Source organism: Seriola aureovittata, chromosome 7 (assembly GCF_021018895.1).
Source record: "Seriola aureovittata isolate HTS-2021-v1 ecotype China chromosome 7, ASM2101889v1, whole genome shotgun sequence".
In the NCBI taxonomy this organism is placed as follows: domain Eukaryota; kingdom Metazoa; phylum Chordata; class Actinopteri; order Carangiformes; family Carangidae; genus Seriola; species Seriola aureovittata.
Window position 1 is genome coordinate 8,275,899 of NC_079370.1, and position 51,054 is coordinate 8,326,952.

Consider the following 51,054-nt stretch of genomic DNA (forward strand, 5'->3'; position numbering starts at 1 on the left):
TGGGTTTTATTGTGTTGCCACTCTTCTGAGCAGGTCTACCGTTTTAGACCCTTTCTGATGAATCATTTTTTCTAGTCTAGACCTCTAAAAGGTAGGAGAGAAGTGTTTTTGAAACTGGGCTTGTGTAATAATAGGAATGGAAATAAACGGAGGAAGGCAAAGGTTAGCATCACCATGATGTTAGGGAATTAACGTCGTAGGTGAAAACTCTTCACAAGCGTAAGAAACTTGGGCACATATCAGATTAGATTTTTCCAGTGTGTCATCATTGCCTTTTGTTCTCCGTAGGCACGTGTCAGATCAGAAGATGTTCATTATTTTTGATGAGCTGCAGACAGACTTGTTAAACGCCGCATGCATGTCAGCTCCGGTGCTCTGTCGAAAAGGATATGACTTCATTGGGAGACTGGGCTTGGTCCCTTATAACTATGGCACTCACTGATATGAGTAATACCTTATTCACTCAGTATTTGGTTTTGAAGAATTGACTGTAACCGCCTACCTGTTGGAGTGCACGATGCCCTGATCAATTTAAAATGTTTGTATGTTAAGTATGTTCAACATTGCTCGGCTCATACATTGTCAAACAAATAATTAACATAAGCTTCAATGCGTTTCATCTCATATACAACAGCATCCCCTGCTGTAATTTAAAACTGGCATTTCCTTTTCCTCTGTTCATAGATTTATGACAACCATTATTTATTCAGCATCATGAAGTCCAAAAAACCTGCCATCCCCACAGCGAAGGTCACAGTCTTTGATTTACCTTTGCAATAATCAAGAATGCTGAACAAATGAGAAGGTAGGAGGCCAATAAATCAAACTACACAAATTCTGTCCTTGGATGGTATCGGAAAGAAAATGAATACTCAGATTTTATCAACTAAATTAAATTTGGTATCATCCTGTCCTCTCATTCCACTCCCCTTCTTCCCTATTTTTTGTGTCATAAATGAATACTGTGATACATATACAAAGAAAGATTTTCTTGATATTTGATTTAAAAGAAATTAGGTTTGTTCTAATGTGGGATTTCTACATGCTAATGCTTACTGTATATTCATCCTGGATTTAAAGTCAGTGGTAAACAGGAGGATTTTCTTATAGTATAAAGCTGTCCTGTCTACCCATGTGCCACTGAGAGAGCTGCATGCAGGTTTCCTGTCTCTGATTACAACTGCTAATAAATGAGATCAGCTGTATTACTGTTCGGCCTGGATCGAACACCTGTATCCATGTGGCTCTTGGTTGCACATGGTTGGCACAAACACAGATTTCTTTAATGTAAACTGACATGTTATGGCTGTTGTCTTGTCTTGACAAACTAATGCTAATGTGCTACTTTTACTGTGAGTCACGGTGCCCAACAGCTACAACGACGGCAGCGGCTGTCACCTCAAACTCATGTCTTATTACAGATAATTGAATGTAATGTGAGTGCAACCCCCTGAGTCTCCCTTATTCTAATAAGCTTTGTAACACAATAGCATTAGGATTGTCCATCTAATTGGATGCAAACTCTTAGCTTTGATCAGACATAATGGTGCACAGTCAGTGTCAACTTGCTCATGTGGGAGAATTTATCTATTTACAATGGAGAGAGCTAACAGTCAAGGTTAACGTGTTTTTTTTTGTTTTTTTTATCATTTGCACTGACAAGGTAGCTCTTGTCCTAAAGCTTGCATTCACATTCACAGTCACATTCACTTGTCTTCCACATATTTTTAGTACAACTATGGGATGTATTAAGGAAAACATGTTTCTATTGTTCTTTTTCTTCTGTTCTTCCTTCTCTAACTAATCTCTCCATCTCTTCTCTGTGTGGAGGTGGAGCTAAGCCACTGATAGGCAAATAATGAGGACTGCTGTCAGGGGGATTTTGTCAAGGTCTTGGGGGGATTGAGAATGCCACACTGGGGGCCCAGAACCTTCAGGATTACTGAGCTCACCCTCTTCCTCACCAGCTCCTATAGGATGTCCTGGATTGAACTCGGAGGAAAAGCAAAATGTGACCATTTCTTGCAGGTTTTGATTAAAAATACAGCAGTGGGGATGCAGCATGACTCAGACTTTTGCTTCTGCTCTGGAGAGTGAAGTGTGTCTCTGGTCTTGAGTGCGCCATTGAGTGCTTGTTGATTACCAATTCGTCATTTGTTTTATAACATATCATTAACTACAGACCTCATGAACAAACTGTATGCTGCTTCTATTAGTGAGGTCTGTATGAAGTGTGCACTCAAATGCTTTCATGCACGCAGGTGCTTACACATTCGCACTGCATGCGTGCACAGATCAGTTCAGGGCATTTCTACTCCTGATTTCCATTCTAAATTGGTCTCCACAACCGTCTCCACAACATACAGTTTACAGTAGAGTGGAAGTGTGCAACATGATCACATGACACATTATGGGCACATATTCTGCATTGCTGTCACTCCCTTGAGTGCTGTGTTGGAATTTCGACCTGTATATAAATAGTATAATTTAATCTTTTAGATTACCTCACGGAGAGAGATAAGACATTTCAGTGTTTGTTTACATACAGTAATTGTCATTCACAGATTAGACATATGAAATATTTTTGCCTTTGCATTTAACTGTTAATTGATGCATCAGGGTTTGTCTTCCTCAGGAGATTTTGATAGGAACTTTGTTATCTTTATGATCCTCGGGAGGAGGAAATGATAATCTTACAAGCAATTAACTGGAAGCCAATATTGTCACGTTATCTGTTCCACTCTGCCACATTTTGGAAAAGAATAGCTTATAAGCTGCAGCTAGTATTAGAGCAGGCCAGACTCCATGCTGAGACATAATGGATGGATGATTATGATGTTTACAGCTGGACAGAAATATTCCCCCTCTAGTTCTGGAGGGTATAGAGTTAATCCCGGCTGTAATCCAGGGAGTTGAATTAAAAAACTAATCTTATGTGTGAGTGCATGTGTGCATATGTACACATGTGTAAGAGCATGTGTGTCACAAATCTTCTGGGGCTTGACCTCAAGACCTTCTTTCACCCTCTGGTTATCTCTTGTGTTTGTGTTCTTCTGAAGGCCACCCATTCATACTGTTTGGCACTGAATCATTGATTTCTATCACAGTGGAGTGACCTTTGACCTTCAGTATTAATGAGACCTTTCCTAAGGTGGCAAAGGAAATAAATCAATTTGTTTTTAAAGGTAGTAAGTACCCTTTTTTAAAAGTAGTAAGTAACCCTTAGGAACATGACACTTTCTCTGTTGTTAGAGAAATATTTCCGGAGCCATTGAATGTATTGCTGTAGTATTTGATACACGTATTCATATTCCCCACAGGAACAACTTTTGTGTCCTCTGACCTCATCTACTATCAGTGATGATTATTTTACTTAGGCAAATACTTTATTTATAACCAATTTCCTGTAAAGCTGTAAAGTCATTCACATCAGCCTAAACTACACTTTCAATAGGGCTAATTAGCAAATGTTAAGCATGCTAAGATCGTAAGCATTACATATGCTAAACATCAGCATGTTAGCATTGTCATGAGCATTTTAGCATGCTGAGACACCTTTTAGCTACCTCATTACATCCTCCACACAGCTAATTGACTTACACTTAGCCTATGTTTTCTTCTCTACCTCTTTCAGTGCCGTTTTTTTCTCTTTTTTTTTCTTTCTTTCTCCTTTAAAGTACTTTGTAACTTTGTTTCCTTTTTCTTTTTTTTAAAGCATAGTTACGGAATTAAGTTAACTTGCTTGTTTGCGACTCAGGGGTGCATGTGGGTGTGATGACTGAGCTATGTTGCTGCTGGTGCTCTCTTGATTGGTCAGTTTAACCTCACTGAAACTCAGGCTGTTGTAGTGAAGTTTTCCCTCCTTACAAATGGAACCAGGGGTCAAGGAAAAGCACTCTCACCCTCTCATTCACGTTTTTTTCCCTTCCTCTGCTATTTCCCCATCTCTCTCTCTCTCTCTCTCCCTCCTTTTTGTGGGTTGTCATGGAAATGAATGCAGAGGGAGGGGGCTTCTATTATTGAAGCAGTTGTGGGATTGGTGGTGGGCTGGGAGTTGGGTATAGTGAAATGGAGCGATTCATGCACTCATAAACAGAGAGTGCGGTGGAGCAGAAGGGAGGTGGAGGGGCTGCGGGTGAGAGAGAGAGAGAGAGAGAGAGAGAGAGAGAGAGAGAGAGATAGAGAGAGAGAGAGAGAGAGCGGGACGGGGAAAAGGAGAATAGAAAGGGGCCTCGGGGGCAAGCGGAGAGAGAGAAGCCAACTCCACGTGTTTTGGCCCTGCTTCTAACTGATAGCACGTTTTAGGCCATTACGTCATGGTCTGCCAGGCTCTGTGCTGTTTGAGACATACTGCTGCGGAATCACATTCCTCATGGAAGATGGTGAAATGAGCCCATGGTAACGCCACCTGTTGTCGGAAAGGCCAGGGAAAACTGTACGAGGAAGAGCAGTGCTAGAGGCGTTAATGAGCAGTGGTGGCCTGTGTTAAGTGCAGCCTTTATTGTATGCCATATGGAGAACAGTTTAAAACAGTTGAACTTATAAATAGACTTGACAAACCCATGAACAAAGACTGATTCTGTTATTTATTGGTTGACCTTTGACACAGCAAGTGCTCGCTGTTGTTTAGTTATGGCTTTGTCAGCACACTTTGACTGAGTAGTCGTTTTTTTTAATCTCACTTTTTAATGAGAAAAGTAGATTTTTTTTTAAAGGGGGACAAAGCTGATTTTACCCTAACGGTCAGTTTACTATTCACTTAAAGTACTATTCATTCTGTGAACATGATTGTGTAATGTTTCTGTGGCTCTGGAGGAAACTTTCTACTGTTTGGAAAATATAGAGTCAACTGTTTTTGGAGTTTGACCACACAATAGACTAAAAGTCAGGATATCTATTCTGTTATGGTTTTGACCATTATTTTTCAAAGTGTCTCACGCCTTGATGGGTATTCTGGTTTGTAACTTATTTCTGGGTCAGGTATATTGAACCATTTTTTCAATGCACTGACATTTTGCCTAGCTCAATCGCAAAACAATGTAGCTGCAGGTCCAAACATACTGTATCTAAAATATGCAAATTACAAGACTCTTGGATGTGAAGCTTACAATACTGCAAGACCTCCCAGCTCCAGTCAAAACTCCAGCCCACAATAAGAGGCAGACCAAATTCAGATGATTCAGACCAAACAGTACGCTTTTTCCCAGCACCCTAGAGAGAAACACAAAGAAACAGGCAACTCTCCCACACTCTATCTCTCCCTACCTCTCTGCCTGAGCTCACACACACATTTTTCCAGTGTGACATGTGATATAGTGCCTGATTAAATCACACTACAGGAAACAAAAGACAACATAGTCGTAAATTATTTGAATCTACAAGCCCCCTACAGGTGATGGTGACCTTTGACCCCGCTGAGTCGAGACAGTGATGTGGAAACAAAAATAGTGTCCCTTTCTGAAACCAGACAACAGCCTGAACCAGCAACTGTTCGCCAACCTCAACGCCAGGGATGACACTGCTGAAATGTTAAAAAAGTCTTTGCTAAATGTCTTAGCTACTAGCAAACAAGCATAGTTCAGCACTAAATCCATCATAGTTAATTGGCCATATATATCCACCCTTCCCTTATGCGACCCCACCCCCCCTGCTGCTTAAAATGCTAGCATTTGCCCAGATAGTGTATTCAGTAGTCTATAACATAGACTGGGCCTATGTTCTCTAGGGACATTCTGAACATTCCTGCTATTGTTATTTCATTACCAGGCTGAGGGTTACCCTTGCCATTCACAGTAGCTGACCTCTAGACTCAATGGCGGTGGCGGTGGTGGTGACCATGTTCCTTGGAATAGACAGTTTGTGAGATAGGAGCTTTTTCTTTAGTAAAAGCGATGTTATTTAGGTAGGTAGACAAGCTTCTTTGGATAATGATCAAATACTTGCTAAACTAATAGTATTCCATCAGACTCCGATGTACTTTGTGTTTGGTGCTAACTAACAAACTAGGGCATGCTAACACGCAAAACTGAGATGGTTAACGTGGTAAACATTACCTGTTAAACATGTTACCAATCTCGTTGTGAGCAGTTTAGCATACTGATGATTCAAAGCACTGCTGAGGCTGAGGATGGTTTCACAGAGTCACAAGCATGGTTGTAGTCTCTTGATGGTTGATACAGAGTGGCTCAGAGTTAGGCTGTTATGGTTTTAGACATTATTATAGCCTTTGAGCCTTTTTCCATAAAAGTCAAGGACCATATTCGACTGCATTTCTGAGATGGTGGAAATTTACATACTTTCAAAACTATTTCTCAGAGAAGTCCAACACAGCAACCTTTGAATTTTTACTGAGTGGTTTTCAAAAGGGGTAAGCTTACTTTTGTTAAATGTAAATCAAGCAACATAAGTTCCACTTGAGCAGGATGTTGCAGCACTCCGTCCATCCCTGAACACTATGGGATCAAATGGGTCTTTTGTTTGTCACGTTAGACTGTACCTTGTCCCTTTCAGGAGCAGGAGTGCTGTTGTTGGTTCCTGCTCAAACAACACAATAACTCAAAAGAGGTGCAATGAAAGAGCCACAACAGGCTTTAGAATGCTATCTTTCCACAGATAAGCCCTCATCATGAGCTCCCAGTATCAGTTGTTCCATACTCTAGTCTGTTACTAGATGTCAACTCCCTCTTCCTTTTCCTTTGAGCTTTTTTTTCCTTTGCTTTATTGTCTCTCCAATAGTTACTCTAGTTTTCAGGATGTGTGTTTACTGATGAAATCATGTCCTCTTTGCAGTAATGATTTTTGCGTATTGTCTTAGTCCTAGTGTTCTCTGTTAACTGCCCTCTTTCAATGCATGAACTGCTTACAGCGATCAGTGGCACTTTAATGAGATCTGTGTTGTGTGTGTGTGTGTGTGTGTGTGTGTGTGTGTGTGTGTGTGTGTGTGAGGGTCTCTGTGTGTTAAGTGAGGGGTGCAGCTGCAGCTCCAAAATCAAGTCCTTTCTTGAGCACTCAGGGATGGATAGAGGAGGAGGGGTTCCTCCACTTCCTGTGTGCAATGAGGTCACACAAGTGGTTCACTCTTATGGAGATGACACGGGTTCACGGGCTGCTCACAAAACTTGTCATGAAATCGAAACAAAACAAAAAAAAAAAGGAGAGAGGGATGTGAGATGGGAATAGCAGATAGAGGTATCATTAGACTGCACTTTTGTGTTTATCTTTTTCAGTGTGCAGACCTCTTACAAGACACGCAACATTTCAACACATCTGAGGGAGGCCAACTGTGCTATTTTCTCCTATTTGCATCTACCTTACTCTGAATGGCTCATTAGCACAGCATGGTACAGTGATGTGTGATAAATGGACACATGCCTTCTGACTTTGAGGTATGCTTTTATCGCCTGCCCTTTAATTTTCCTATCAGACTGTTGGCTCAAGCACCAGGTACTCTGTCTAGTGCAGGGTTGAATAGTAATGGTTTATCTGTAACACTGTCACGTGATCTTTTGAAAAAAAAAAAAAAAAAGGCAAAGTTACCTTTATTTTGGTAAGATATAAATTATTATTTTTATTATTATTATTGGTATTAGAAAACTCAGAACATTTAAAATGTAATTTTTAATGTTGTATTAGTCATATCCACTCTAAAAACATCCATTCAGTTTTAATATTACAGTTTATAAATCAAAACATGGCATGAACCACATTGATATTTTTCTTTGAAAATTAATGTTGCTTTTAAGTCTGCAAAAGTAAATGTGCTCATTTGTGTCCGAGGTCAGCGTGTCAAAATAAGAGCTCTTCTCAACAAACCTAAACCAAAACACTACAGAAGTGCAAGACACATTTCTCAATGTGTCTTGCAAAAATAGATAACAAGCTCACTAACATTATACTTATTCAAAAATACAGAAAATTGTTTTTTGTGTGTATGTGTGCACAGGTGTTCGTGTGCAAGTGTTCGCACGTGTTGTCTGAGGAGCTATAGAGATGACAATGAAAGGATGAAAGGACAGAAGGGTTTCAATACTTGGCTAAAGAGGCAGCACAAAAGATCTAACGACATACATCTACTAAGCACATGAAAATTCAGTTAATTTCTGAATAGTTTTCCTTACTTTCCCAACATATGTAAAGAGAAAACTCATAACAGGAAGCTATAAAAGCTATCTTCTCATTTCAAAATGGAATGATTTCAGGATTCGCTTTGCTTTGCTTTCTTTCCACAGGATACAAAGGATAGTATAAAGAGGAGACAATGAAGTTCAGAGTAGTATGATTGCGGTTTTCTTCAGTATACACAATACTGAGAACAACATGATTTTTATATTTGGTGGGAAGGGAATGATGCATCTTTCACCCTGTAGGCAAATGAGACCTTCCATTGTCTAGCTTCTGTTTTCTCAAAATAAACAAAACAACAAAACCTTTTGTCTATTCTTGGCTGAGGTATGAAGCCCTTAATCTTTCATTAAATGTATTTTGTGTTCTCCTTCAATCTTTCCTTGACCTGAAAGGCGTGGAAACATAACTCTTAATAGCTCCTTTTCCCCAGTAAATAAAATACCATACTTATCTGTGATTCAATTACAGACAGTTCTTGAATCAACAGACTTTAATGACTTTAGGGGAACTAAGATCTTTGACAAAACACTTTTGAGTCAAGGTGTGAATCAATCAAGGACAGTTGAGAAGAATGTGATCACAAATACAAGTAGACTTGGAAACATACACATTAAACAGTCCCTCTTTTGATTTTAAATCTGTGAAGTACCACGCACAGGACAGCACCCCCAACCCCCACCTCCTTCAACATCCCCCACTTTCCAGTTGCAGTGACAGGTGGCTCTTGGGGGTTTGGGTGAACCCTACTCAACAGCTGCACAAAAGAGCCCTACTGGGGTCCTTTTGACGGGGTGTCCCCTCTCAAGCGTGCCGATCAGCCCCTGGCCCAGCCCCCACCTTGGCAGATGCTCCAAGAGATCCACAGGTGGTAGATGAGAAGACACCCTGGAGTTTTTAAAACTGTTATGTAACAAAGATCTAAGTCACATGTTTGGACATGGTTCATGTCTCTGATTAAATTAAAAACTGAGTATATGACTAGTAGCTCTACTTTGGGTGGAGTAACTTGTTTAACACACCAAACATCCATCATCCAAAACAAAAACCAGGCTGACAGGAAAATCTAGTGTTCTTTTTACTGTGAAATTACATGCATGTACAACCTATTAATTCTAACAAATAAGCCAAACAGATTATGGTTGAGTCTACATTGTAGCAAGAAGGCTACTAAGGCTAATCATTTAAAAGCGGTGAATGTGTACATTTGATTAAAACAAAATTCTCTTTCTTCTCTTTTCAGATTACTATTATAGAAGCAAGACAGCCACAGGCTTCCTTTTAAATATAACAGGAGAATGAAAATTAAAGATTATAGAAAGACCTCTGTTGGTTTCTATATTTATGTGAGAAAACAAGTTTGCACACTTATCTCCCAAAAGTTTTTGATAAAAAATCAAAAAACTTGTCTTGCCTAAGACCTTGAACATTGAAACACTGTGTTTATACTGCTTCTGTCCTGACCCTGTACTCAGCTGGTGCTCACTTTGGAAACTATCCTCAGTCTGTGCTCTCTACATTTAGGTAGCTTAGCAGGGATTCATTGCTTAGGGTTAGGGTTAGCTATACTGATGCTTAAAATGCCTACTAAAAACATATGAATTGTGCAGAGAAAATTAAATGTGTCATCATAATTATTTCTCAACAAAAATATGTGAAATCCTGTTATGCTGGTGTGTTTGTTGACTGCAATGGAAGGTTACAACGATTTCAGGTTATTTCAATAGAATAGGTTGTTATAACAGTGATAGTACGGGCTCTTAACTTTCTGCTAAAGGTAAGTGCTTCAACCAGACATAAACACAGAAGATAATATGACACACATACCTGTAAAAGGTGTGTTTTCCAAGTCAAAGGTTTATATTAAATGTGAACTGTGAACTGTCTGTGGGAGCACTGTAGTTTTGTGGGAGGTTGAATGGATAAAGTTGTAGGTTACGAATGTTTTTATATATACAGAAAAGTGTATTTTTGCTTTGTGAGTGCCACCAAAACATTATCATTAAATTCTACTGAAACGCAACATTACCTATACTTGTCTTCGATAACGTTAAAACGAACTGTTATTTAACGAAGTTTTAGTGAAGAGCCACACACCCCTCTCTTGGTAATGGTACAGTCCGATCAGGAGGCCAATGAGGGACTATCCGCACGAGCATCAGCTGTGGTGTGTCGGAGAGGGAGAAACTTCCCTCACTCCTCCCCTGCTTTCTTTTTCCCAAATTCTCCCTGAACACCTTTTTACTCAGTTTCTCTGAGGAGCAGCCGCAGATACAGCCACCGTTGCCTCCGTCAACAGGCTGGTAATTTGCCGGGCTCTGTTTTATTTTATTTTATTTATTTATTTTCTGGTCCATTTGGGCGCTCTCAGGAGGGTTTCTTGCCCGGTTCGTTCAGGACATCGGGTGCAACTGGAGTGACTCGACCAAGTTTCCCCCCGAACCCCCCCTCCTATTCTGCCTGAGGAATGAGAGGACCGCCGGAGAGGAAGAGCAGAAACTCGCATGTTTGAATGAACAAAAGACAGGAAAGCGTGGGTATTACCGCCGAAATGGAGGAAAATACAGTGCCAGCAACATGTAAGTCTTTCTGGACGGTAGTCCAGTCTACCTTAGAGCAGAGTCTATCTTTAAAATAATTTGCACAAGTGCTTTGTCATTCATATCCTTTGTTACGTAGTAACAAAATTATTTAAAATGTTATCTAGCTAGTGTCAACTTCATAGCCCAGCCCATGTAGGGCTTGGGAAACAGTGTTGCAAGAGAAGCGATGGAAAGTGTGGTCGGGCATTAATTTGTCTGATGAATTATGAATCATCCATAAGGAGGTGCGGATAGAGCCAGCCCACAAATCATACAGCTAACGCAACTTTCTTGTCCTCGCCAAGCTTAACACCTAAACCTCAAGTGAGATTTTAATCTGTGATGATGAAAAGGTGATTTATCAATTTGGAAATCCTTTGATGATAAAAACAAATCACTGGTGTTGATCATCAGCTGACTGCTAATGACTGTCTTTTAAAATGTATGTTGTGATTTCTTTGGCAAAGAGCTCAGCCACTGGCGTTATAATAACACACTTTGCGCTAGATGAGGTAATGTGACTATAGTCCCATCCCATCCCCCTCCTTATGTTATGTTAAGCTCACTACTATCATGATGCAGTCACAGGCGGTCTGGCATCCCTTCCTATCTCCTCTTTCCTGCTGCTCTACCAGAAGATGTAGTGAATAGTTGTTTATGCGCAGGTGCAGTCAGGCTTCTTTTCAGTTGGTGCAGAGATGCATCAACCAACTCCTGAAATCAAGAAAATTTTAATGAGATCAGCTCAGGGCCAAAGTGCAGGATAAAGACTCCACCTTACACTCCGGTCAGATCCGGCTTAGTAACAGGTTTATTTGTGCAATTACAAACTATGTGATCCCGTGACCATACAGTTTGAGGCCAATGTCATGTCTGCTCACTCAGCCATAACAAATGTCTCAGTTCGAGACAAGATGAAATTCCCATGTTGGAAACCTGCCAGTGTGACGTTGGTCTTGCAAGTCACAAAGCTTTGGGCAAATGTTTGAAACTCCACGCCAAAGCATTGTGCACTGACATGTTGACTGTTTCTGGAAATAGAAGGGGGACTCACAATGTGACCCCTTCCTTCTGACAACAGAAAACTTCCTTCCTGCTAACAGGGGGCTTCATGGAGGGAGGTCAGCTTGTCTTGGCTCTGCATCAAGCAGGAGGAGACTCATGCATCCACCCAGATTGTGGGAATCAGACTGGGGTGTCTTTAGACAGCAGTCTTTACATGGCAAAAGCACTAGCATCAGGCCTCTTGTTTCATGTGATGTAAAGTATGTCAATCAGACCATTATGCTTCTCATGCTTATCGAGAGTGATCTAAAGTTGTTTTTCCAGCTTGCTTTAATAAGTTACGCTCATCAGAGCTCTGACATTTCTTGTGCATAACTCAAGGACAAAGCGCAACATTCGTCTCATGATGTTACTCTCATGCGTTTTCACACATCTGTACAGCTGCATCACATAAGGATGACATTCGGAACATAGCTTGAACTCACAATGTTGCTCTTGAGCAAGATCTTTACCAGAACATGAAGGGTGAAGGGGAAAGGGGAGTAGCACACCCATTACTAAAAACCTAAGATAAAAAGACAATGTTTTCCTGCCTTATCAACCCACAAGATTGTGCTTTGCAAACATAAAACACCCTTTAGCACGATATTTAAACCTAAAAGCAGCAACTTCTTTTACTAAAATACAGCCTCTAAAGAAAGCTCACTGGATCCGTCTTGGTTGTGAACCAGATGCCCTTGCAGTGGAGCTGCTGAAGGCCCAGCCCAGCATTGTGAATATCTGCTGTCAGGACTTTTGGAGAAGATCTTCTAATCCCTCTTTTCTTTACGCAGGCTTTCTTCTCTGTGCTCTGTGTTCTGACCCTCTTTGACAGTCAAATCTCCATACCTGAACAGCTAAACTGTGACCAGCTGAGATGAATAGAAACTTTTATCTTCCTGTCCTTTGTGATTAGCCTTTTCTAGTATATTCACAGGCATACACAGGCAAATACTTAACTGGAGGTGCAGTACATATAACATACTGTGCAACTGTCAATGAGCAATTATGTAAACTTTGTTTTAAGCCAAAAAGATGAGCTGCGTCACGACAGCCATAATTAGGATAAAGAGCCTCAGCAGTCTGACAGGGAGGCAGATCATAGTGTATAGTCCTCGTCTATTGTGTGATATGGAAGAATCCGCCGGCTTTGGCTGTCAAGCCTGTAGTGAACAGGATCAGTCACCTACACATCTTCAGCCGCGGGAGTTGTTATGTAATCAGGGGAATATGTGCAACCGTGTCCCATTTTTGGAGAGAAGCGCTTTAGTATCTTTGTCAATTAGCAGTGGGCTGGATCCCATGGGCCCTCCTAGATTCACTGCCTGATAATAACAGAGGGGAGACATTGTTTTTGTGCAGGATTAAATGTGAACGGTGTAGAGGTGAAGTGGGTGTCATAATGAGATGTTCTGCAGGAGATACTGCATATGACTCTTGACAGGTTAGACACATGTGAAACCACTAATGTTTGAAATGTGTCATCAAGCAATGTAACATCCTCTGTTACATAGAGCATGAGTACTCTACCTCCACGGCTGTATTTGTGGGAGTGCAATAATGTTGCATGCTAGCTGTAACACTACGTGAATATGAATTTTACTGTATTGGTCAGGCAATAGGCTTGGTTATGCCAGTATTCTCTTGCAATGTGCTGTTTTTTGTCTGTATCTGAGAGAGAAAATCATGGTACAATATTATATTTATCCTGCTGTTCTTGCTGTTATTTAATCTAATTAATACATTACTGGGTAGTGTGCACAAAGCGGACCAACCTATGTCAAGGCTCCTGCATAATCCATTTAATTCAGCATATATGGCACAGTTTAGTTTGTCAATCAAATGGCATTTTAATCCTTGTTACCTTTTTGAAGAAATGACAAACTGCATTTGTGGCTAAAAGGATTTAAGTAGCAAACAGAGAAGTATTAAACTGTACCACACTCTTTCACAAGATAGAACTTTTCTTTTAGATGTAATTGATCATTCCTCTAAAGCCACTTGGTGGTGTAGGAGACTGGGGGCTTCCCAGTTCCCACTTGTTCAGATATGTTCAAATCCCACATTCAGCGCATATTATACAAGGGACTGAGCCCTGTCCTTATGAGGTTTAGGGAGAGACGAGAGATGAACAGAAACATCTGAGTCACAAAGAACTGACTGAAGTCATGCCAGCACTGTGGCGCTGACGTCTGCTTTTAAAACTACAGTGCAGTTTTTAGACAGTGACACATTTTCAGCTGTTTTGGCTCCTCTCTACGCCATTACACTGGATTTAAAATGAAACACCAACTGAGGTTAAAGAACTGAGTTACAGCTGTAAGAGTGTTTGAGGGTGTCCACATCATATTGATTTGAACAGTTGATTTGCATCTCTGTGTTGAATTGTTTTTTTTTTTTTTTTTTTTCATCCCGTTATGAGCAGCACAACGTGACAGTGCAAGGGCTACAATTCCTGTACTGTTCAAGGCCACAAGTTAAAGCTGAAAGTTGGCACTTAAACTGCAGAGTCACTGTTGCATTTCAAATCCAATATTATGGGGTACTGAGCCAGAAAAATGTCCAACGTAATGTCCAAATACTCAAGGGGGGCACTTAGTATGCAAGTATGTTCATATTCTCCTGGTGCCAACCACGAGAAGGAGGTGATTCTCTATTATATAAGGCCTTTAATGCATAATATTAATCCATATATTTGCAAACTTTAGTATGTGCATGTTTGTGCTTATATACAAGTATCAGAGCAGGAAGCATTCCTTTTGGCAGAGTGCAACCTTCCTGTTCCATATAGTCCAGTTCTGAGAAATAACAAATCCAAACAAAAGAGAGGACTAAAGTTACAAAATCAAGACCGAAAGAGACAAGAAGAAGGCAAGATGAGCAGTAATGTGAAAAATGTGGGGGGAAAAAACAAAAACTGACTTCTTCGGAACTCTCCACATAGAGGAGGCATCACGTCACTGTTGGTCCACTCTGTAACACCGAGATGATGTAAATCACACTGCCCAGACACTGACCTCTCATAAGGGAATAGAGGTGGATCTCTAACGGAGCACTCTGGAAAGGCAAATCATACGGAAAGCCTTCCCATTAACAAGCACTCAAAGTGTGCAAACTCTCAGTCTCTGCAGTATTCTACCAGGAAATGGCTGCTGAAAGTGGTCAATACATGCCTGCTGCCACAGTTCGTGTTTGCTCTTGTATACGCTGGTGAATCCTTCATGATGGACATGACTTAATTGAGATTCTGAAGGTCTTTAATTTCAGAGCTCCTATTTCACTTTGTAAGAAACTTGATAATAACAGTGTTTACTGTGAAAACATGGATTAAGTTAGGATTAGAGTTGAACTTGCTTAGCCTTAAACCACCTCTAACCCGTCTGGTAGCTCAGATACTACAGGGACTCTTTGTGTGGTCTCAACTTGTGAATAATCAGTCTAATACATTACAGCTAATGTCACTTAAATGCTGATAATTAATTGACTATGGTAACTCAGTCCCATTATGTGTGTTATTAGTCACATTTATAAAAAATGTCTGGGGGCTAAGGTTGTAATAAATGAAAATGGGTCAAAGATCCTTGTTTTGGCCCAAGAATGTATATGGCTTTTGGAGAATGTCCTTGAAGAATGATTTATAACTTGTCTTCAACGCTTCACCTCCTTTAGTCTTTTTCTTCTAACAAACAAGACCCTTTGATATATAATACAGTTGATCACTCAGAGAGCTACGTCTTGTTAAGGACCACCTGTGTTTTGCTTTCAGCTGCAGGACTAAAAGTTGGCAGCAGAACTCCAAATTATTTGGTGACTAGTAGGCGTGTTGTTGTATAAAGGAATATTATATGAAAGCCAATCAATTGCCCCCCTGGCAGTACAAACTGTATGAAGATGAGACTGCAAGAATTTGTTGAGAAGATTGACAACGATCGATGTTGCTTCAGTCTGGAGCACATTAGCCTAGCTTAGCACAAAGGCCAGAAACAGGAGGAAACAGCTAACCGTGCTCTGTCCAAAGGTAACAAAATCCACTTATCAAGAAGAATGTATATTTCTGAAAAATGTTGAATTATTCTTGTAACTATAAGAATGGGGGAAATTGTTTCCAAGATGAAACACATTTATAACCAATACATTTACAGCACCAAAGCATGATGGAACCAGAGCAACAAAGGTGCTAAGTGTATTCAAATTATTGGACCAAGGAAAAGCAAGGTGAGTTTATTTATAGATCATACTTATGCGCAACGACATTTTAAAGCGCATACAAAATGCAGTGTAAGACATAAAAACAAATAGAGAGAATCTAGGTCTAAGTTTGGTTATGGATGCTGCACAGCTGCTGTGGCTCTGCAGTAAGACAGTGACTGAATGCCAAAGACACATGCCGTTCTTACTACTAACCCCCTCACTTTAAAAGCACAAGACCCATGAAACGTACAAACGTGCTAGTCGGAAGGCATTCTTCTTCCTCTAACCCCTTTCTGACTTTCAGTCTCAACTGTGACATACGTTAAGAAGGCCAATGCTGCAGTGCTGTGGCTTAAATGTATTATCAGTCAGCTGTACCACCCTTCTTCCTGGGACACTAGAAGAAGGACAAGGGAAGGGAAGTCTTGATTTGGACTGTGTCGCTTGTTCCTGCCACCTCCATCAAGTCTGAAAATATCCCAGACGTGTCTGCTCTGTGCTCTCTGGTTGTCTGAAAGTTCCAGTCACCAGACCTATCTGCTGATATTAGACCGTCCTTGTTCTGGCTCTTATATTGTAAACACATCTTTATCTCCCTAAACATTCCTTGGCAGGTGTACCATATTTAACCCAGAGTCATTGTGCGGCCCATTTTTGCAATTTTCCATTCTTGTGCCTGTTTCTAAGATATTTAAAAACCATTGTGGATCCTGATTGGAACCTCATTACTAAATGAGTAGATGGGAGTGGATGTTTGCCTTTTTGTAGTTACCTGTGTTTATGAAGACTATGAGTGGACCCCATTGCCCGTAGAGAAGGACTGGGTTTTTGTGTGGGGAGACAAAAATCCAGTTAATGATAACTGTTGGGAGTAATTGTATGTTGAACAGTCACAAGATTATGGCTTGGGGCAGAGTTTTTACTTGAGGTAATGTTCACAAAAATAACCATTTTGGAACAAGGTGACAAACAACGGCCCGGTGAGTTACCTCAGACATGAATGCGCACAGCCACGCAGACTGCCACACAGATACTAAATTCATTCAGGGGATTATAGATCTCAGATCTTTGCAGGGGCTTTGAGGACCAGTCAGACAGAGCTTTGTGAGCGCTTACCTGACTGACCGCAGGCCATTAAATCCCACTGTATATACTTCTAACCTAATATGAATGTAGCTCAACATAGCTCCATTTCCTTCAAACTAAACAGTGTAGCTAGTCATTAGTTATAAATCTTGGTCACATTGCCCTTGACGGCTCGGTGAAGCATTGTTCTTCTAGGGAAATGGATTTTGGCATTATCATATTAGTTTTAGATGAAATAGGGGGTCATCACAAACTAAATTACAAACGATCAAACTCTTCCAAAACTAGTACAAATTGGTTACATCCTATTCTGCCTAAAACTGGCCCAAAACCCCCCCCCCCCCATTAAGACTAGTTAGAATTAGATCATGCTGTCACTTCCCAACCCCCAAAGGGGAAATCAAGCAGGTTGCCAGGAGCAACTGTCTGGCATGCCGATATAATGCTTTGAGTTATGAATGGCAGCTTGTGCCTGTGCGGCACAGACATCCAACCACATTCTCTAATACCAACGAGAAAGGCTGAAGTTTGGCGGTCCTTGACACTTCTCGACCACCACTGGTCAGGCTGTCAAGGTTACTTATTCGTTTATATTGGAGTGTGTTGGTCGCAGAGGGCAGATGCAGGGTCCCCAGGGAGCTGCTGCTAGTTCAGATAAGCTGAGCGTTTTCATCAGCGCGGAGGCTTTGGCACCTACGCCAGTGCAGGAGAAGAGCAGCAACTAAATGCTAAGCATTGTCCTCTGCCTGGGCCAGGTGATGGGATGAGAGTTGTTGCAGTCACTGACAGAGACATTAGTATTCACTGACCGATTGACATGCCATGAAGGAATGCTGTCTTCAGCTTTGTTGGCTGGTATGCAGAACCACTTTTGTCTTTTTAAGGCAGAGGTCAGTTGTAGCCTGATGACAGGGTTCATCGGTCTGCATCAGATATCTGTAACCTATTCTTTTTTTGTGTTATTCAGTTTAGAGCTGAAACTGTTATTTGATTAGTCCATCGAAAAAAAAAATTCACAAAACAATTTTGCTGCTTATGAGTTCATAAATTGATAATCTTTAGGCTTTGGAGTGTTGGTCTGACAAAACAAATTGTTTGAATATGTTATCTATGCCTCTGGGATATTGTAATGGACATCTTTCAGTATTTTTTAATCGGATAAAAGATGAATTAATTCATTGAGAAATAGTCAGCAGTAGAGATTTGAGACATTTAGAAGGCAAATCAATTCATTTTAAACAAAGAATGGTGTAATCTATAATTTTCATTAATTGCAGTGCTGCTGGTATTCAAGTGCTATTTATGTGCATAATTTAATTATCTTTTTCCCAATTCCCATTTCAGATGGTAGTCCTCAGTTGTAAGCACATCTAATGGAAACTTTGCTCTCTAAACACACAGGTCCTGGTCAGGCGTGGAGTCAGTGCTTGTTGTTTACACTGCGCTTCCTGTGTGTCTGGGCCCCCTTGCCCTCTTACATCACCCTATTCGGTGCAGGAGGGACACAACAGGGTGAAGGGGCGACGGGTTAGGGGGGGTAAGCGATGAGGTAGTTCATTAGTCCCCTGGCCCATCCCAAATGAGATGCAGATCCATTCTCTGGGTTTTCAGAGTTCCTCTTTTCTTTTTTTTTGGTGCCGCCCTTTTCCCCTTTCCAGTCTTTTGATTTCACACTCAATACTGTTTCCTCAGCTCTTGTTTGCCTCATTTCCATTTTTCAGGAGAATGTCTTGCATTTACACCCTGTTTACCATGTTTTTTTTTAGAGATTGGGTATATTTAAATCGTACAATGTTGTATTATGAGCATTTAGTTAATTTTGTTGGTGGTCTGACAGTGTGGTAACTCCTTTTCTTATCTTCTTGCCAGGAGACGGAAAGGGTTGTGTTTAAGAGTTCAGCTCTTGGCTTCATAAATATTCCATGCCTTGCTCTATATTTTTACTCTGCACAGTATCTTGGCAAGACGTTGGCAGTGCTCGGGGTGTTGCATTGGGAATGAGCAGCAGTTGTAAGTTGTGTTCATGACTGATCATTATCGCATAACCAAGAGCATTTTAAAGCTTATAATTACTTCTATGTACAGTGAGGTCCCAAAAGTCTGAGTACACCGTCCCATGTTTCAGACTTCTGGACCCTACTGTATTTTCTCCGTATTAGAAATGTCAGCTGTTTTTGTATCCAGCAGTTTGGCAGTTCGGTTGCTTTTTTACAGCTGCTCTCGACCGAAAGTTTCCCTCCCTGAGCTGTTAATGAGCAAACACTGTCATATGAATGTGTTGTCATAGTTTGCTGATTCTGTCATACAGTGAGTCATGTGTTTTGTTCTGCTGTAAAAGACACAAGCTTTTCTTGCCCTGATTCATACGTCCCCTAGTGAGGTTGAACAGGTAGAAAAATAGCTGCGTGGTATATTGTCTGAAGGCTGTGCTCACAATAGTCGGATCCCTGAGCATGTATAGCTGTGTTGATATAAGAACTCCAATTATAATGTAGGCACTTGCTATTGCAAGGACATATCCTGTATTTTTAAATACTTTTATCATGGAATTCTTATTATTTTGACATAAATATTCATACTCTTATCAATATAATTAAAATAATTAAATTGGAAGGGCTGTTGTGTCGTGCAGGTTTAGAGGTGACTGTTAAATGGCACTGAGGCAGGACTACATGGAGAAGCAGGCTCTGCAGTTTGTATTTATAACCTGCCCCAGCAAAATATGGTGTGAAATTGGATTTCTGCTAAATCACATTTTCTGTGGCAGCGTTACAAGCTGTCCCAGTTTTAACTTAGCTTTTTATTCACATTGTCATCAGCCAAACTGTAAAGTAGTAAATTCCTTTGTAATTATACTTTGGGAGTGAATGTACAATGGTGCTTTTCTGAGACTGCATCACATTTTTCGCAACCCAACCTTTTGGAATTGCTAACACATTTTGTCCAACCTGACATGTCCCTGACTAGGAAATGGCAACTACTTACCTGCTGATTCTCAACCTGCCGTTCAGCTCCCACACTGTGCTCATGCATGCATGCATACACCCACTTCTGCAGGGGTTCCTTTTCTCTTTCTGCTGACTTTTACAGATATCTTATCCTATTGTATCACTTTTTGCATGTAAATGGGTTCAGCTGAGTGCCTCAGGCTTTGTTTGACACCTGCAGCTGGAGAGGCCCCCATAGGGAGACATGAAGGAGCCAACTAAGCTGTGGTGCAGGGTGACAGTGTGATGTTCAACCAATGATCACACATAACATGCTGCAGATTCCTGAGCTTCCTCTGACCCACTTCGTGGGGTCAAATACCCATTAGATACTCAGTGGGAAATTGGGAAATTCAAATCTCTAGTATTTCTTTATAACATTTTATATTTGTGCCTTAACAAGCATGATCAAAGTTAAAGTTTGAAAAAACATTTAGATTTACATTCACTCTTTTTGTAGATGCCTTTATTGAAAGAACTTACAAGTGAGGGACATTACTCAAGATTCAGTGCAGTAGGAAAGCTTGGCATAAGTACTACATCTATTTAATAAGTGCAAGGAGATCAAGTAAAGAAGTGCATTGAAAGTGCATATTAAATGCTAGTTAGACATGTTAGGGTGTTAAAAGTGTTAGGAGAGGAGGTGCTCTCAGAAGAGATGCGTATTTAAGAGATTCTTGAAGACAGAGGGACACCCCTGCTCTGATAGCATTGGGTAGCTTGTTCCACGATTGGGGAACCACAGACGAGAACAGTCTGGACTGAGATTACCTCGTGTGCAGGGATGGCAATGCCAGACGACATTCCTTGGAGGAACGCAGTGGCTGAGAAGGAGCATAAGGCTGTATGATTGTGTTCAAGTAGATGGATGCAGACCCAGAAGTTACTCTGAAAGGAAGCAGTAGTGACTTGATTTGATTCAGGTGGCAATGGGTAGCCTTTAGACAATACATCTTTAGACATAATGAGTTTATTACTCAAGGACTCAAACGATTTTTATCAGGGCTGTGGAGGTATGGCGTCATTTACCTGGCATGATACACATACAACCCAACAGCTATCATCAGATTCTGATAACTATTTTGTAAAGCTATGATTTGTATGTGGAAGCAGGTCCCTGCCAGCTTCACAGCAGGGAGAGGAGCATAGACAAAACTCAAATGGATAATACCCCTCATGGATAATAATCGTGTACGACCAAACTATTCATGCTAGAGATGGACTGGTGGCATACACCAAAACCTTCAGCCTGCCTGAGATGTCATCAAGCTTGTGAAATGCTGATCAAATTTTTGTCCTGTATATTTTTTCTCCCTGGCTTTCCAATAATAAGTCACATCAAAGTGATTTTCCGTGTTTAGGCTTGTTGGAGACTCCAGCATCTCAGAGGAAGCTGGTGTGCATTGATTTTTATGAATATGAATAATGCAAGTGATGTCACAAGAGGGTGGTCTAATGGTTTTTGCATGTAGTCCCCTGGGTGCAGATCCTCGAGGAAGCTGGAGTGTAAATGTGGTTAAGGGGGCAGCTATTCAGGTGATAAAAGCAACCCCCTCTGTTGTAAGACCTGTATTAATATCAAAATAGAAGTAGGTTGATATTGCTGTTTATGCAATGATTTCACACTTTTATGGACCACATGAGAACACTGTTATGTAAAACTGGATAATTTGCTTGGCTCAAGTCATTTTGTTTTTTTTTTATCTGTGACAACAGCCAGAACACAGAGTTTGTGGATTCCTGAACAGATTTTGTCACTGCATTCAGTACGTCTGTGCAAATATTACTTAAGCATTCTCCTCAAAGCACCACATGAGTATGTCCTAATCTTGTTTGCCAGGGTCACTGTGTGGACAGTTTTCCAAACAGATTTGTACTCATCAGTATGTCAGTCTAGGACAGGCAAAAGTCCCCGAGTGATTCAGCTTAGCAGACTTCCTTGTTCTTTTTTTGTTGAAGGTGCACTGTGGAGGTTTGTTGTAAACAAAGTTATGTTTACATTAAGTTTTCCTCACCAAAATGCATGTTTGTATTCTTCTCGTGTGTATTTCCTCAAAATATTTTCAGAACCATAAAAGAAATATTTTAGATTGTGCGTTGATTATGTCCATGTTTTCTAGCTTGCAGTCTTCCTCACTGCTGTTGGTGACATATTGTAATGCTTCTTTTTGTGTGTTACTGCTGGCATCTGTTAATCAGCGGAATGGTGCAATACTGGCAGTAGAAATCTGTATTGCATTGCACACATGCATGTGTGGTATTGTGCACGACACAAACTAGGGCTGAACAAAATGAAATGAAAAATCATATTGTGATTATAGTTTTGACAGATATTGCGATATGAGCCACAATTTCAGTGGGAATGATTCGTTTTTGAAATGAATTTTCACTGACAAAAAAAAATGCATGTTCCCTCACGGCTGGAGAATATGATCTGTAGGCAATTGCAGCTCCTGTGATTTGGATATTGCACTTGGCCATATTGTGATTTTGATAATATTTGGATAAATTGCTCAGCTCTAATACAAACACAGCGGGGACACAGTCTTCCGTGTTTGTATGTAAAACATCTGTATAGCTCCATAGAGTTGTTAGTGGTCAAAAACTCCACAGGGTAACTTATTAATTAATTTGTTCAACCTATTTCTCAAATGAGTAGTTGATTATTTAATTGAAAAAAAACAAGGACAAACCATTTTGACGATATATTCATGTCTACGCCATTTCTCATGCTGCTTTTCTCACTTTTATATCATAGTAGATGGAATTTCCCTGGGTTTTGGACAAAAAACAGTTACAATATATAGACTGCATGCTTTATCAAGTAAAGTTCAAAATTTGTATTACATTCCATGATTTTTTTTCCCATTCCCACTCTTCACCACCAGTTGCCTGTTAGCCCAGACAATTGAGCACTGCATCAATCAGCCCTTGTATCAGTAGCAGCAGCTATCTCCCTCAGCTCCCATCCCATTCTCCCTCCTGAGAGCTTCAGATTTCATTGGCATTCATTGTGAGGGCCACCTACATACCAGAGTTTGTTACACTCTCATTCTCTTCAAACATTGACAGTATAGATCACAGCGATTGTCTCCCACAGTCCTGTCAGCCAGCCAATTCTTAGTGGCTCCAGTTCCCAGGTGTATGGGACAGTGCTTGCAGGATATCGTGCAACACAATGCCCGTCTATCAGGGCTGCACATGCTCCTATCACCCTTGATACCCTCGCTGTCATATCTGTCCCAAGGGACGAAAATTGTGTAACATGATAAATTCAGAGACAAGGGGTTGTGTGAGTCACGTTAGTTGTCACAATGGTGTAACACCTGGGGTTGTGTGTAGCATCGTTTGTTTGCAGACTGTTTTATAATTGCATTTGTAAAAATCGTCTGTGGTTTTTCCCTCAATACAGTAACATGAGACGAGTGGAGGAGAAAAAACTAAGAGCACGCACTGTGACTGCATTTACTGAGGTTTAAATTAAGTCAGTCGAAACCCTTGGTGCTGTGTTGTTATAGGCATTGCAATTTAAATTTTTTATTTCATCACTGAATACATAACAAGCACCGACTTTCAGATTTTTTTCCACAAAGCTGCATTGCAATTACCTAACAAGCGAGAGAGTAGGGGAGTATTCCTCTTCTTCTCTCAGTTGATCTCTCTACCATTCCTCTCCGTCTTTTCCCCTCTCACTGTCATTGCAGTGTTTTGGCTGCTGTCCCGTTGCCATGCAGAGACCACAACAATGGCCCCTCTCTGTCAGAGCACATCGCTGCCCGAGGAATGCTTATTTAATAGTGGCATGCTTTGACAAGGGATACACAATGTCTTGTCTCCCAGCTGAACTCTTTCATAGACTCATGCTGCTGCTCTCTCTCTCTGCCCATCAGGCTTTGTCCATCTCAAGGTCATCAGTAAACTGCCTCCATTTCCCAGTGTGATGACATAGCCTTTCCATGTGCCTAGATGAGCTCAGACAACTTTGCCATAAGGCCTGATATCTCACTGACTGCTACTAAGCGTCTGCAGTTGCAGCAGTGAGAAGCTGAAGCCTATTCATGCAGACCTTTGTTCACCTATATGCCTTTTAGGCTTAATAATAATCAGAGTTTTACTCCAGAGGGAGCAGTTTGTTTGAAAAAAGTTAAATGGCCTGTTTTTTTGGCTTAAGAAGGACACTGTACAGTTGCATACTCTATACAAAGCTATAATCAATTCTCTTTGAAGTCGCACAGCATTGGTCTCGCTCCTCATTGGTACGCTCCCTTGCAAACTGTTGAATAGCCCAGCATTTATATAGTAAATCTTCAGTGCACTTACTGTCTTGATGTGACAGCCCCCTACTGTATGTGTTGTTTTTAGCCAAAGTCTGAATAATTTACAGCATGTTGCCCCAGTGTTTACCTTCAGAGACTATGCAGAAGAAACTGTGCTCCAACATGGTTCCACAGGGAGCACAGGGGTACAGTGCTGAGTGGACAAAGCCAAGTGTCCCTCCCACGAGGGTCTTTGTTCGGCCGTCAAAGCCTGGGCAAACCGATGTTTGAGTAGGAGATTCAAGTTCAACAGCCTGCCAAATGTGCGTCATGGTGCTGCGAGTGAAGCTGCTCTCCCCACTAACCAGCCCAGCTATTCTTTTATAAACAAACTTTGAAAATCTCAGATAGTGCTTGTTTGAATACTTTCTGTGAAGTTGATCACTTACATTCTTTATCCCTAAGCAATTCATTTCACCTCAATGGAATTGCCAGGATGCCAAAAAACAATTATTATGCTTTGTTCTGCCAGGAAGTCAGGCTATTTACTTAGGCCAGTCTGTCAATCTGTCGCGCAGAGCAGAGATGGTTTTAGGCGTAGAGTTAGAATAGCAGGCTTAAGACCTATTATCTTGTGCTTCTGAGCAAATGGTGTAATCTCTGCAGCAGATAATGTTGCTCAACAACTGAAAGAAGCATTGTACAGAAAGAGAGGAGCCTAGATTGTTTCTTTTGCAGTTTTCTGTTTCATTATGTTGTTACAGTATTGAAAACTGAATATTGTCTCATAGAAATCAGTCTTCTTTTAGCCATGCACTCCACCCCTAGATGTGGAAGTTTATGTCATCCACACTCAACTACCTCATAGGCCCGGCAGTGAAAGGAATGAAGACTAACTGGTTGAGCTCCGTCTGTGTGCTTGTCTCACCTTTTTACCTCGTCATTTTCTCACTTGTTTTTATTCTGTCTCTCTCGTAAACCAGTTCCCCTCTCAGATCTGAAAACAAACCCTACGAGGCCTGACCCAGAGGGGGAGAGCAGCCCCCCGAAGATGGACAACACCCAGAGAATGGAGTCTCCAGTTAAGAAGGATACAGACCTAAGGTTGACTACTCCCAGAAAATCTGACATCATCCCTCGAACACCTGGATCGCCTGCATCACCTATCCCCAGGTCGAAACAAGGTAAAGGAAAACCAAAGCTTTACACCTTTGAACCATCCATGTCATCTGTATAGAGTTCAGTTGCTTAAACTTGGACCGAGGCTGAATTTGGCCTGATATTAGGCAGTGCTCTGATAATGGAGCAATTACATCTGCACTCTTGCGGGGTTAGGTCAGCTCTCTCGAGGCAAGGTAATGCTTCGCTATTGGAATAACAGTGACCGCATGCTTTCAGACATGAAGCTAAATCCAATACAGCTGATGTGGGTTACCTTTTAGGTGCTGGCACAAGCATGGAAGAGAAGGTGCTACGTGAAAACAGTGCAGGTTTGGGTTTGAAGATTTCAGGCAGATTTAAATTAGGACAGAAAATATCCCTGTAAAATATGGACAAATAAGCTTTGTTCCCGAATGAATGGTGGGCAGAGGGAACCTGAATAAGAATCCCTTCTCAGTAAGTGATGCAAATAAGGCATTTATTTTGACCTGGCAGTTGCATCATAGCTGTATCCACAAGGCCACCACTTGAACTCCTTGCAGCCACCGGCTAACAGCATATGCAGACTCTAAGGAACATGTTTGAGGGTTTTGGGAGTATAAGCCTCTTTATTCTTTATCCATTAATCCATTCACTGTGGTCTTTATTCCCTTAGCGTGAGGTGATGGGGATAAACCTTGTCCCAAAACTATAAATGTACAGTTTAGGGTTTGGATACCTTGTTACTTTACATTTGCCACATTAGTAATATCAAGACATTTGCTGTATTCTTCATTTGTCTGTTTTAGAGGAATATGTAGTTTAGTCCTAAGTCTCCTGATTCCAAAAATGACCCACACTTCCCTTTTGTCCTTCAGGTTCCTTTTCCGCTTGTTCTGTAAAGCTCATTACTTGTGAGGTTTTGCACCCAGAGGGGTGTGATGAGGATGAAAAGCACTCTGTGGCTCCTTAATTAGTAAAATGAAATGGTGAGGCTTTTAGTTCGGTTGGGAGCTGCAGTTTCTGTTCAGTCAGTGTATTTAGTCACATATCAAACATTTTCCTGTGAAAGCAGTGATTTACATGTGTCCATGAGGACCTCCTCATGCAGGTGGTGTGGAGCACAGTGAAAAACACATTTTGTAAAGACATCTTGTTTCTTTTGTGCAACCATTGAATGAGGCTTGCAAGTCAGACTATACATTACACCCTGTACTTTACCTATTGTGCCCCAATTATGAGTTGAACAAGCCTGAGATTTTGAGAGGATAGCAGTGTGTGTGTGTGTGTGTGTGTGTGTGTGTGTGTGTGTGCGCGTGTGGGTGCGCGTGTGCACAGTCCAGAGCCCAAACACCGGACCCATCTAGTATTTTCTGAGCATGTCAGTTTTTGTCTCAAAAGCTTTGTGCACGACATTATAATTAACATGGTGGTGAGTTGCAAACAGCAGCACGTCACACTGACCAAGAAACATGCACGTGGGCTTTCCATTGTCCTATAAATATCAAAGTGGGTCAGAGGTTGTTCTTAGGGGAGGCTGCATGACAGATTATTTTCGTGTTTGTGATTCACGCCTCCCCCTATTAGATGTTGCTGAAGGATGAGTTCCTTTGTGTTTGATGCTGAACATCTGGTCTGTGAAGACTGAGGGGGATGATGAGGCATGAGGGCTCAAGAAAGATCAAGACTGCAGTCTGCGTCAGTGTTTTGCAGTGGTGGACAAGTTATTTCTGGAATTACACACTTAAATGTGTGTATATACAAACATACAGAAATATGATTTCATGCATTAGCTGTTTTGATCACTACACAGTTCAAGATAATTTAATTTTGTGGGCTTTAGAAATAAAATATGTAGTATGTAGGAGAAACATCCCATGATTTCTGAAAAATAAATGACAAACTGCAGGAATCTAGCCAAAAATTCAGCATCATGCTCGGCATGATTCAGCATCATGAAATAAGCAATTACTGCAAATATTGTAGTATTTGAGTTCATTGTCAGTCATTTCCATTTGGATATTCTCTATGAAGTTTTCTCAGGAAGTGGCACAAGTTCCCATTAGAGGATGTATTTTGAATTCTTGAAATGGCTCAGTTCAGTGTTTGTTAACACTGCTGCTCTTCCGCTTGCCTTCTTTCACTGAGTGGTTCCTCCGGGGTATTTGGAAGGAATGTTATGTGTGAGCAAACATCAGAGGTGTCACAGAGAGGAGAAATGTATGAAAGTGCTCCCCTGTAGTCATAACATATCACAGTCAAACATGCACACATCCAGATGGCATAGGAGATTTAGTGGGCCTGCCACATGCTACAGCTTTTATTTGGAGGAGATTAGCTTGCCTGTTGAATTTTCTTCAAACATTTGTTCTTTGTTTTTCTTGTTTTTCTATATCAAGAAAATTTAGTAGACACCAGTTTTCAGCCATGTGTTGAGCATCTGTGTTGAAATGTTGACATTGGCCATTTCCTGTCATTGTTTTGAGGCCTGCATTTCCTTGCGGTGACATTTAAAAGTTAAAAGCCTTTTCTACACAGACTTGGGAGTAGTGAGGAAAACATGTATGCATATAGTTATGTTTATCAAAGGGCAGTTTTAGGTACTATTTAGAAAAATATATCCATGTCACAGAACGTATTGTACAAATAAAAGAAAATTTACAGGATTCTGAACTAAAAGTTTTAATGGTAACTTTAGTGCTTTGTCGATAATTTACTGTTTCACATATATTGAATATTAAGAAGACATTCTCTCCGTTATGGATATGTTATGCCATGGAAATTTACTTAATTCTGTAAAAATATTCTCTGCATAACACAAGCTCACCGCAGGGAATGTTTCCAGTTTAAGTCAACTTGACTAACCAGCTTTAATTGAGGTCTTTTCTTAAAGAGTTATTCCGATACTGATACTAGTAAAACAAATACCTAAAGTCCATACCAATCGGATCCTAAGTAATTTACTAATAAACTTTATGGTTTCACACCCGGATAAAACGTCAGTTTTCCCTGAAATCTTTTCTTCTTTGCTGCTGTAAAGTAGGAGACAGGAAGTTGCAATGTGTAGACACTGGCAAATAATGTTTTAGAGCAGTGAAGAAGAATCAATTTCCAGTAAATAGAGTAACATTAGTCGTTCGCAAAATGTCAGCAATTTGGCAATATGTTACACTGAAAAGTCCCACCTGTAAAAAGGCAACATGTACAGTATGCAAAGCTTTAATTTTCTGGCGTGGCACTAGTGTTAGGACAACTAGCATAGGAAATGCTATTTATTCCTACATTTATTTATTTATTTTAATTATTAACAGTCAAATTGAATAATAAAAGAAAGATTCTATGGCATTCATCTATCTGCTCATGTTCTACAAAGGGTTTAACCTGAGACATCATATATAACAATGACTGCAATCATATTACATCCATACAGGGTTAGTAGCTGTACTTTTTTTAATGCAATGTGTGTGTGTAAAACATATCTTTCATTTATGTGGATTTTTGTCATGAATCTCACTCTGCAAGCCCAAAACTATAATGAGGCTGTGTTGATCTAGCAGATCAAATGAAATTTACAAATGTTTGTTTTGAATATTTGTTAGGAAACAAAGAAATATGACATTTTTACATAAATGCTTTATGACTAATGCCTGACTGGATTAAACTTGATATAAGTTTGTAAAAAGAAGCTTCTCACTTACACATCCTGCCCCTATTTTTCTCCTTTCTTGCCCTTCTGTTCTCATCTCAGACATCATGAAGTCAGAAGAGAGGCAGAAGCTTGCTAAGGAGCGGAGAGAGGAAAAGGCCAAATATCTGGGTAAGTGGAAACAAGGGGTGTTGGGGGCACGTCCTTTACACAGGGAGAGAGTGCCCCCTAGTGTTGGGGCGAAAGAGGTTGTTTTGTGTCTGTGGTTGTGTTGCTACTGGGTTGGCTATTGGCTGCAGATGGCATGCACATGTAGCACAGACTCTTGGAGAGGAGAGAAGACTAGTTTGGGCTTCTGCACAGACTTCAGCAAAAGCCAAGCCTCCATTTTACTACAGACAAGTGAGCATTCCTTTTTTTTGCATGCATGCTGAAATACTCATGAAATGTGTTCAAACATTTGCTTATTTTATATTGTTTGACTTTGCTTCTGCTCACCTCTGCACTGAAATGTATGTTAATACAGTTTGAAGTCCTCACACTGACAGAAACCTGTACGCTTTTTACACACAAACAAAAACCTGTGAGCTTTTTGCAGTGTGATGAATATCTCATATGGCTTTACTTTATTTGAAATTTGTTCCACGCAACAGCGTTGAGTCATCAAAGCACAGAACCTTCTTCTGCATTTTATCCTCACATAATCTGACAGTTTGATCAATTGGTGCAAAATGTCCTAAGTGCCTTTCACTTGGGCCTCACATCAAATGACACTGCTGTATTTTTTTGTGTCAGTTGTTACATCTCTTTGGCCCAAGTCTTTAGTTTTTATTGAACACATGGCTGTCACATTATCACCCGGCTACACGCTGGTGGTGCACTGCTTTGCATGATTGACAGTTGCCTCTGTCTTCTCTCTCACCCCTTCCTCCTGCAGAAGAGCTCAGCAAGCTACAAGGTAAGCCACTCACCGATGTGTCTGTGGTGGTGATGGTGGTGGTGGTGGTGGTGAAGCCTGTTTTTCAGCACTCTGTTTCACGTGGATGTCTCAGCTTAATAAAGTTCAGTAGTTTAAACTAGGGCTGGGCAACACACCAAGAACATATCAATAATGAAATTAAATATAGACTCAATGTTGTATAAGTTGGTAAGTTCTTCCCATATGGCTTTGAAAAATCATCCCTTTAAATAAAGATAACACGTAGTCACATGCTTTGACATTATTTCTTATTCATAGTACATCCTCTGATAAAGCAAAGCGGTAGTGAGCACTTATGCTAATGCTTCAGTAACTGAGCAAATTCAGAATACCAGCTTTAGAAAGATATATAGCAGACTTGTAGGAGATCTGACTGGAGGCAAAAAGCAATATATTTAAACTTTATTGACAGTTTTATATATACAAGAGTTTTGGTCATATTGCCCAGCCCTAGTGTTTCATTCATTTAATCCTCATGGTGTTCCTTGTTTTAAAATCGTGGTTGTTTTTAGTTTTTCTTTATCTTACAAATTTCAACTAATTGTAAGCTTTTCTCTCACTTCTCAAAAGTTTCATGTAGCCATAGACCGATCATGTAACCAATCATTTATGTGTAAATAAATGTTATTGGTTGTTAAACAATAGGACAGACTGTGGCTGACCATCTGTTCACGCAGAAAAAGATGTTGCGTGGCCTGACTTTGATCTTCTTTCATCCACGTGTTCCAGCTGCAAATGCTACAGAACTCCTGCGATTTCGTATTTAAAGATAACACGTTTGAACCACATGCCACAAAATTACTATGATTACCATCTGACTGGAGAAATTGGGTTTAGAGATGCTTACAGCCAGATTTATCTTGGCTGTGAATATACATCTAAACAACCTTATATTGCCAAAAAGAAAAAAAAAATCTTGCAGTTCAAAACTGTCTGGAATAGCAAAATATTTAAATTAGTGTTCACTTGTTTAGATACAGAGTTGAACGACAATTCTTATTGCAGCTTACACGGCTAAATTTGTTTTGCTGTTGTTGTCTCACAAGGCTTTATCAACATGGTAGATAAAAATTCTTAAAAATCATATTTCATCACATTTGCTTTTTAGTACCTTGGGAGTTCAGGAAAAATGGATGAAACATACTCTAAATGGTCTCAATTTTATTAGAGCTTAACTTAATTTGGCAAATGCAGAATAAATTCACAATCCTATCCTCACATAATGCAGGTTTCTTTTAAACTAGCTGTTATCATACTTCCAGTAATGCCATGTTGTCTAATCCAGCTGTGTGTTAAACAGCAGTAAGATGAGTTTGACACACTTCATAGCGTGGATCAGTCTAATTGGGCGATCACCGGGGCACGCCAGATGGTACGGCTCTGATCTAATACTCTCATTCAGACTTGGATAAAAGATGAGATCCTGCCAAAGCGTGTGTTTACAATATCAGCTTAAAAGAGATCTCGATCAGGAAGACTTATCTCATCAACCATCGTCTGTGGTATTTCTATTTTAATAGAAAGTAAAGAGTCACCAATCCCTACATATTCTTGTTTGTGTGTTATTGGGTCCTTGTTATTTTTGAGTGAAGCTTTGAGAGAATTGCACCAGAGAATTGCCTGCAACAGCACAGGAGCTATTCTCCTGCCTTGTCTGTCTTTGGAGGGGTAGTATGAATACTTCATGCACCAGGGTTTACAGCAGCGCTCTGTTTATGATTATTTAATGATCTTACTATAGTAGGTCTCATTGGTACATGTCAGCACCAATAACCATCAGCAGGGAGTTGAGGAATGTGTTTTTAAAGCCATGTCAGCTTAAATAAATTCAGAATTGTACATATGTTCATCATTTCAAGCCCTGAAATAGATTCATAAATGACTGATGATGAGTGGCACTCAAAATTGAAAATTGTGTTAAATCGTGAGCTGAACGCCGTCAGACTAACTCTTCTTAGCGTAGTGTAAGCATGAAGCCCCCCCAGCCAATTTCCAGCTCATTTTCCCTCCTGCAGCCAGCACCTGTGTAGTCTGGAAAACCATTACAAAACACTGTTGAATGAGTCCAATTCAAATATTCAATCTGAGCGTCACACTGCCACACACTTGATTTGCTTGGAGAGTGTGGGTGCAGTTTTGTCGCAAAATATGTGTGACTTTCCCTTGTGAGGAGGGAGGAAATACTATGGATGTGGAAAACTGTAATCTATTTTAGCAAGCCTTAAACATTGCATTTGTGGGCAGTTGAGGCAGTTCTCTCTTCCCTCATCAAAAGCACAACGGATGAATTATGAAGCTGTTTCCACTGGAAGTAAAAAAAAAAAAGCCTTCTCTCAAGTCGAGGCCATCAAGCTGCGATGAGCTGAGATACGCACTGCAGCAGATATTTCCTTGGCTGCAAGGTGCTGGCAAGCAGTGCCTTGGTATAACTCAGCTTTTTGTTTCCCTCTCTCAGATAAAAGCCCAACTGTGTGTCTGGCAATAAATTTGAACCCTGCTAGCCTCCAGCATCTCTGCAATGATCCGTCACCATAATCTGAAATCCACAACCAGTTGCTTTTGTTGCATCAAGTGCTTTAGAGAACTGAGCCTCTCGTCGTTGCAGAGGCTGATTCTTCATGGAGGTTTTACTTTGTAGTTTAAAGAAATAGGACGAGTTGTGTACACAAAGTAAGGCAGCTGCAAAAGGCGTCTTTACGCCCTCTTTGAATGGCTCAGGGACAAGGAAACGATTTCCATATCAAAGTGTGTGGTTTATTGAAGCTGACGTGCAGGCTTGATGCGATTAGTGTGGTGTAAAAGTGTCACTTCAGAAGTGCTGTATCTGTCTAACTTCACGTCATGCGCTACTTTGTGGAAAAGTCAAGTAATTGAATTGAATTGCAAACACAAAAGGGGATTGAGGTGAAAGGCAACATAATAATTTTTGAAAGACAGCTGTAGATGTGAAGTAAACTTCAGAGAGGCCTTACTCTGCATATTTTCTTCAAGCTTGAAAACCAAACAAACAGTAATTTTGTGTTAAATAGTGGTTCTCAACGGATATCACACCACTCGTTCAAGACAAAACCGACACAGAATTTTCAAAGAATGCATCTTTTGAAAGACGATGTGCACTATAGCTATTTGGAAAAGACAGGGACGAAATAGAGAGCTCCTCTGTCCTGTGCTTATTTGGTAAAAGCTTACTCTCCTGACCATGTCTTCTCTCCCATTTTAGCTGCCAAAAAGACCCAGTGGCTGGAGAAAGAGGAGAAGGCAAAGCAGCTGAGGGAGCAGCAGCTGGAGGAGCGCCGCAAGAAGCTCGAGCAGCAGCGGATCAAGGCGGAAAAACGGCGAGCCGCTCTGGAGGAGAGACAGAAGCAGAAACTGGAGAAGAACAAAGTATGTTTGGACGAGACAATGGCCTCTGTCGAAAATTATCTATTCAATAGATGATGCTGTATTAATTTGTAGGTGGTAGGGGGGGATGGGTTAGTTACACTTACTGCTAGATACCCGGAGGAGAAATGTTAATACCTTCCTTCATTGGAATGGTAGCTCAACAGGGTCAGTTGCAGATGAAGGTATTTATGTTTCTGCTCAAGGACACCTTGGCGATGCGGGGTGCTTGAATCCAGGCTTTTTACTGTGTCACACTGTCCTGCGTGTTGGGTTTGATGCATTTGACAGTGTGTGTGTTCTTGTGTCCTTTCCAGGAGCGCTATGAAGCTGCCATCCACAGGTCAACCAAGAAGACGTGGGCAGAAATCCGCCAGCAAAGATGGTCATGGGCCGGTGCGCTAAGTCAGAACTCCAGCCAGAAAGAAAGTGAGTGTACTGTCCAGCCTGGACACACATCCTCATAAAGTCGCACTAGACAAGGGAAAATAACTGCTTCATGTAGCCAATATGAAGCAGTTATATCAATAGCATACCTGACATCGCTAATTTCTCTTTCAGTGACTGACCTGCTGCAGCTGGCTCATGTCTTTGCAGAAGTTTCTTTTTTTCCTCCTAGGCTTGTCTGTCAGCTGTGCTGTCACAGATTTGCAAATAATGAATTTTTGATAATGATTTTCATTCTTTATTAATGATATTGTTTTTTCGATTAATCATTTAGTCTGTAAAATGTCAGTAAGAATGTTCCCGGATTTCTCAAATCCCAACATGATGTTTTCACTTTGCTCATTTTGTCCAACTCCCAAATGTCTTTAATTTACCATCCTATAATACGACAAGTAGAGGATCCTCAAATTTAAGAAGCTGAAACCAGCAAGTTTTTAATTTTTGTTATTTCTGATCGTTTCTTTTACAACTGAACCATCGAGGTAGATCTGAAGCAGTGCAGCCTGAAATTACTGCGCTATCACCATTCAGGTGAATTATAAAGAAATGAATTTTGTTGCCTGCTTCTTAATCCAAACAGTGAAATGGATAGCTTAGTTTGGTCTTCAGTATTTCATGCTCAATGCTCAGTGCTGGGGTTGGCGTATAATGCTGCCAGGAGCACAGTCAGGAATGCTGCCCAGACAGATTTGGACAGCACTGAGCACTTTTGTTATATTTTAATCTGGTGTGCCTTTGCTGCATCAATCACACTCCTCCACCTTAATATACCAGTTCCTCTGATGTATAAGCTACTTCCGCCCTGTCCTTGTCGACTGTTTGCCTCTTAAACATTAGTTCATGGTCATTAGCCCCTTATCATGATCAGACTGTATTGATCGCACACAAGGTGAAAATGTATTCAGCTGCTTCACTGAACCGGCTGTATTAAGCAGGCTTCTATCGACTAGCAGCTAAAATGGAATATGCTGTCTGATTATGTTTAATTTGAGTTGATAAATGTCCTCATAGTGCAACAGTAGCTGCAGAGACCAGGTAATGCAGGAATGATGTGTTAACAGCTTGATAGATGCTTCTGTCCCTTTGTTCCATCCTCCCGACTTGAAGCTCTAAATCTGAAGAGTCCCTAGTTGCATTTTACGTCATGTAATCGCCTCTGCCATATGCCCGGGGAATTATTGACACTGAAATCAATCTCTCCCTTCCTTCCTCCTCCTTCCTCCCTCCCTCTTCAGCCTGCCGTCTGTCAGATGATGAAAGCATACAAGCGTAAACAGGCTGCAGTGGAATGGCTGAGAGTTCAAGATGCTATTTAGGAACTGCTACAAAGTACCCACGTTGGCCTCTGTCAAAAGAGCATGCTGTCTCATGTCTCCTAGTCTTTTGTGTTTAAATGAGGACATTCATGCTCTGCCTGCTTCAGTACCTCTGTTGCTGTAATGTTCTCTGAATCATGTCTGACGACATTTGGGGAAAGAGTGTGTTCATTTGATTGCAGTGTGTTAAGGGGATAGAGAATTGGGAATTGATGCAAGTATTGCAGATGGATGGTTTCATGGATTTGAGATTTTGCTCTTTTCTGAAGCGCCAGTTCACGTCATCAAGCCTTGAAACGAGTACATGTTTCCCAGCAGTTGCTTTCCATCACTTGTTTGGTTGTTATGGTTATTCTGAGCTGTGTTTCACTGGGATTGTGTGGTGTCTTGTGAAGGTTCTTCCTCGGAATATCTACTTGCTTTTTTGGAATTGGAATTGTTGTGAAGTGAGCATGAACCTTAAAAGGATAATTTCACCCATATCACAAAAGAAGCAACCTTATTTTCTCACTCGCATTGAAAGATGACATGTAAAATATTCATTAGCAACTTGTTTTCCCCGATAACATGCCCCAGTTGCTCTGAATAATCCATTCAGCTCAAGCAGTTCCAGTTTCTACTACTACTTCTCTACCTAAGAAACAGTGTCAATGGAAATGGTTGACACTGCACTGTGTGGATTATCAAGAATAATAGGGACAGAATTTCTGGAAAGAGATGTCGGTAATGAATATTTTAAAGTTCATTTGTCCATTTTTTAAGCAAAAGCAAGAACACATTTTCTTTTCATTCCTATTCTATCGATATCATGGAAGAAATCTCAGAGACACAGCTCATGTTTTTATTGTCTTGTGAATGACTGTGTAACATGTTTTTAAAAGTTTATTATTTATTATATATTTCAAAAACCGGGACAAATAAAACCAAAACTATCTGCAATGCTAAATGGGTTAGAGGTTAAAGAGGAAACATAAATCTTGTTATTTGGGTGCACTGACCCTTTAAGAATTATAACAACATGAAATACCATTTTTGAAACACATGTTCTGTGCCTGCCTGCGCACCTAAAGGCTAGTTGAAGTGAACAGATGTCGTACTGTGTGCGTGTATGGACTGTAAAGCAGGGGATGTTGTTATACACACGGTCAGCACATGGGAATTTGCTTTAATGAACATTGCTCACATTTCAAATACGTAAGTGTAGTTGCCTTTGCAGTGAGTGGGTGTATGTTTGTGGGGGCATCATTTGAGCGTAACGCATGACGCCACCGAAGTTCCTCCTCTTCCTCTCAACCATGTGACCTGTGTGAACATCTGTGTGGCGCTCTTTTGGCTTCTTAGGCAGATGCTCTGTGTCAACGGTCAACCTGCCCAAACACGTGGACTCTGTTATAAACAAGCGACTCTCCAAGTCCTCCGCCACGCTCTGGAACTCCCCCAGCAGAAGTAAGGCAACATCTGGAATGCCCTCCCCCCTCTCGTTAAATGTGTCCATCACTCTGCCACTGCCAACATCTCCGAACCCGTCCATCATTGTCCTCTTTTTTTTTTTTCCTTAGTTACCTCTTCCCCTTTCTGATTTTAGTCCCTCTCCTGTGCTTGATGTCAACCATCAAGCTCAGGAGACCCATTTCCATCTTCCAAAACCACTATGAGTTCTGTTTTTGTTTTCTCCAGAATTTGGTTCGGGGCTTTGTTTGACATGCTCTGCATGCTCATATTTTAATATGGGTTATGTACAGTATTCATATTTTGTTCTGCCGTCTTTTACTATCCTTTGGTTGGTTCATTGTGTGGTAATGGTCGTTTCATTCCTGGTGTGTTTGCACAGTGAAATGGATCCTTTTGTGCTCATTTTCATCACAACATGCTGGATATGGGATGTCTTTTCGGTGTCCTAAATGTTTTATTGATTGATTGATGGGTGTGATTATTTATGACAATTTTTCTTTTTGAATCAACTTTGTGTCTTTGAATCAATCTTTCTTTATTCTTAAGATTCAGACAGCTCTCTCTCCTTTTTATAGGTCTTAAGTTAACCAGGCCACCGTGTACTTCTGCAAAGAAACTTTTGAGCTTGAAAAAAAAAAAAAAAGTAAAGTTAGTGAGTGAGTCAGTGAGTCAGCATTTTTCAGGAGATAATATATTCTGAAAACTCCCGGGAGCAGGTACTGTTCCTCTTTGCTACCCAAAAAAATAGATGGGTAACTACTTTATCTTTCTTGTCACACTCCTCTCTTCCCCCCCACACACACTCCACTACACAACCATATGAAGATTCAGCGTAACATCTTTCTCGTGTTAACACCTTACAGCCAAAGAAGAAAGTTTCTCTCTCTAAATCCTGATGAGTCTCCACTCGTCGTGCTCTCCGCTTGTGTGCTCAGGGCTGTGGTTATAAATAACTGACTCACTGTCTAGACAAGCATTTCAAATAACTCTCTCTCTCTCTCTCTCTCTCTCTCTCTCCTGGGTGGTACCCATACAGCCCAGTGTTATAGTAGACACATTTATTGGGCTCATTTTCCACCTCCCCTCCTCTCATGATCTCTGTGGGTGGCACTGAGGTGTCTTATTGGGATTGTGTGTATTTAAGCGGGTCTTTATGGCTTGAAGACATATGCTACATGTAAGCCGTAACCTAAGAAACTGTCTCTTTTTATTTCCTTCTGGTAAAAAAAAATCCTTCACTACTATATTTTGTTAATGAGGGAGAGATTCCAAAGGTGTCTAAGTTCTACTAATACTTCAGGTTTGACAAGTTTGGGGCTGATATACTAACAACAGAGCTCTGGTTCAACTGAGGACATCCGTTAGATCCATCTTTCAATTTAATCGAAAAAAATACATTAATTAATGTTTCTTTTCCTACTTGCAGCCCGTAGCCTTGCACTGAGTGCGTGGGAGAGCAGTATAGTTGACCGGCTGATGACGCCGACACTGTCTTTCCTTGCCAGAAGCCGCAGTGCCGCCAGTGTCCTCAGCAACGGCAAAGATGGTCGTAAGTTGTAAAAAAAAAAAAAAAAAAAAAAAAAAAAAAAAAGTATTAATTTAATATCTGACTCACTATAAATACATTAACATATGGTTTAATTTTACGTCATCTTCCTCTCCAGACTCTCCTCTCTGCCCCCGTTCGGCCTCGGCCAGTCCCCTCACCTTGTGCGCCCACCAGCCCCACCACCGCTGCTCCGACCGTTGGAGGGTGACGTCCAGCACACCGGACATCACCCAGCGCCAACACAGACGCAGCTCCACACCCGTATGTCTGCCTTATTAGCTCTTGCCTTGTTGTTAAATGCATCTAACATATTCTCCACTCACAGTCAAGTGTAGTCACAGTCTTCAGAAAGTTACGGCAGGGTTACAGAGGGAACCTGACCTGTATCAAGAGACTCATTAAGGAAGTCCTTTTCCAGAGTAGGAGCGTAGCTAACAAGTCATGAAATCTATAACAGCTGATTCTGTTTCTACAAGTGGTTTTTAATATTCACCTGAAACTATATGAAAATTTAATGGTGAAATTGCTGGATTGTTCTTGAGAAACTATTTCCTATATAACAAAACATGATCCCTGACCAGCTGTTTTCTGTTCTTTTCATGTACTTGTTTCTTGTCTTACTTTCTGTTTTTATTATAATTTTAATTTCCAGGGAGTGATTGAATTTGTGTTTACCCTTTTTTAATCGGTTTTGTAATACAGATGGATAAAAACAAGAAAGAAAAGAAAGACAAAGAGCGGGAGAATGAGAAGGAGAAAATTGCCCTCACTAAGGAGAAGGTACTCAAGAAGAGACAGTCTCTACCCAGCATGAGACACAGACCCGATCCAAGGTAAAACATACAGTTTTTACTTTTTACTATTTACAAATATATTCAATTCAGTTTGTTTATTTATGCTATTTTCTTTCTTTGTTTATATTTACCACAAAAAGGTATTAATTTTACAATGGAAGCTCCTCATTGATCAATTTTCTATCAATCAAAAAATTAGCTTACCCCTTTAGCGCTGCTGTAGATGTAATCACATTACAGCTGAAACAGTCAGTCAATCAGTTAGTCATAACTTGAAAAGTAATGCAAGCAATGCAAGAAATATTCTTGATAGTCTATTTATAATTTCAGCAATATTGCAAGTAAATTTCCAAACGTTCTCAGGTCTCAGTTTCTCAAATGTAAAGATTTTCTGAGATGCTCTCTCTTTTTATTACAATGTAAATTGTAGATTTTGTTCTGTTTGTTGTACAAAATCTGTAGATGTGACTTTGAATTCTGGGAAATTTCAAAACGTATTTCTTCCTATTTCTGACATTTTATGTACAGTACATAAAGATCAGTTGTGAAAATAATCCACAGATTAAACAATGAAAATATTTGTTAGTTGCAGCCACTATTTGCTCACTGAAACAGTATTGTAAACAAGATTTAACCTCATATCCCATTGACCCACAGCCTTTTTCTGGTCAGCAACTGTGTTAGCCTGAGCGACCATGTTTACGTCTGCATCACACAGACTGCGTATTTCATGCACTGTTTGAGCCTAGGCATTGCATGAAAGGTCTCTCTTATCCCCAGGCCACAGAAATAAATGACATCCATGACAGAAAAAAGAAGAAAAAAATACTCTTTTGACTCAACAAAGAGCTTGACAGAGCTGGCAGTACCAGTGGCCTAAAAAACTTCTTCCTCAGCATAATGGACGTTTCCCCTCCAAGTGTTGCATTGTCTGCTTGTTGCCGGGATGCTGACCGATAATGCACTTTAAGGATGATGCAATGTTTGAGTGCTTTGTCTGGTGTGAATCTGTTTGCTGAAGCCAGGTTTCTTCAGGACATTATTTCAAACAAACATTTCAGCCCACGTCTAAAAGAATAATGTGTCAAACTCCATGAGAGAATCATTATTGACATCATTTCCCATCAGCCTTACATTTTCCCCCTCTATTCTCTTTTCTTCCAGTCCCAGTCCTTTGTCAAGACAACGGCCGTCATCCCCAGCCACACCCAAGGGCAGAACTGCCTCCCCCAGCCCTGCTGCCTCCCCCAAACCTCCATCAACACGTGGAAGCCCGTCGACTCCTAAGGGCCGGCCCAAAAGAGCCCGGACCCCTGCCAGGATAGAACACCGAACATCCTCCCCTGTCCCCCTCAACAGAGTGAAGGAGCCTCGCAGGCCCGCCACCCCTGAGGAGCGAAAGAGTGAGTTCAAAAGAAAGTGGTGATGGTGGTCAATGCTCAACCATCAGTCAAGACTTCCTGTTCATATTTCCAGTAAGGTGAAGAAGTTAAGGTTAAATTAAATGAATTCCTTTCCTCCCGGAAGTCATGCAACACTTATACTTAAAACTTAAAAAATGAGCGTAATGGTTCATTTTTGACTTTGGGAAGAGTTTGACAAGATATTCTTAACGGTAAAGTATGTAACCTTTCTGCATTGAAATGTCTTAAAACCGACTGGAAGTATGTTATATATTGTACATGTATATTATATTTATTGAGTTCTGTACTTACATTATCCCAAATGTTTCCAGCAGTTTTCAAACCTAGAAAAATCTGTGATTTCAATCAAGATAAAGGTCTGTTTTCTTTGGTTGCCTGTCATGCGCATCATATTCCCATCATATCCCCTATGCGCATGTATCAACGTTGTGTTTGTCTGCCAGACTTTTATTCCATTTTAAGCTGCATTTTTATGATACACTTTTTAACTATATATTTTAACCAGATGAAGAATCCCACGTTACTTCACGTCACCAAACTTCATCTTTTGTTATTGTTTTGAATGAGAGACCCCTAGCAGCAGAACATTACATATTTTACATTTAACTCAAGGTTCACTTACTATTTTTTCAGATCTCAGCTTAAAGTTTCCTTAGTTGTCATGGAAATGGCTCAGTTGTCGCCATGTGAATATTAGTCGACCAACTGTTATATCATTGACTGAAGTTTAATATTTAAGCCACAAGATAGCCACTGATCCATATCCATATATTGATTAAAGACTATGGAGAAGCAGTTAACAGCCCAGAGAAGCTACTAAATGGACCTTGTGTTAAAATGATCTGTATTTTGTTGCCACTTTGACCAACAGTCCAATTTGCACAATCATAAGATACAGAACATCTGGATTTTCCCTCTGTGGCTGAGTCATGCTGTATTTTTATCATGATATACCCAAAAAGTTCTCCACTGTCTGACTTTTTCTGTCACTGACCAGAAGACTGGATCTATTGGAAAATCTTTTTGAGCCTCTGGAAAATCTGTATTTCTTTAAAAGGAGCAGTAGGTAAAGATTACCATCAGGCTTAATTAGGCATGAAAACAAAGGGAGTGTACTGAGTGAGCCACACAGAGCGCTGTGTGTGCGAAGACACAGACCATGGAGCTAAGAGTCTGCTCTAATCAGCCTAAATTATGTAATTACCAAGTTCTTAAGCTGAAGCTATACTTGTTTACAAATTCCAGTTGCAGGGGACAGAATGTCTCAGTGCATGTGAAGGGAAAAGACTGAATGTGTTATTTGTAATCATCGATAGGCGTCCCCTTGAGAAAGCACCACTTTAAAAAGTCAAGAAACATTAACATTGAAGGTTGGCTAATGCACGTTGTTGCTTTGTCATGTTTTAGGTTCCCCTGTGGTTCCTGCCATCGTAGTATCCTCAGCCGCCGCCTCACCCCATGCATCGAGCACACCAGTTACAACCACAACCTCTTGCTCCTCACCTGAGCAAATCCACTCAACTCCTTCTGTCCCCGCAGCATCACCAACGCCCTCTCCGTCAGCCAAGCCAATGGCGGGCACCAACGACCCAGAGGAGGCCGCTCGCATCCTGGCGGAGAGACGCCGTCAAGCCCGAGAGCAGAGGGAGAGGGAGGAGCAGGAACGGCGCGAGCAGGAAGAGAAGGAGAGGTCAGAGATTTTTAATATGCCTCAAAACACAGGGCGGGCCAGAGCAGGCTAGAGTTGACCCGGCACAGTGAATGATCTGTGGAGTTATTTGACTTTACAAGAGATGATAGAAATTTTCAACATCACAGTCTCACAGCTGAGTGACTGCCCAAGCTGTGCTCCTATATCTCCTTTTTTCTGGCCTCCATTGCAGAGTTGAGCAGACTGCAGTTCATACTGGGGACTATGTGAACATGCAGTTCCCCTCAAAGACAGTATTTGACATTTGAACTGATACTGGATTATTGTATGCAGTTTTTTCATGAGTGATTATTTATGTAATGCCATTGTGAGATGGTTGGTGGTGTGTACACTGCTGGAGATTTTATGCTGCACAACAAACTTTTATTTTTTCTATAAAATAAAAGGCATTAGTAAAACTAATCCATGCATTGTCACAGCACATGCATGTCTGAATGAGACCTCACTCAGCACTGGCTGTGATGTGTGTGAGCATTAGGAATTTGATAGCCCGTTGACTGACTCTAACCACAGCAAGTTCCTATTTACAGAAAGGGTATTGATGTGATCTTTTGTTGGCACTCATACTTCCAATTGTTTCCATTTCCCTAAATAGTTTGGTTTCCTGCGCTTCAAAGTCAACCAAGCAGCTATGTCGTAAACTAAAGAGGAAATGTCCTGTCAATGGAATCATTTACATATTAAATAGTTTACTGCATTCAAAGTCTTTGGCACGTGAGTTTGTGGAAAATGCTTATCCTCGGCCTTATGCCCGACGTCTCTAGGATCCTGAGAGAGGAGCGAATAGCGAGGGAGGCAGAGGAAAGGCAACGCAGGGAGGAAGAGGCCCGTGCCATGGCAGAGGAGCAGCGGAGGAGAGACGAAGCCCAACGGCTGCAGGAGGAGAAGGAGGCCGTGGAGAGAGCCAAAGCCGAGCAAGAGGAGAATTTACGCCTGCAGAAACAGGTATGCTGAAGTGGTTGAAGCCCATTATAGTATGACAGTTATTATTGCTTTTCAAGTAAAGGTCATGACACACATGCAAACTCACTGCATCCTCACATTGTTCCCTGGCACGTTGCCCTTCACACCCCAAACCTACACACTCCCCTGTCTTCAGTAAACATCCTGTTTGTGGTGTCCATGGTTTGATGTCCCAGCTTTTCACCTCACACTGACCTCATCTGATAACAGGCTCTTCCTAAAACGTGATCCGGTATATTGTTCTTTTTTATACATCAGTAGGATGTCATTATCCTCAAAGGCAAATATTAGTCCAAACCGATGAACCAGTAGATACAATGAATGTGCCATTTTTACATTTGAGTTTGTCAAATAACCTGCACGAGTGCAATTGACTCTTCCTGTGTTTGTGGATGTTGCCATGGAGAAGCAGACAGACTGTTTATCCTGATCAGCCCTGGCACTTATCTTATCTCTATGGTCTAAATGGTCTGTTATCTAGTCCTTACGCTTTGCCACCCCCTTGTGGTCTTTCACAGAAGTGTCATTTGTGGTTAAACATGATCAAATATAATTATGCAAAGTATTGTATTTCACTGTGACTGGTCCTCACGAGGCTATAAATGTAGAAAATAGATCTTTTTGGCTCAAAGATGCAGGAAAATATCCCTTTTGTGGTTGTAAACAATAATTGCAGGCAGCAACCACACCCTTGTTACGTGAAAGGCATGCTGTTTTGGCAGAAGTTCTTTTCTTTTTTTTTTTTTTTTCCCCTCCTGCCAGCATTAAAATTGTGGTTGCATTCTCGCCTGTGTGTGTTGCAGAAAGAAGAGGCTGAGGCTAAAGCCCGGGAGGAGGCGGAGAAGCAGCGTCTGGAGAGGGAGAAACACTTCCAGAAGGAGGAGCAGGAGAGGCTGGAGAGGAAAAGGGTAGGGCGATACATCTGTCCTTCCATCCTGGTTTTAAAGTCACACATTAAATTGGAAATGTACTTTTTTTTAAGTATAACGTTCCCTGTCAGTCAAGTATTTTTATTGTAGTTTTTTTAGGGGAAGAAAATATCCTTATCATACCCTTGTTTGATTTGAAAGTAACTGAAGTCCCAGCACTCCTTTGAACTGCACACATCTCCGAGTAACACAAAATTTACTCTGTACCCAGAGTACAGTAAGCTCTCCTGCCTCAGTGAGGGGTATTATATTCTGTGGTATACTCTGTGGTTTGCCTTGTGACATGACAAACGCAGGCTTGAAAACTGTGTCCCTGAAATCAAGATGAATGATGTTTTTGGCTTATCCTGGATCGGCTGTCTGCATGCCATGATTTAATAGGGCTTAGAGTGTGTGTGAGTGTGAAGCTATATATAAACACTAATAATGGAGAGCTTTCTATGCCAGTCATCTATGTGTGGATTTGTGTGGATCTTTGCATGTGTGCTGATATGTGTGCTGATATGTATGTGTGTGTTGCTCACACACGTTTTGTGACCATAGCCAACCACTCATGTATGCCACCCCTATCAACAGTGAGCTCACGCCTCTGTGCTAGCTTTCTTTCTCTCCCTACGCTCAACTTCTCTCCACGTGTGAAAGGCTCTTATCTAGGCGTGCCAGGCCTGGCTCAGGGAGCCGGAGCCTGGCTCTGTCCTGAAATTAGCCCGCAAGAACAGCATGTTCTTTAAAAAACTCACTGCTTAGTCAGACTGCACAATATACTGTAACCTTATTCTCCCAAACCTGATTGGCCCACTTCCTGTTATCAGCTTAACAAAGAAGTTTGTAATCAACAAGCACAAGCGGTTAAAAGTATCCCGAGGGGCAACAAAGCAACTTATTAGACAACAAGAATCTTTAGTCCAGATGTTTTGCAGCCAATCTAGATGCCAAGGCCATGAGTGTGTGAGCTGGCCATGAATAATCTTGGAACTTAAAAATGATTCACTTTTATGAGTGACAGCTGCGGTTATGGTCTAGCTGTCTCAGGCTAGCTGTGTCCTTAGATGAAGGTCGCACCTTGTCTCAACCCTCTGCCTTCTGTGCATACAAATTATCCACACAGAGTGGTTTGTATTTTAGTACAACCCTGTCCGATCCCCCATCCTACCGTTCAACCGTCCTACTCTGTTGTTCCAGCTGAGTACACAAGTGCTGCTTCAGCTTTATTGACACAGCCCTCCACCTGATGACATCGGCGCCTCAGTTTGACTCGGTGCATTCACCTTTAGTGTAATGGCCTTTGATGCAAGAGACAAAGAAACCTATTGCATTCTTGAAGAGAAGCAACGAGCGAAATGTGAAACCTCAGTTTCCAGCAAAGCAGTCTGACAAGGTGTGTGGGCTCGTCTAGCCCACTAAACGCACCCAGTTCTTTAAAATAAAGTTAAACAAAGCTATTTTGTTGTGGATGCTGGAACTTCAACATTTGATTGTTGTTATGGAAGCTGAAACCTTTATTTCCCGTTTTTTATAAACACATCTTCCCCAATTTCTTTCTTCTTTTCTCAGCGTCTAGAGGAGATCATGAAAAGGACACGCAAGACAGATGGAGGCGACAAGGTACGTTTGTAGTTCAGTTTTAACAAAAAGAACAAGCAGAAGCTCAACTATTCTGATAAAAATGACTGAAATGATCTCCCGTCTTCACAGAAAGAGACAAAGTCCTCCCCCCTCGCACAAGTCAATGACAAACAGGCAGAAAGCGGCAAAGGTAAGCAGAACATCAGTCTGGAGTAGTCTGCCTATTACAAAAAATCCTCAAGCGATGGAGGAAAATCATTACCCACCCCAAGCCTTTAATCTGCAACAATCGTTCAGGATAATTGGTTTAATGTATCTTTCATTAATGTGTAATCTGGGAAGGGATTTAAAACAAAGTGGACGCTTTGTGACCAGGTGGTTTCCAGAATCCACTTAAAAAGTAGATTTCTAACTCTATCCGATTCAATTAGCAAATCCACAACAACTACATAGTAAATTTGAGACAGCGTCTGACTCTGTTCATCTGTTACTGAGAGGAACTCATTTTAGTTATCCCACCTTTAGAGTGATACCTGATGACACATGACCGCACCATCTCTCCTCTGCTTCTTTTCCCTCCTCCATATGTTACAATAGTCACAGGTATTTGTTGTACTTTTGTTCTCATTTCCCATGTGAGTTAAATTCACATTGAACCATTTTGTATAAAAGTTATTAGATTACATGTCTGCCTCATATCCTGTACAGCTGCAGTTTGAGTTCTTCTTCTCTGCACAATAGGACCCATGTGTGCTTGCTTGTTGTCCAAGCCCGGGGACTGAGGGCGTAGAGAGGAAGAGTGGGCTCATGGTAACAGCCTGCAGCAGTTACCAAACATTTACTTTTGAGACAAATGATAAAATAAGGATACATGTGATGTTGCACAGCCTTTTGCCCTATGTACTCTCCCTGCAACTTGTGGAACAATTCTGTTTGTAACACAACTGTATTGAGTATATAACTTGCGCATCCTCCTTGTCTGAGCTTCCACGTCACACACAGTAGATGAGTAAGATGAGGGGGATCAATGTGGTCTTGGTGATATACTGTTTGTAGCCAAGTTCCCAAATGCAGGAAGACATTAGCCAGCCCACTGATGTGGTCAGAGGCCTGGCAGGCGTGCTGCCATTCTAGTCAGGGGTGTGGAGATCTGTCTCAACCACAGCCATGTCATCAGTAGAGCTGAGTAAGGGGGGGATCTGGAATGAATGATAAACTTAGCCTTACAAAGCTTATGGATGATCATTAATACTGTTTGATTACGTTGGTGTGCATGGTTACCACTGGCTAAACAGCTGTTTCACTTTGTTTCCACTAGCATCTGCTGACTATCAGCCAAAGCCAGAGGTCAATGTGCCCAACAACAAGACAGAAAATGGACAGACTGATGTCAAAGAAAGGTAAAACATTTCTTTTTTTTAATCCATGTGAAAGTTTCTTTGCGCTCATGTAAATGCACGACCACCATGAACAGTATAAAACTTGTGTGCCAGAAAACCGAGCCAGGAGCTGACTACTAATCAAGTCTGTATAGGAGGTTTGCATTGTTGTAAACCTCAACCGAAAACACAAGGAGCCACACGATTAAAGCTCGCAGTAAACAGCTGTAATATATACTGGGAGAATGAACTGGGTTCTTGAAATGTTTGCCCCTTTTTTTCTGAACACGCTTCTTGGGGTAGACTTGAAAAGAATAATTGGATTGCAGTGGAATGACTCATTTCTTGTCATTCTGACCTTTCATAACTATAACCATGCTCTGCTCTGTGTCTCCTCTCTCCAGCAACCCCTCTGTCCAAGTGGTCAATGGGGTCCAGCCTACCAGGCATGAAAATGGTCTGTCCAGCAAAGCAGACACTGCCCACTTTGAAGATATCATCCATCTTGCCAATCATGGCAACACCACAAACGGAGCACGGGATAAGTCTGACACCAGCATTGCCACCGAGCCGATACTGACGTTTGACAGTGAGGAGTCATTCATGAAAAAGACAGGCCCCATGAAGCCTCAGCATGTTGCAGGTACAGAGTTACAAAGTGCTTTACAACACACGAGAGAAGCCATAATCTAAAACTTGTATAGAAAACAAACTCGGCAAAGACTTAAATAAGGTAAAAATTAAAAATGAAAATATGAACGGAGGAAGAGAGAGGAAGGTAGCTCCACAACTGGTGGGCCCTGTGCAGGAAATCTGCTCACAGTTTGTAATTCAGTGAGTTGGTTAGGAAGTCTGGCAGGAGCCCACTCATGTTAGTGCTACATAACATGAAGCTATGGCCAGTAGGTGATTAGCCTAGCTTTGCATAAAGACTGGAAGCAGGGGAAAAGAGTTACAGACTACCAGCACACTAATTAACAAATGGCACAGGATATACTTTGTTAATTGGTGAAATTTGAAAATGCAGGCAGATGCATTTTCTGTACCTCTAAGCAAATTATGCTAAACTAAGCTAATTTGCTGTAGCCTAACAGTTGAGATTGGTATTGATCATATCACCTAATTAACCACCTAAATAAAAAGGTGCATGTTCCAAAATGTGGACTCCAAAAATTTCAAAATTGATTCTAAAACTTAAGGGTGTATTGTTTCCACTCTGCACTGGTTGGCTTTGTCACAGTTTAATAGCAGCATTTTGGATTAATTTTGGCCATAGTCCAAGGTTTGATCCCCAGAGTGGAAAATACACAAATAAATTTTCACTTGCCTATAAAAGAAAGATTAAAATAAAAAACAACATAATAAAATCAGACAATATCCTTAATATTCGTAGCCACACTGTCGCATCTTGAGCAAAAGGAACTGGTTATGGCTCCTTATTGGCTTTGGTTTTTCATCTGTCCCGAATAAAAAGTAGTTGCAGACACAGCCATGGTTCATTTGCAATGAGCTTGTGTGCTTATTTGCACTGAGCTAGTTTTACACCAGGCCAAGTTCACATTACCCAATAAAGACTGCAGTACAAAGTACCATAGTTAGTACTGTTGTCCTTGGCATGAAGCGACGATGAACCTGAACTTCATCTAATGTGCAGGTCATCACCCCAGTAATAGTGAGTACCCCCTGTGGGAAGGGTGGTGTGGCCCTGGGGGGCTCCACTTACACTCACAAAAGGGTGGAGATGGGACATGGAAGAAATAGTGTAGGGACGGGTGAAGAGCAGCAGGGTATCTTTATACTGATGACAGCTTTTATTCAGCAGCCCCACTGACTTGGGACTGCACCCAGGGAGGAATTCCTAGAATGGCTGAGGCAATGAGGAGACACTATCCACAAGTGCTTCACTGCCAGAGGTTAGAAACAGGACCCCGAAGCAATTAAGCAGCATATCACCCATCACTCAACCCCTTCTCCCAGTGGCACCGTCAGCAGCACCCTACTCTTCCTCCTCACTCTAGATCGTAACCTTCACCTGTTGACCTGAAGACAAGCCAGCAGTCATAAATATCATGTAAAGCAAACAGAGGGTGATGACCTTTGCTATCCCTCTTCATGCCTCCCTTAAAAAAAAAAGAAGAAAAATCATAGTTTTTGTTCTAGTTTCTCATTCCGTTAACCCAGTCATAAAAAAAGTGAACATTCTCTCCTCTCATCTTCACTCTTGGAAATTTGGATACTTGAGACGACTCTGACCTGGCAAGACATTTATGTCGTGGGCTATGATTGGGAATAATTATATGTTGGACTATTTAATGTTACCAAAGGAGGTCAATTTAGTTCAAGACATACTTCCAGGGTTTATTTGAGTGTTCATACTTATTGAGAGTGTGGCCTTACATTTGCGCTCATATAATAATTCAGTGTAACATAAATTATGAATTTATATCACTTATTGGCTGTTCTGGTGGCCTCTTCATTCCTCTCATGTAAACGAGACAGTAAAGATTTATGGGCTTATGCCTCCTGCAACATGTTCAACATGGTTTAGCATTTAGTATTGTCACCAGGTCAGAAGTTTACAGACCATGTCATAACTCAGGTCAACGACGTGGAATCCGTTTTGTCAGTTAGCAAGTTTTGATTAATCCTCAATGGCTGCTGCCCTCCTTCTGACCCTTAACCCTCTCTTGCCTGCCTCCTTCAGAGGTCCTGTGACATGCTCCAGTGCTGAAGTGCTGGTCGCCTTAGGCCACTGACCTTTACCAGCCCTGCCAACGCTCGCATGGGGGGGAATCCCTGTGACCTGTGCCAATCAACAACCTTCTTCCAAGCTCCTAAAAAGTAAAATACGTCTCTCTGAAGATAAAGTGGGCCACAGCAGATGATGACCAACCATCAGGACAGAAGAGAGAAAGACATAACAGGATGAAATGAAAGGTGTTGCTGCATGCAACACAGGTGCATCAGTGTTAACATTTGTAAAGATCTTTGTGGCACCAATTACAGGCACCCTATTACTCGACAGTATCATCCTTTGTACATTACAGTACAGCTGAGTGAAAAAAAAAAAAAGTGTTTTGTTTTGTTTGTTCTTTAGTTATTTAACTGAAAGAGAAATATAAAAGACTGGGTACATTTGTGAATAATGTAAATGAACTTTGTGTGTCAGACAAAGGAGGAGAGGGTCTGCAGATTAAAGCTGTATGAAAGGGAGTCGTTGTATGCTACTCTGCTATGAGTAGGTCTAAGTAAAACCCGGGTATTATACATCCTGGTCTGTAAAAAGCTACCTGTAACAGTTTTTTTTTGTAAAGTTCAACTGAGAAATATGAAGAGAGATTTGAAATGTAAGCTCACATGCAATGGCTTCTTACTGTGTGTAAACATACTTTCTGTTCATACCTAAACCTCAGCTATGATTGATTGTATGCAGAATTGGATGTAATAATGAGTGTGCAACCATGACAATTAAGAAACCAGAAGTCATCAAAGGTCAAATCCCTAAGAAATAAAAAAAAAACAAGGGTTTACTCCACTGTTTAACAGTTTTCACATGTGCAAGCATGACTCCGTTTTCTCTCATCTGCATTGAGAATTCATGGACTCATATGTATTTGAAATTCTGGTGCGTGTAAATGCTATAAATATGTTTTGATGTGCGTTCCAAGGTCAGTGGGAGTATCTTAAGTCTTATTAAAGACAAGCTGTCCAGTCTGTGGTCTCATCATCTCTTTGTCCTGAATGAATATGGATTTGATACGTTCAGGGATTATTTGTGAGAAGAGAGAAAACGATGCAGATGTTCTGAATTTCAATGTTAAAGGCCGTTTTCTCAGGTTCATCAATCTGAAACAGGCACAGAAACTGGTCACCATTTGTTTTTAATTTCAGTTTGGAAATGTTTTGTATTTTAGTTTGACTTGTTTACTCTTGAGGCTCAATAGTGTGTTGACATTTGAGGGGGCAGATACCCATTCCCACTGAAAGCTGTGAAAGATGGAGCGCATACTAACCACAGGAAAACAGATTTAGAGATGGTACCAGAAGGCAGGCTTTACACAGTTGATGTTCAAGGCATGCGGGTTGGCTCAGCTGTCCATTTCACTTTGGG

The 51,054-nt window shown here is 41.0% G+C and overlaps 1 protein-coding gene across 7 annotated transcripts; it reads left to right on the forward strand.

The window, feature by feature from the left end:
* The first annotated feature begins 10,287 nt into the window (after positions 1–10,287).
* Positions 10,288–50,657, forward strand: map7d1a (MAP7 domain containing 1a). 7 transcript variants are annotated; one of them, XM_056380782.1, is made up of 20 exons: positions 10,288–10,700; positions 25,251–25,451; positions 29,156–29,224; positions 29,991–30,011; positions 33,253–33,416; positions 33,731–33,842; positions 36,518–36,622; positions 38,055–38,177; positions 38,293–38,438; positions 38,880–39,010; positions 40,136–40,374; positions 40,707–40,751; positions 41,935–42,085; positions 42,871–43,051; positions 43,873–43,977; positions 45,553–45,603; positions 45,694–45,754; positions 46,883–46,964; positions 47,348–47,586; positions 49,648–50,657. In XM_056380782.1, the coding sequence occupies exons 1-20, from the start codon at positions 10,634–10,636 to the stop codon at positions 49,656–49,658; spliced, it is 2,304 nt and encodes a 767-aa protein (XP_056236757.1). In that variant the 5' UTR covers positions 10,288–10,633; the 3' UTR covers positions 49,659–50,657. The 7 variants fall into 7 exon arrangements, with proteins under 7 accessions (XP_056236757.1, XP_056236758.1, XP_056236754.1 ...); XM_056380783.1 differs by having other exon boundaries at positions 40,710–40,751; XM_056380779.1 differs by lacking the exon at positions 40,707–40,751 and having other exon boundaries at positions 41,803–42,085.
* Positions 50,658–51,054: the final 397 nt, after the last annotated feature.

Bases quoted from the DNA above. Each gene is read 5' to 3' on its own strand.
- map7d1a (XM_056380779.1), top strand. From the start codon at position 10,634: ATGAACAAAAGACAGGAAAGCGTGGGTATTACCGCCGAAATGGAGGAA. The intron at 42,086-42,870 runs GTCAGAGATTTT...CGACGTCTCTAG, and splicing joins GAGCAGGAAGAGAAGGAGAG to GATCCTGAGAGAGGAGCGAA. The intron at 45,755-46,882 runs GTAAGCAGAACA...TGTTTCCACTAG, and splicing joins ACAGGCAGAAAGCGGCAAAG to CATCTGCTGACTATCAGCCA.